Source organism: Schistocerca americana, chromosome 1 (assembly GCF_021461395.2).
Source record: "Schistocerca americana isolate TAMUIC-IGC-003095 chromosome 1, iqSchAmer2.1, whole genome shotgun sequence".
Taxonomy (NCBI): Eukaryota; Metazoa; Arthropoda; class Insecta; order Orthoptera; family Acrididae; genus Schistocerca; species Schistocerca americana.
Genome location: NC_060119.1, coordinates 181,391,316 through 181,463,404, shown reverse-complemented (window position 1 = coordinate 181,463,404; position 72,089 = coordinate 181,391,316).

Genomic DNA, 72,089 nt, shown 5'->3' with positions numbered 1-72,089 from the left:
CTTATTGGCTGAAACGCGAAATATGATAGATAGTGGGCGTCAGAGGTGAGCTGTTTCTGAGCTCTAGCTCTAAAAACACCCCATTATTGGTTATGCACAGAGTATCCATAATTAAAGGTCCAGTTTCAAAACGCTGTAGAAAGAGAACCACTGCTCAGAATGACATAAAATCTGAACAACATAATACTGACGTAGATAAAAAAAAAAGACAAAAATTTTACTGACCGATTGTGCTGTAAGCGTCTTAAAGTAAATGGAATCGCCTACAAATGACGGATGCGCCGCAATACGATGGCTAGTTTGAGTCGCACGTTACACCATCCGTACTGTTCAATGTGTGTGACTGCACAACTAACTGTTCGGGAGGTGAGTCCATCCACCACGGCAAGGTCGTACGACATCGGATGGGAAATATCGGTTTTTAGGTGTTCTGAAGCCAAAAACCACAAAAAAGTCAAAATGACATTTGTTTGTAATTATTCTGGGACCAAAAACCGCATAAAAAGCAAAAAGACATCGGTTTGTAATTGTCCTGGAGCAAGATTAAAATGACATCGGTTTCTGGCTGTCATGTGACTGGCGCAAGACGTTTTCAATGTGCTGTCCACCGTTTTCTGCTAGAAGATGAAATCGAGAAACAATATGTTCCACAACAATTCGGAGCATTTCGAGGGTCATGTTTAGAATTCGTTGCACAATAAGTGCCTTCAATTCAGCTACTTTCGGAATTGCAACATCTTTCCGATAAGCCCAAGCCAAAAGTCTATGCCCCACCACCCACCCGGCAGCGGAGCTGATCTCAAAATTTCAAAAGTTTGTGTAAGTATTTTCCCGGCTAGTTAAGAACCATTCCCTGCCGGCTGGGTCGGGTACAAAAATCTCTGAATGACGTTGTGAATCTAGTCGTGTGAACCAGCAGTTGAAAATTGATCGGGTTTTTTCCAGAGATATTTCATACACTTTCAACCACGACGATCCAAAGACAGTTTTGTTTTTATTTTTATTACTCTGGAGTAAGATATCAATTGAGTTCCAGCCTGTTTTTACTAATTTGCTTCCCTGAGTAATTTGATTTAGTTACTTTAGCAGTCTATATGCATTCGTTGAATCCTATTAAATCTGTTTGGAAAAAGCTTTATCAGCTTCCTTCAATAACCTTTGAATGTACACAGATACAAGTTTTATTGTATTATTGTCTATGTGCTACCTGATTATGGAATTTAGTAAACACTGGAAATGTCTGGTATATTTCTGTTATATTGACACAATTAAGTTCTTGAATTAATGAGAGATGACACTGGGGGTTCAATTAAAGGAGAATTGATCCTAGTGTGTGTTGTTTCGGTATGATAACAGTAAGTCAGTACTACATTCCTTCGTGTACCTATCACCAAAGATATGCTTTCCCATGAAACTCTCCTTTGCCATTAATGTCCGATAAATTATAAATATGTCTGTGGGCCTTACAATGTCTAAGCTTCTCAGTTCTCACGACTTGATATTAATAATGGGTTCGAATCCTTTCAATGTCCGTTCAGCACAAGTTTAGTCTTTTAACGGGCACCATTTTTCACTTCTCATTTATTAGCGGAATCACGTTGACAACGAGCAGCAATGATACTAGTGTGGTAAGATCCAAACTATTTTCACATACAGCGAATAAAGTCCTAATTCAACATAAAAATTTCCGTATTGTCAATAAATCTATTCACAACAGTAAGTATATGATCGCAGTGTTTCGTTTACCACATACAATCAGCGTTCACTTGAATATCAATGTTCGTACACCCAATCACCTCAAACTCCGTTCTGAATTTATCCCAAACTGATCTACTCTCCACCACTCCAATGTGTAATCCAGTTCTAAGAATGCAATTTAATTAGGCTTCTAATCCCAAAACTCCGACTACCACGGAAGAACTGCGAACACAATGGCCACCGCAGAAAACAAAAACTCAAGAGACTTAACAATGCTGCGCATGGGTTTATATATTACATTCAAAACAAAACGCACCTCTTTTACGTTCCCTGGATTCCCTTTGTACTACTTTGCGTTACTCTATTTCGAATATTTACTCTTTGTAAAATTGTAACCAACTATTACTTCGAAATACTACTATCGTTTTCTGACTGTCATTTCGTATTACAGAATTTAATCTAATACTCGTTTCTGTATAACCACTCTCTAAAGAGCGGTTACAAGTCCCACGGATTAAGATCAGATGATCTGGATGTCCAGGTTGTAGGGAAACAACGGCTGATAATTCTAGCTTTTCTGAAATGCCTCTGCAGCAGCCGCTTCGCTAGCTGTGCAATGTACAGAGGAGCGCTATCCTCTATAAAAATCATACTAGCAACACATCCACACTATTGTAGGATTGGGATGATGTTGGTGTGTAAAAGTGTTTCATGGCCTTCACAAGTGACGGTACAGGTAACAACGGCTGCAGCACTCATCTCCTCGAAGGAGCACAGCCCTACGATAAACAGTGCCATTTATCCGCAGCACACACTCACCTTTGCTGATTGAAGTGGTACCGATTGATGTGCGTTTGGATTATCTGTTGCCCATATTCTGAAATCCTGTGTATTGATGCGTATTTGAAGATAGAAATTGGCTTCGCCTGTCCGCAGAATGTTCCATAGCCATTCATTGTCCACTTCTACGCAAGCAAGAAATTACAGAGAAGACGTTTATCTCGCTGGGAGGTCAGCAGCAAGCAACTCCTGAACATGGGTGATTTTGTATAGGTAGTAATGTAGGATGTTTCGTAGGATTTTATGGAGCGTGCTCGTAGCCATGTCCAACGTTCGATCAATTATCTGCGCACTGCTTGTTTGCACATAAAATGGATCAGGAGGGGCTATAAACGTACTCAGGGTTGAGAACTGCCCTTCAGCACAGATAGACAGTGCAGAATTCACTTCGGCCCCTCTCTGCACACTGGGCCCATCTGTTGTAACACTCCATTGTATGATACCTAAAGAAATCCTTTTGGAAAGATAGCCGACCGCTGTGGCTGAGCGGTTCTAGGCGCTTCAGTCCGGATTCGCGCAGCTGCTACGGTCGCTGGATCGAATCCTGCCTCGGGCATGGATGTGCGTGATGTCTTTAGGTTAGTTAGGTTTAAGTAGTTCTAAGTTCTAAGGGACTGATGGCCTCAGATGTTAAGTCCCATAGTGCTCAGAGCAATTTGAACCATTTGAAAGATAACGTGGGTAGCCAGGTGCAGACACCTGAACATGAGAAGTGTGGGATCCGCTGTTACTCTGAGGTTTTGGCGTAAAACAACGTTAGTTTAAACATTTTTGTTACAGGAGCTGTTTAATAAATTTTAAAGTGTTGTATGTTTCATATGTTAGTTTAATAGGGACTGAACAGTAATGCAGCAGTTAGAATGAATGTGTGGTGGTTTACAATAACTGCGAATGCACTATAAGGTAGGATGTATCCTTGGGAAAGATATTTTCCCTTAATTAACAATCTGTGCCATAACGAGCATGCCAACCCAATGCTATAAAAATGAAAATTTGCTTTTACGCAATGATAAGCCCAAACAGAATTATATCTGCATATACACTCCTGGAAATTGAAATAAGAACACCGTGAATTCATTGTCCCAGGAAGGGAAAACTTTATTGACACATTCCTGGGGTCAGATACATCACATGATCACACTGACAGAACCACAGGCACATAGACACAGGCAACAGAGCATGCACAATGTCGGCACTAGTACAGTGTATATCCACCTTTCGCAGCAATGCAGGCTGCTATTCTCCCATGGAGACGATCGTAGAGATGCTGGATGTAGTCCTGTGGAACGGCTTGCCATGCCATTTCCACCTGGCGCCTCAGTTGGACCAGCGTTCGTGCTGGACGTGCAGACCGCGTGAGACGCCGCTTCATCCAGTCCCAAACATGCTCAATGGGGGACAGATCCGGAGATCTTGCTGGCCAGGGTAGTTGACTTACACCTTCTAGAGCACGTTGGGTGGCACGGGATACATGCGGACGTGCATTGTCCTGTTGGAACAGCAAGTTCCCTTGCCGGTCTAGGAATGGTAGAACGATGGGTTCGATGACGGTTTGGATGTACCGTGCACTATTCAGTGTCCCCTCGACGATCACCAGTGGTGTACGGCCAATGTAGGAGATCGCTCCCCACACCATGATGCCGGGTGTTGGCCCTGTGTGCCTCGGTCGTATGCAGTCCTGATTGTGGCGCTCACCTGCACGGCGCCAAACACGCATACGACCATCATTGGCACCAAGGCAGAAGCGACTCTCGTCGCTGAAGACGACACGTCTCCATTCGTCCCTCCATTCACGCCTGTCGCGACACCACTGGAGGCGGGCTGCACGATGTTGGGGCGTGAGCGGAAGACGGCCTAACCGTGTGCGGGACCGTAGCCCAGCTTCATGGAGACGGTTGCGAATGGTCCTCGCCGATACCCCAGGAGCAACAGTGTCCCTAATTTGCTGGGAAATGGCGGTGCGGTCCCCTACGGCACTGCGTAGGATCCTACGGTCTTGGCGTGCATCCGTGCGTCGCTGCGGTCCGGTACCAGGTCGACGGGCACGTGCACCTTCCGCCGACCACTGGCGACAACATCGGTGTACTGTGGAGACCTCACGCCCCACGTGTTGAGCAATTCGGCGGTACGTCCACCCGGCCTCCCGCATGCCCACTATACGCCCTCGCTCAAAGTCCGTCAACTGCACATACGGTTCACGTCCACGCTGTCGCGGCATGCTACCAGTGTTAAAGACTGCGATGGAGCTCCGTATGCCACGGCAAACTGGCTGACACTGACGGCGGCGGTGCACAAATGCTGCGCAGCTAGCGCCATTCGACGGCCAAAACCGCGGTTCCTGGTGTGTCCGCTGTGCCGTGCGTGTGATCATTGCTTGTACAGCCCTCTCGCAGTGTCCGGAGCAAGTATGGTGGGTCTGACACACCGGTGTTAATGTGTTCTTTTTTCCATTTCCAGGAGTGTATTTCAAAGTCTTGGTAGGATTGATGTTACATTACAATTTTTGCCAAAACTGTCAAACTCCATTAAATTGATGAACCCACCTACCTAAATTAATGCCCAGCTAGAAGCAAAAGTACGAGTATTGCTAAAGAAAACGTCACTGTTTGCCCTAGCAAACTGCTAAAATTCCACATTAAGTTTTTGTTCTGGAGGACCGTCTAAATGAGTAGTTGGTAATCCTACTGAATGCATGTTGAGCGGGAGCTAGCAGAACACCAGAGAGAGCGCCAGTGTTTGCCTATTATTGGGTAGCAGTCCTTTTCAAAAGCTGCCTTCGCGAGGGCAGGAGAGAAAGCCAGGCGGAACTCACTTGGGTGTCAGCCAAGGTCAGCCAGACAGGCACTGTCTATCGAGTAATGGAAGACTGTTTGTAATGTGGTATGTCATCCGGCACCAGGGAGACACGTCACGAGCTAACAGTGACATGGCATGTAGTGTCGTAACGCACTGCATCCTGCAGGAAACCAGTAACCTGGGACCGGTAAGGGAAAGGACGGTTAAGTGATAAGATTGGTAACGTAGACTGAGAAGCGACATCCAGCCCTTTTGTGGTGGGGAGTGCGGCACGTAAAGCTGTCAGGTGGCGCCAAGCTAATTGAACAGAAGGAGCAGCTGTTGTTGTTGTTGTGGTCTTCAGTCCAGAGACTGGTTTGATTCAGCTCTCCATGCTACTCTATCCTGTGCAAGCTTCTTCATCTCCCAGTACTTACTGCAGCCTAAATCCTTCTGAATCTGTTTAGTGTATTCATCTCTTGGTCTCCCTCTACGATTTTTATCCTCCACGCTGCCCTACAATACTAAATTGGTGATCCCTTGAAGCCTCAGAACATGTCCTACCAAGCGATCCCTTCTCCTAGTCAAGTTATGCCACAAATTGCTCTTCTCCTCAATTCTATTCAATACCTCCTCATTAGTCATGTGATCTACCCATCCAATCTTCTGCATTCTTCTGTAGCACCACATTTCGAAAGCTTCTATTCTCTTCTTGTCTAAACCATTTATCGTCCATGTTTCACTTCCACACACATGTACACTCCATATAAATACTTTCAGAAACGGCTTCCTGACACTTAAATCTATACTCGATGTTAACAAATTTCTCTTCTTCACAAACGCTTTCCTTGTCATTGCCAGTCTACATTTTATATCCTGTCTACTTCGACCATCATCAGTTATTTTGCTCCCCAAATAGCAAAACTCATTTACTACTTTAATTGTCTCATTTCCTAATCTAATTCCCTCAACATCAACCGAATTAATTCGACAACATTCCATTATCCTCGTTTTGCTTTTGTTGATGTTTATTTTATATCCTCCTTTCAAGACACTGTCCATTCCATTCAACTGCTCTTCCAGGTCCTTTGCTGTCTCTGACAGAATTACAATGTCATCGGGAAACCTCAAAGTTTTTATTTCATCTCCATGGATTTTAATTCCTACTCCATATTTTTCTTTTGTTTCCTTTACTATTTGCTCAATATACAGATTGAATAACATCGGGGATAGGCTACAACCCTGTCTCACTCCCTTCCCAACCACTGCTTCTCTTTCAGGGCCGTCGACTCTTAAAATTGCCATCTGGTTTCTGTACAAATTGTAAATAGCCTTTCGCTCCCTGTATTGTACCCGTGCCACCTTCAGAATTTGGAAGAGAGTATTCCAGTCAACATTGTCAAAAGCTTTCTTCAAGTCTACAAATGCTAGAAACGTAGGTTTGCCTTTCCTTAATCTATTTTCTAAGATAAGTCGTAGGGTAAGTATTGCCTCACGTGTGCCAACATTTCTACGGAATCCAAATTGATCTTCCACTGGCTAATATAAATAAATTCAGGAGTGACAGAACTCGCTTCTGCATACGTAGCAAAGGCCTTATTGGCTACCGAGCGAGGTGGCGCAGTGGTTAGACACTGGACTCGCATTCGGGAGGACGACGGTTCAATCCCGCGTCCGGCCATCCTGATTTAGGTTTTCCGTGATTTCCCTAAATCACTCCAGGCAAATGCCGGGATGGCTCCTCTGAAAGGGCACGGCCGACTTCCTTCCCAATCTTTCCCTAATCCGATGAGACCGATGACCACGCTGTCTGGTATTCTTCCCCAAAAAACTACCAACAACAACAACTTTATTGGCTGAAATCCGAAAAATGACAGGTAATGGGTGTCAGAGGTAGCTTGTATCTGATCTCTAGAATTAAAACGCGACACTATTAAGTATATCAAAACTGAACGCGGAGAGACTGCTGCCATATTGTATCTGATTGATTGGCAGACAGAAGAATCGCTGACAACTAACAGTCAGAATCATCCACAATTCACTTCCTACTGGGAGCACTCTGTAGAACGACTTCCATCCGAGACTCGGCAGGGGACACAACGGCCGAGAGAGGTCCTTTGATTCCGGGGTCTGAGGGACAGCAGCCTTTGATGCAGATCAGATGAGTTAGAATTTTGTAACCAGCACGACAGCCTCATGCGGACACCAGTAGGGCCAAGTACGGCGAATAACAACCGCGTTGGAAAACCTAATTAACATTGCAATCACTGTGCGGTTTCGGTGAACTTAATTGCTGTGCTAAATGTCTGCTATTTCTAACGAGTTCACTCCAGATTCATCATCAGACCCTTGTCATGATTTTCGTATTTCCATTCAGTTTCAGTAAGTGTTCGTATTTCATGGACATAGCTGTCCTTATGCTTTGTGCACTTTGTGTTTAATTAGAAGTCTACAGGGAATTGTAATAATTAGGCGGAGCGGTTCTAGGCGCTACAGTTTGGAACTGCGCGACCGCTACGGTCGCAGGTTCGAATCCTGGCTCGGGCATGGTTGTGTGTGATGACCTTAGGTTAGTTAGGTTTAAGTAGTTCTACTTTCTAGGGGACTGATGATCTCAGAAGTTAAGTCCCATAGTGCTCCGAGCCATTTGAACCATTTTGTAATAATCATGGCTTTGTAATATGTGAGTTTGATGAATTTCCTGTCTTTATCATTTTTGTGAGTTACAGCACTCGTGTAGCAAGTATATTAGGCTCACCCCTGTTTAATTAAATCAGTTCATTCATTTAGTTATCCGTAGCGTGACTTCTGTTAATAGATTCACGTGATCCTGTGGGGAGAGACCCCCTCTATCGGTAACGTCAACCAGTGCAGGTCTTTCTGACATCTACAGGGATATTTTTATGGGTAAGCTGTAGCCTCACAAGCTCTTTTGGAAACGAAATTAGGAAAAGCGCCTCGTTTTGATAACGTGAACAGCTGATATGCCCGAAACCACTTCACGGAGATTTGGATATGCCGTCGATTTGTTTTAAATATGTAGAGTCCGCTGAGGATATCTTGACGATGGTAATAAAAGCTATTGGAAAATACTTTTGCCTTTGACATTCCACCTAAAAAAAAAAGTTAGCCAACAGAGAAACTAATATGTACTTTGAGAACAAATTACTGTCTCATAACTGACAACCAAAATATGTAGGTATTACCCTAGATAGAAGACAGAACTTCAAGAATTAGCTGTCAAACACAGCTATCATACCTATAACTCGAAATATCGTCTCCCGGTAACTTGTCGCCACTGCTTGGAGCTCTTCAGGATCCGCTGGCAGAATACAGTGGACAGTTTCAGCTCAAACAGTTCTCACACTAGTCGCAGCTGTGTCCAACTAATTCAAACAATGGGCCTTACAACAGGCACAATAAACACGACCCCATCATGTTGCTATCCATACTAAACAATATAGCTCCTCCCCATATGCGACGAGAATCAAAAAGATCGAGAAATACCTTCTTCTACAAAGCCATCAAAATATTCCAGACAGCTTTATATGGAAATGGACTGAGACTGACGGACAGATGGATAAACAGTGGGCCAAACACGTATTCCCTGCCTTTTATAATACGACTTGCCCTACCAGCGTATCAAGCTTCGCAAAATCTGGTCCATCCTACACAGAATTATAACAAACTGCGGTAGATTTTGTGACTCGTTGTACAGGTGGGAGAAGGAGGCTTTATCGATTTAGATAAATTAAAAATTTTTTTAGTATATTTTAGCTGCAAGAAACACCCGCGAGAAGTATTGAAATTTAATTGTGCCACAGACTCTGAGCATCAGAAACTTTACTCCATCATAAATGGTTCCTTTGCAAAAATAGACATAGTGTCTGATGGGATAGCAGAAATCAGTGATTGTATAATGTTAATTTATAATCCGTCTTGATTGCAAATTTTTTATTCATATGACCGGTTTCGGTTCATTCAGAACCATCTTCAGATGTGATATTTCAGTTACAAGAGTAACCCGTCCAAATACAGCAACTTTCACATGCTGTGTCACCTGAATGAACCGAAACCGGTCATATGAATAAAAAATGTGCAATCAAGACGGATTATAAATTAACATTACACAAATGCTTCCTTTGACAACCAAATACTTTCGACATATCTTCCCTTTAGTTGCCGCAGCGTGAGTGATCTCTCAAGAATGAACTACGGGCTTCTTAATTTAAGACGTGAAAGTGCCGATTCATTGGTATAAAAGCCCTGCTGGTTAAAACGACTAGTCTGAATAATACACACGTATCACTGATCCGTTGAGTGCATATACAGTGCGCTGTCCAGATTGGCTGTGATGAACTTCTTCTGTGATAACCGGTCTGAGGGGGGCAGTCTGTGATATGGACTGGGACTCGATGTGCTGCTAACGCGTGTTTGTGTCGACGATCTCGTGTCCTTGGTAGCTTTCCTGCCTGTCCACGTGTACTGTCGACCACGTAACATGGAGACGGCTGTTGCCTGTGCCTAATGAGATTCGGACGGACGGAAATGTATGGCAGGAAGCAGCGAAATGATGAAAACATCCGGCAGAATAATACGATCAAAGATTCATGGTCACATGTCATACTGGTGATCTGTATCTGGCATATCTGAATGGGCTCCAGAGCAGCATATGTACGGACACGCGTAATGCATTAAATGCGAGTTTGTTTTGTTGTTTTCTTCCAAATGGCTTTAACTGAACGTGACTGCGACGTATATTATTGACAAGAGGTGACTGTAAGCGAACAGTCGCTATTTACTTATGCAATTTACTGTTTATTTTTACGTTGTTTGGATGTTTTCACGTTGACCTTCCGAAGGTGAATTTCATTTTTTTAACAATGTACAGTGCTTATGTTGTTTCTCTGACATCCTGGCATCACGCTGCTTTTAGGTTTTAAGAATACGTTGCCGGGCTTGGCGGTCTAGCGGTAAAGTTCATACCTGGAAACCCGGAGTTCGCGGCATCGATTTCTGTCGGGTGAATCAACATATCAGTCTACATTTAACCTAGCCTTGACATATCACTGATATGTAAGTTCGCCAGGGAAGGGACGTGTTTCGGATTCCACGTTAAACTGTTGGTCTTCTTTCGCCGACAGGATAGTTAAGGCAGGTCAGGGACACACGAGACGTCGAAATGGCAGTCAACTGAAAGAAGTTGAAATGAAATGGTTGAAATGGCTCTGAGCACTATGGAACTGCGGTGGTCATCTGTCCGCTAGAACTTAGAACTACTTAAACCTAACCAACCTAAGGACAGCACACACATCCGTGCCCGAGGCAGGATTCGAACCTGCGACCGTAGGGGTAGCGCGGTTCCAGACTGTAGCGCCTAGAACCGCTCGGCCACTCCGGCCGGCTGAAAGAAGTTCACCATGCCTTTGTGCCACACGGAATTGTTAGCGTTAGAAAGAGTAAGGTTTAAACAAATCGTCGACGACGCCGCGCACATCTTATGCAGTTGAAGTTCTCTTCGAAAGTTCTTTCCTACTCAATAAAAAACATTTAAAAGTTCTATTAAAAAAAAAGTTGGCGCCGTAATTCGACATCTATAAAAGTTAAAAATTATATGCGCATGTTACAAAATTCACGCTATCCGTTATAGCTCAGCGAAATTCCCATGTGGATATAAATTCTCATTCAGGATATATTCCGCTTGGTCTGTGTCGGCTACCTCACTCTGTACAGAACTTCAGAAACATATGTTAATAAATATGATGGCTTTGGTTTCCTTTCTTCTTTTCAGTTATGAGTTGTGTGTGACGCCGTGAGAATTTGCCTGTTGCACAGTTATCACGAATTCTGCATTACTTGTCGATTATCGGTTATGGTGAGAACAGAAAGTTTCCATCGGCTAGTGGCTCGAAAGAGTCTCGGCGGATTGCAGAAACGATAAGGTACAATGATAAGTATTTATCTTAGATCTGCAGAGCCACTGTAACAAGAAGTTGAGAACGTCCACAGTTCGGCACATCATTACACATTTAAACTACTGAAAATACGGTGGAAACTACAGAGGTGTCTACAATCACAACATCTCGATTTCACGAATAACTCGAAATAATTATTTTTTCCGACGCTTCTTAACTAGAGTCCACATAGAAAGACTTAGCCAGAGCACAAACATGCCATAAATACCGGCAGTGTGAATGCAATGAACTTGAATGTAATAGAAATACTTATCTGATATTCAGTGATTAAAATGTGTCAATAACATTCATCAAATCCCTGTCCAAGGACACTGTTTGTAATAATTTCAGCGCTCTTGAGAGATTTTCTTTAAGAACTGGTAGAGGAGCATCGGAACAGTTGCTTTGTTGTTCAAGTGAACGAGGCAAAAAGAAGCAATGTTAGGATTTTACGTCACGAGATGGCGACAAGATTGGAAGACGTTTCTCAGTTAAGAGTGAGGTGTGTCCAAAGCAAACATTCCAGAGTTTAGGGAACTCCTGGAAACATAACTCTGGGAGCCTACTCCATCTGAATGCCAGTTCAATTTCTTTCGACTCCACCACCTCGCTCGACAAGTCGACGAAGCGAGAGCTATTCATGAAGATGCTCATTTGATAGTATATGTTGTGCGGGACGGAAATACGCTGGCCAGTACAACGATGGGTTCTTTGGTTTGTACTATAGTCCGTAAAATATTAGTTCATTTGTTACAAAACAGATAGAATTACTTCACTTAGTTCAATCAATTTCCACAGGAATGTAAAGGGTTAAACTGTCTCTGAAAATAAACGTATTACTTGACACAAACAATTGCAAGTCTCTCTTGACTTCAAGTACAACTGACATAGCTTCACTACTAATTCTGATTACGACATGGCTTACACAAGGTGGTGGTAAGTTCCTATGAGACCAAACTGCTGAGGTGATCGATCCCTAGGCTTAATCTAACTTAAACTAACTTACGCTAAGAACAACACACACACCCATGCCCGAGGGAGGACTCGATCCCCTGATAGGGGGAGCCGCGCGAACCGTGGCAAGGCGCCTCATACCGCGCGGCTACTCCGCACGGCATGGCTTACACAGCTGTTCAACCAGAAGACAACACTGTCGTCTTACTCGATGATCGCGCAGTGGGACAGAGCGGCCCTGTACTCAACGGTAAGTACACTGCTGGCCACCGTAAATGCAACACCCTGAAGGAAGCATCCGAATCAAGTGGAATTTACACCATGGGTTTGCAGCGATGAGATATGCAACTGATTAGAATTTCAGCGCAGACGCACATCACGCGCGTCTGTGGCGCCACCTCATAGCGCCATTTGAGGCTTGGCGATTTCGACGAGTGTACGTTCCGCACCTTGTGGTGGTTTCACAAGACGATCAGTTATGCCTCGTAGACAACAGCGAACATCGTTTGATCAAGTATCCGAGTTCGACAGAGGAAGGATAGTTGCTTACCGATATTGTGGATTATCATACAGAGAAATCGCTAGTCGTGTTGGACGAAACCAAACAACTGTAATGCGGATATGTGACCGTTGGATGCAGGAGGGTACGACGGACCGACGTGGTCGATCGCATTCACTTCGGTGCACCACTGCACGTGCTGATAGGCAAATTGTGCGCGTGGCAGTGACGGATCGCTCAGTGACATCCCGAACCATTGCACAGCACATTGCGTCTGTAACGCATCATCCAGTGTCTGCGCGTACCATTCGACGCCGTTTACAGCAGAGTGGTCTGTCCGCAAGACGTCCATTGCTTCGTCTTCCATTGACGCAGAATCACAGACGCCTCCGTCGCCAATGCTGTGATGACAGACGGATGTGGACGGCAGAATGGAATGACGTTGTCTTTACTGACGAGGCACGCTTCTGTCTGCAGCACCACGATGGTCGGATTCGAGTGTGGAGACACCGTGGAGAGAGGATGCTGGACAGCTGCATTATGCACCGCCACACTGGTCTTGCACCGGGTATTATGGTATGGGGCGGTATTGGATATTACTCTCGCACGCCTCTAGTACGCATTGCCGGTACTTTAAATAGCCGGCGCTACATATCCGCGGTGCTGGAGCCAGTTGTCCTTCCTTACCTTCTGGGCTCGGCCACAGCCATATTTCAACAGGATAATGCGCGACCACACGTGGCACGCATTGTCCAAAGGTTCTTCGTCAATAACCAGATTGAAGTGATTCCCTGGCCGGCTCGCTCTCCGGATCTTTCGCCGATAGAAAACATGTGGTCCATGGTTGCTCAACGAGTGACCCAGATTACATCCCCAGCTGTAACACCAGATGATCTTTGGCAACGTGTGGAGGCTGCTTGGGCTGCTGTACCCCAGGAACACATCCAACGTCTCTTTGACTCAATGCCGAGACGTGTGGCAGCGGTGATCTCCAACAATGGCGGCTACTCTGGCTACTGATTCTGGCAGGAACCACATGCCACAGACGTCTGTAAACGTAATCATTTGATACTTGGTCAACATGTTATCTACAAAATAAATTTTGTTGTGCTACCTCTTGTCTTTCTTGGTGTTGCATTTACGGTGGCCAGCAGTGTAGAAGAGCCGTTGCGGTGGCGTAGCGAAACATTTGTAGGTGTAGCTACGCCGGTATCACTCATTCGTCGATGCGGTTTTCTTATGGTTGCGTTGTGAGGTACTAACCTTGCTTTGGCACCTCGCTCTGCGGACGACAGCACAGTACACATTGATGAACTAAAATAAGTCGATGCAGACATCATACAAGTCCCCTAAAATACGGAACGGTTGTCTGTAGTTGCAGAATGGACGCCTGATAACGTCCCAAATGTGTTACATATGGTTCAGATCAGGCAAATCTGGTGACCAAAATATCCACATGAGTTTACTACAATGTGCCTAAAACTACTGTTGCACGATTCTGGCCTTGTGACACGGTTATCTTGCTGGAACATGTAATCAGGAGGAGTCAAGCACAGCCGACCGGAGTGGCCGAGAGGTTCTAGGCGCTACAGTCTGGAACCGCGCAACCGCTGCGGTCGCAGGTTCGCATCCGGCCTCGGGCATGGGTGTGTGTGATGTCCCTAGGTTAGTTAGGTTTAAGTAGTTCTAAGTTCTAGGGGACTGATGACCACAGCAGTTAAGTCCCATAGTGCTCAGAGCCATTTGAACCATTTGAAGTCAAGCACAAAGGGATGCTGTTGGTCCACAATAGTGTTCGTCTAGTCAACAGCTGTCAGGATGCCTTAGATTACTGCCGTAAGTTATATGCCAGCCAGGGCGAATGTCTGTCATAGCGTAATTCTGACCCCACCGTCTTGCTTTCATCTCCAGTACACGTTTCCCCGTAGCCGTTATCTGCATGGCGACGCTTCTGAACATACGGACACGTTTACATTGATCGACGGTCGAATCTCTATGGTTCCATGCCCACTGAAATCGTGACTAGTGACTTCGTTGAACCAGTAATGGAATGTGTGTGTGTGTGTGTGTGTGTGTGTGTGTGTGTGTGTGTGTGTGAAATCTTATGGGACTTAACTGCTAAGGTCATCAGTCCCTAAGCTTACACACTACTTAACCTAAATTATCCTAAGGACAAACACACACACCCATGCCCGAGGAAGGACTCGACCCTCCGCTGGAACCAGCCGCACAGCCCATGGCTGCAGCGCCTTCGACAGTAATGGAATACATGGAGTCTTCGGCTGCAGAGCCCCATATTCCACAATGTGTGCTGAACACTGTGCTGCGAAGCACCTGTGCCCACACCAGCATTGTACCCTGACGTCAGGTCAGCCACAGATCGGTACCTATCCAAGCAAACCCCCAACGTCCACGTTCTATGATGATGCGGGCGCGTCCAACACACTGTCGCATGCTAGGGGTCTCACAGTCCCTAAACCGCTTACCAAAAATTCTCACGACAGTGGCACGCGAACAAGCGGCAACTTCACCGTTTCCCCAATGCTCGTTCCCAGACATTGGGTCACAATACTCTGTTCTTTGTCAAAGTCGCTTATGTCAGTGGATTTCCTCACTTGCTGCCCATAGCGAATTCCATAGTCAACAAAAGCGTTTCGTTCTACGAGTCGGAGTGTGCAATGTCAAGAAGTTTGAACGGGATAGGAAAGCTAGAAAATCTGACAAGGGAAATTCAAAGGATCAGTCTAGATGTAATGGGATAAGCGAAGTGAAACGGGAAGAAGCTCAGAATTTTTGATCAGACAAATATAGGGTAACATCGACAGCGACAGTAGTAGGACTCGTTATGAATACGAAAGTCGGGCAGTCAGTCAGTTACCGCGAATAGTTCACCGACAGGCTTGTTCTCATCAAAATCGACAGCAAATTAGTAGCGTCACGATCAGACGCTGGAGATACAGAGCAAGTGTATAAGGATGTTGAACGAGAACGTCGTCACGCAAGAGAAACGACAGTCTAATAATTATGTTGCATTGGAACGAGCTCTGCTCTCCACAAATACGAATGTTGAAAACATCTCAAGACACCGAACTCGTTGTGAAAGTCTGTAAGTCCCTAGACTAATCGACCGAAAAACCTCACAGACTTTAATTGTGACTGACACGCCGCTCATAAGCGCACGGCTTGACTGACTGGTTTTTGCAGCCCAGTCAGCAATAATCTAATATATAAGAAACTATCAGCCTCGATTGTGGTAATGAAACCAACCTTTACCTAGGTTTCAGCTCAATTATTTGTGCTGAAACCTAAGTAAAGGTTGGATCCATTACCGCAGTCGAGCCTGATAGATCCTTAAATATTTGACTGACTGATCTTCTAAATGCAACTTTCCCAGGACAACATGGCAGTTGCCCCTCAACAACCTCTGTCTGTCGTTGCAAAACCCAAAACATTACAAAGGCTCTGAATATTACGGTTTTGCGTGCTGATTATTTTGAGATGTACCAAATGCCAATTTGACTGTCTTTTTGTCAGTAAATCTAACATAACATCTCTGCTTGGGTGAGGGTGAACTTTATAACTAGTTAAAATTACATTAACGTTTCCTTTGTTATGTGTATTACACTTGAATTGGGACAATTTCGTCAGATTTTACTTACAACGTTAGTGATATTAGTTTCTTGCATGGACATTTGGTTTTGTGTTGTTAACTGCATCTTATTCAGAGAAATAGACAAAACTATTATTACTTAGTATTATCTGTTTTAAATCCAAGGAGAATTAAACGACTGCAGATAGCTAGTGTAGTCTGTTATCTCTTACTGCCTCTTCACTTACTGGTATGAAATTTACACTAACGGAAGAAAAATTTCCAACACCAAGAACGGTGACGTCTATTCGGATTTTGCCCCCGTCGTATAACAGTGGTGCTACTAGCTCCACTATGAGGGTGCACATCACGTTTGCATAAACTACACGCCGTACCGATCATGAGCGTTACTTACCTTTGAAACTGGACGTAGTGAGTTTATGTTAGTCAAGAATGCCTTTAAGACGACGAAGACGCCATTACACCAACTCACTGAGTTTGAAAGAGGTCGTGTAACACGGCTACGACACGTTGGATGTTCCTTCCGCAATATTGCAGAAAGGCTTGGAAGGAATGTAGCCCCTCCACGTGATTGCGGGCAGCGGGAGTCACGAGAAAGTATGGTCGCTCTGGATAGCCACGTGGCACTACCAAGAGGGAAGACTGTAGTTTTCGGCGTATGTCTGTGGCTCATCGACCTGTAACGTGTATTCCACTGACCACTGGCCACTGACGTTTGTCACGGTATCAAGTGGCTCTGAGCACTATGGGACTCAACAACTGAGGTCATAAGTCCCCTAGAACTTAGAACTACTTAAACCTAACTAACCTAAGGACATCACAGACACCCATGCCCGAGGCAGGATTCGAACCTGCGACCGTAGCAGTCCCGCGATTCCGGACTGCAGCGCCAGAACCGCTAGACCACCGCGGCCGGCACACGGTATCAAGTGAGAGCTCATTGGAGGGCGGAGGGAACGTCTCTTGTGTTTTCTGATGAAACTCAGTTCTGCCTCGGTGCCAGTGATGACTGTGTGTTGGTTAGAAGGAGGCTAGGTGAGCGTCTCCAACCATCCCGTCTGCAGCCCAGTCACACTGGACACGCACATGGAATTACGGTCTGGGGTGCAATTTCGTATGACAGCAGGTGTCCTGTCATGGTTATCCCACTGCACCCTGACTGCAAATCTGTACTTCAGTCTGGTGATTCGACCTATTGTGCTGCTATCCATGCACAGAATTCCAGGGAGTGCCTTCCAACAGGATAACGCTCGCCAACAGTCGCTGTTGTAAGCCAACATGCTCTACATTGTGTCGACGTATTGCCTTGGCCTGCTCGACCACCAGATCTGTCTTGAATCGAACGGCAGCTGCAGCATTAGCCGTCCGTGTATTGACCGACCCAGTGCAACAAGCATGGCACTCCATCCCACAAACTGACATCTGGCACATGTACAACACAAGGCATGAATGTTTATATGCTTGCATCCAACATTTTGGTGATCATACTGGTTATAAATGTGGCAACATTTCACATTTTCTATGGCTTTTCTCGCACTTACATCAGAGTGTGATCTTGTAAAGTCAATCAAATATGTTACCTTTACAAACGTACATCAGCAATTTCATGGCTTTGTATTAATTATCTCTTGGTGGCACTATTTCTTCCGCCACTGAGTTTTGTACGAGGGCAGTTCAATAAGTAATGCAACACATTTTTTTCTCGGCCAATGTTGGTTGAAAGAACCGAAAATTTCTTGTGGAATATTTTCAAACATTCCCGCTTCGTCTCGTGTAGTTTCATTGACTTCCGACAGGTGGCAGCGCCGTACAGAGCTGTTAAAATGGCGTCTGTAACGGATGTGCGTTGCAAACAACGGGCAGTGCTCGAGTTCCTTTTGGCGGAAAACCAGGGCATCTCAGATATTCATAGGCGCTTGCAGAATGTCTACGGTGATCTGGCAGTGGACAAAAGCACGGTGAGTCGTTGGGCAAAGCGTGTGTCATCATCGCCGCAAGGTCAAGCAAGACTGTCTGATCTCCCGCGTGCGGGCCGGCCGTGCACAGCTGTGACTCCTGCAATGGCGGAGCGTGCGAACACACTCGTTCGAGATGATCGACGGATCACCATCAAACAACTCAGTGCTCAACTTGACATCTCTGTTGGTAGTGCTGTCACAATTGTTCACCAGTTGGGATATTCAAAGGCTTGTTCCCGCTGGGTCCCTCGTTGTCTAACCGAACACCATAAAGAGCAAAGGAGAACCATCTGTGCGGAATTGCTTGCTCGTCATGTGGCTGAGGGTGACAAATTCTTGTCAAAGATTGTTACAGGCGATGAAACATGGGTTCATCACTTCGAACCTGAAACAAAACGGCAATCAATGGAGTGGCGCCACACCCACTCCCCTACCAAGAAAAAGTTTAAAGCCATACCCTCAGCCGGTAAAGTCATGGTTACAGTCTTCTGGGACGCTGAAGGGGTTATTCTGTTCGATGTCCTTCCCCATGGTCAAACGATCAACTCTGAAGTGTATTGTGCTACTCTTCAGAAATTGAAGAAACGACTTCAGCGTGTTCGTAGGCACAAAAATCTGAACGAACTTCTCCTTCTTCATGACAACGCAAGACCTCACACAAGTCTTCGCACCCGAGAGGAGCTCACAAAACTTCAGTGGACTGTTCTTCCTCATGCACCCTACAGCCCCGATCTCGCACCGTCGGATTTCCATATGTTTGGCCCAATGAAGGACGCAATCCGTGGGAGGCACTACGCGGATGATGAAGAAGTTATTGATGCAGTACGATGTTGGCTCCGACATCGACCAGTGGAATGGTACCGTGCAGGCATACAGGCCCTCATTTCAAGGTGGCGTAAGGCCGTAGCATTCAATGGAGATTACGTTGAAAAATAGTGTTGTGTAGCTAAAAGATTGGGGAATAACCTGGTGTATTTCAATGCTGAATAAAACAGCCCCTGTTTCAGAAAAAAAGTGTTGAATTACTTATTGAACTGCCCTCGTACTAAAACGCGTTTCTTTTTCAACTTTGCCGGCCGGTGTGGCCGTGCGGTTCTAGGCGCTTCAGTCTGGAACCGCGTGGCCGCTACGGTCGCAGGTTCGAATCCTGTCTCGGGAATGGATGTGTGTGATGTCCTTAGGTTAGTTAGGTTTAAGTAGTTCTAAGTTCTAGGGGACTGATGACCATAGATGTTGAGTCCCATAGTGCTCAGAGCCATTTGAGCCATTTTTCAACTTTCATATCAACACCCCAGCTCATCAACTGTGCCGCTTCAATAGAAATTTGGAAACTGTTTCCATTGTAGTTCTGTTAAAGTACTATCAATTAACACTTTGTTCGTTGATATCGCTTCAAATATTTAGAGTTTATTAAATCAAGTTGTAATACAATTACAGAATGCTTAGTCGTCTCGTTACTCCTTTTCGAGTTGTGCCATTACATAGTTTGCATGTTCATTAGTATTGATTTCAGTTGTACGTGAAATAATTTTCAGCCTCTGAGTTTTCGCCATGGCGGCACCCTCATACTACGTACGGACCCCTACTGAGGAGCCGGCCGAAGCGGCCGTGCGGTTAAAGGCGCTGCAGTCTGGAACCGCAAGACCGCTACGGTCGCAGGTTCGAATCCTGCCTCGGGCATGGATGTGTGTGATGTCCTTAGGTTAGTTAGGTTTAACTAGTTCTAAGTTCTAGGGGACTAATGACCTCAGCAGTTGAGTCCCATAGTGCTCAGAGCCATTTGAACCCTACTGAGGAAAACCACTCGCTGTAGCCCTGCAGACTGCCTGGTGTCCGTCTGATAGCCAGCTCACTTTGTTGTCCGTATATTTCTCCAGTATCTGGTACTCTGGTGTCGTATACTTGTCAAACTGACAGTTTCATCCAGCAACGCTTCGCGAGCTACGCTCGCCTGTGGCGGTTCTCACGTCACGGCGACTGTCAAATCAGCACTCGTCTTGTCACGCCTGTCTGTCACCTCACACCTGGGAGACTTGTCTTCGTAACTGAGGATAGCTCGTTAGTCTGCTCTTGGTTTCAGTCTGCCTGTGTGGCCGAGATCTTGAGCATACAGATACTGAAAGTAGTAGACGGGTTTTTCTATTTGGACAATGAAACAATTGATGATGGAGGAGGTAGGGAGGGTATAAGATACAGAAGAAAAAGTTCCTGAAAAAGAGAAATATATTAGCATCGAATTTGCGTATTAGGAAGTCTTTTCTGAAGATATTTCTCTGAGCAGGACCCTTGCATGGAAGTGAAATGCAGACGAAAAACAGTTGTAATATGGCAGAATAAATTAAGGTCAGATTTGCACCTTATATGAGAACTTTATACATCGCAATGGGAAGGTGAAGATGACACCTAACTTAATTCGGTGGTTATGAGAAAATTTGCGCATCATTGTGTAATGCAAAACAGGGATGACCCACAGTCGATGGTAATTAACACACCACTCCTATGTATATAATGCATGTCTATGAGCAGAAGGTCCAACAAGCAGCGAGAGATGTTTTAGCTTGGAATATCAGAGGGGCGGCAGAGGCAAGGCCGCGCTACAGGGGGTACCACAGAAACCACTTAAAGGGGAGGCCCAGGTGCAAGGTCAACGACCGATCAGGTGACTCAGATGGGAAGGGCGAGCATAATGGCCCATCTGATGGAGGACAGGAAAGAAAGCTTTTAAAAACTGTGTTTAGGATTTCCAAAGGGATATGAACAAAACCAGTGACGCACTTTCGATCACGTGTCCAGCGAGTGCTACACATGTGAGGGAGTCAATGCATGCATTTAGGCATCTGGAATGGGCACAAAACGTTCGACTGGAGGAAACGCGCTAGGAAGGAGGAAAAGAGCCGAAGTTCCGACGCAATTTAGTGGTAGGGATCTTGCGATTGATAGAGAGTGTTTCCACAATATAAGAGGAACGCTCCTATTGATCGAAAACAGCTGTGACGTGAAGAACGAAAGAACCCAGGTTCAAAAATGTTCAAATGTGTGTGAAATCGTATGGGACTTTACTGCTAAGGTCATCAAAATGGCTCTGAACATTATGGGACTTAACTTCTGGAGCCATCAGTCCCCCAGAACGTAGAACTACTTAAACCTAACTAACCTAAGGACATCACACACATCCATGGCCGAGGCAGGATTCGAACCTGCGTCTGTAGCGGTCGCGCAGTTCCAGAGTGTAGCGCCTAGAACCGCTCGGCCACTCCGGCCGGCTAAGGTCATCAGTTCCTAAGTTTACACACTACTTAACCTAAATTATCCTAAGGACAAACACACACACCCATGCCTGAGGGAGGACTCGAACCTCCGCTGGGACCAGCCGGAACCCAGGTGGGCAGACAGTTGAGCTATGAGTAAGACAAGACGGAAATTTCAGGGGCACTCTTCTCTGAACTGGTGCAAAGTGCAGAATGAAGCGCATAACGCTCTTGTACGAGGCAGAGAAGAAATTTGGATGAACATTGCGGTCACAGCGGCTGACATACAGCTAGAAATTAGCTGTAGCATCGCTTAGCTCCAACTGTAGAGAAACGAACCAGTCAATTAGTTAATTGTTCTTGTGAGAACTGAGAGGCCATTGTAATATGCACGCTGCTCCAGCCATGCACGTGTATATCACCACATTCTAAGACTAGGGATGAGTACATGTTTTCTCACATAACGAGAAACACAGGGAAAGTTTCTGCTGGGAAACTGAGCAAAGGTTTAATTAGTTTTATAGGGATTTCAGCAGAAGAGAGCGGCCTAGCAGACGACAGGTCATAGCAGCTTAAGGTAAATACCGCGTGCAGAGGCGTAAACTTGTTGGTTCACCAGCTTGCGTCCACTGTAAACTCGAGCGACCTTGGGTAATCTTTTGCTCAATTTGTCACATAACTAACCATCCACCATGGACTTGATTGTCATCCTAAAAATAGTACCGAACTTTTAACCGGAATCGGACGATTTTTGTAGTACTGACCAACATCGTGATGTAAGTGTAGGAAAATTTTTGTAAAGAAACGTCTAGTTAAACTTTAATATTGTCGTGTTTACGATAATTTAACCTTCTGAGAGTTAATATTTGATATTGATGTGTTTAGGATTATTTCACTTTTTGATGTTGATGAGATACGTTATCCTGACAACTGTTGTTTTGCTGTCACATTGAAAACTGTGTAAAAGCGTGTATTTTTGTGCTAATATTGCGATACTAAACACGTCATTTCAACTTACTCAGTTGTCTTCAATCCTAGAATAAGTAAAATAATATTTCACTATACACAGTTCAGACAAGAACAGAATAGAAGCTTTTGAAATGTGGTGCTAAAGAAGAAGCTGAAGGTAGTATAGGTTAACAGAATAGCTAATGAGGAAGTACTGAATCGAGCTGGGGAAAAACGAAATCTATGGTATGACCCGACTAAAAGATGGGATCAGTGTCGAGATGGTTCAAATGGCTCTGAGCACTATGGGACTTAACATCTATGGTCATCAGTCCCCTAGAACTACTTAAACCTAGCTAACCTAAGGACATCACACAACACCCAGTCATCGCGAGGCAGAGAAAATCCCTGACGCCGCCGGGAATCGAACCCGGGAACCCAGCGCGGGAAGCGATAACGCTACCACACGGCCACGAGCTGCGGACCAGTGTCGAGAAATCATCAGTTTGGTAGTTGAGGGAAATGCATCGGGTTGAAACTTGAGAAAGACACCAAGTTTTGAATGCAGTAATCAGGTTCAGATGGATGTAGATTGCCATAGTTATGCAGAGGTGACGAGGTCTACACGGGGTACATTAGCTCGGAGGGCTGCATCAAACCAGTCTTCGAACTGAAGACTACAAAAATAACACAGAAGCTCACGAATTAGTGATACTGGAATTAGTCTCCGATACATACTGTGATTTGCGTTGTGAAGTACAGGTGTTGATGTAAAAAGTATAGGTGTTGATGTAACTGATACCGTTGGACTTGGTGCACAAGTAGCCTTCGCCTCGCCCTTTGAAGTGGCTAACTGAGTAATGAAGTTGATGCAGATGTAAATTACGCTGCTACTCAAATTACATAAGCTATGTTCGTTCCTCAACTCACAGAGAATTGCTGAGTACAGAGGTAGATGCGCTTTCAACCTTACGACAAACCGCTTCCTATCCAACTTCGGAGACATAACCTTTCGCAATGAAAACGTCATCTCTGCTGGTAGAAAGATAACACTGTAGCTCCAAACACCTTATTGTGCAAGACTGTCAGCAGTTTCAGTCCAGGTGTGCTAGAGAACTGCTCCTCCAGGAACGTAGGAGGACAAGTTTCTGTCTAGGAACTACGAACTCGCAGAGAAATTTCTCCGGGAGTTATTGAATTATTCAAATATTCCGACGTGGCATCAGGCAGTCCTCGCTTAACTAATGCTAGGAAGACGACGAAGTAGCTTCGCCAGGCGGCGGTGGAGATGCGCTGCACTTTCTCCAAACGTGAACGGAGACACGAAGAGGGAGACAAGACCGTCTTGACAAGGAGGCAGAGTATTGATGTCGACACGAGCCCCACCCGAACAGTCGATTCCTTGACTTCGCTACCCCCATGATCGCTCTCGTCCGTCGGTTTTACAATAATGTGTTATCTCCTCTGGACACACCATTTTAACAAATATAGTACTTAATATATATTTAAGTAATAAATATTTAAGTATAGTACTTAATAAACAACTTCACGTAAGTTATGTTTACATTAAGTACGTTTAGTTCGAGGATACTATGTTACACAAACAGAAACAAAGACTCCACAGTACAGGTACGAATCTCGTAACTCGTTTCAGTACCTTGGCTATCTGGTCATTTTAATCTGAGTGAGGCGCGCACACTTGTCTGTTGTAATATTGTTGCTAGATTCTCTCTTAGATTGCCAGGTAAAACACGCTCGCAAGTTCGAGGGTAACTTTTTCATGAGGCTCCTAAGCTTGTTGCAATGTTAACTGCAATATTCTCTTTGAGAATATTAAGACAGCAAGCATAAAAATAAAGGGAAGAAAAGGTTATACACACCTCGTGCAGAAACTAGGGGACAGTTATAGGAGCCGAAGGACAAGAAAATTTATTTATTTAATAGTAGGGCTATGGCCCCCGATGGGCAGATCTATCGCCGGGTGCCGGTTTTTCAATTTGACGCCACTTTGGCGACCTGCAGTCGATGAGGACGATAGGATGCTGATGATGATAGCACAACACTCAGTCTCTGGGCAGAGAAAATTCCCCGACCCAGGCGGGAATCGAACCCGGGCCCAGAGCATTGATAATACGACACGCTGACCATTCAGCTACCGGGAGCGGTAGTTGAGAAGAGCGTGAGACGCGGATTTTAGTCTTTCCTCGATGTAATTCATTTTGTATACTGAGCGAGCAGTGAAGGAAATCAAGAAGAAATTTGTGAAATACCATTGAAGTTCGGGGAGGGGTGAAGGAGGGAGGAGAATAATTATAAAACTTTGAAGTGTTACCATAACACAGTAATTCTGTCAGAGATGGCAAGCCATCTGGAAGATCAGTTTATCGGAATTCATAGTGCCTTGAAAAGAGCTTATTAGATGGATATCAACAAAAGTGAAACAAAGGTAGCGGAATATATTTAAATTAAATCAGGAGATACTGAGGAAATTAGATTAGAAAATGAACAGTGAAAGAAGTAGATGAGTTTCGTTCGGAATGGCTCAAATGGGTCTAAGCACTATGGGACTTAACATCTGGTCATCAGTCCCCTAGACTTAGAACTACGTAAACCTAACTAACCTAACGACATCACACACACCCATGCCCGAGGCAGGATTCGAATCTGCGACCGTAGCAGCCACGTGGTTCCGGACTGAAGCGCCTAGCGGCCGTAGCGGCCGGCTTGAGTTTGGAAATTTGGGCAAAAAATGATTCCCGTGGTAGAGGGGGCACAACATTTAGACTGCCAATAGCTTAAATTTATGTAACAGGCAAGTTTTTTTAACATCAAAGAATGATGACTCAAGAGACGATACGGCCGCAAATGCGGAGACGCACTGACATAAGCGATTTTGGCGCAAGGCAGACTACTGTGGCCTGTCCCCCGGGAAAGAGCCTCTTAGAAACGGTGAACCTGGTCGGCAAGCCATGTGCTACCGTCAAGAGCATCTGGAGAAAAGTAGACGACAAGAAACTTCATCACAGAACGTCGAGGGAGAACGCTTCAATGAAAACACTTGCTCGAACGAGCCGTGTTTCTTGTTACATCAGCTCGACCTTCGTTCCTGAATACTCTGTTATCCAGGCGAACGGATGATCAAAAAACACATCGCGCCACGGAAGTACCTCGTGGGGATAGCATTATTGAGACGCCCTGCTTAACCTGCAGGACAGGACAGGTAGTTTAAATTGTGGAAAGGGGCCAAAATAAGCTACTGTCAGTTAACTCGAACATACAGCTTTATTATTTGATCAAACATTACAGAAGCCCACAAGAAATTTTTTTAATACGCAGCTTTAATGTTTGGGACTTAATTACTGGCTGAAAGCCACTTTAATTTAAAAACAGCTGATGGCCAATAACTTAAACGCAAACATAAACAGAAATTTAAGAGGCAAAGCCTTATCTCAGAAGTTCTTTAGTTAGGCTGAAGGCCCAAATAATCAGACACTTCAAGACCAAACAACTTAAATTAAAATTGGCTGAAGGCCTAACACTTAAAACTCCGTAACATTAATTTTCTTAAATACCAACGGCCTTAGGTTGTGCGTGAAATCTTATGGGACTCAACTGCTAAGGTCATCAGTCCGTAAGCTTACACACTACTTAACCTAAATTATCCTAACGACAAACACACACACCCATGCCCGAGGGAGGACTCGAACCTCCGCCGGGACCAGCCGCACGGTCCATGACTTCAGCGCCTGAGACCGCTCGGCCAATTCCGTGCGGCGGCCTTACGTGAAACAGTTTTAATTTAGGCGGAAGGCCTTAAGAGCAAAACAAACTCAAAATCGGCTGAAGGCCCAACACTTAAAATTCAACAACATTAAAATTTTAAAATGCCAAAGGTCTTACGTGAAACAGTTCTTTAAATTAGGCTGTAGGCCTGAAGAATCTTGCACCTTAAGGGCAAAACAACCTTAATTTTTTAAAAAATCGGCTAGAAGCCATGCAAGAACAAACAACAAGAACAAATAAAAAAATGCAGTACGCCCAAGGGCGCTCAGATGTTAGAGGGTCAGCCTGGAATTCAAGCACTAACGCTCGCTTAGGTGAGACAGGCAGTCGGGCCAACCATTCACGATCTGACGACAACCCAACCGACCAGCAGACAACGGACCCACCGACAAGGTAACTTCCACTTCACCCGACCAGGGCACAACAGGGAGTTCAAAGGAACTACGTAGAAGATATTAGCGCCCACAACCAATCATACACGGAACTGTCAAACTACACACCGTGCTGGGCAGCCACAACACGATGAGGGAACTACACTGCCTGAAATTTACGTCAGTGGCCAGGACAGGTAACCGGAACGTTAACGGCCACAAGACGCAAGATTCCGCTGGTGCACTTCAATTCAAATAACCAAATAAAATGAAATTCCACCAGAGGGTGGCTAGAATTTTCAACTTGAAAACCACTTAGTTGCTCGTGGGAATATCCCAACAGCTGACAATGAACTCCAAACGACACAAAGTGAACAGTCTTGAGTTGCTGGTAGATCAAATCAAAACTCAACTTTCTTGTCCAGGGTCGGTGAGCCACGGACCTCGTAGCAATGGGGAACAGCCCCCGCACACTCCGACACCGAAGAGAGACCGCCAGCAGTCCCAGCCAAACTACGTCCCGCGCAGAATTCCTTGCTGCTCCACGCCAGCCGATCGACTACCCAGGCCTGGAAACGGTGAAAGGACCAAATATACGTCGGCCGATGAGACAACCAACCGAACGACCAACCAACGGTCGTCCCGCTCCAATATCCCTCCGTCGGACAGTTCATATGTGTCGCCAGCAGTCGGCGAGCACTGGCTGTCGGCGCCTGACGGCGCTCCGTCCCCCGACTGTACTGCTGGTCCGTCCCAAACTGACTGCCAGACACACGACGACCCGGAAACAATATCGGTCACTCCAGAGATGGTACGACAGTGCACTTATCGACACGAGCTGCTGCCACCGTTCACGGGCAAGTAAGGCAGGAAGTTAGTGACGCCAGCAAATGGAATAAGAAAACGAGGCGGCAGTACCGTAATAGAAGATGACAATAAATTAGATAGACGCGAGCCGTGCATGGCTCAATTATGTTATGGGAGCTTTAATACGGGGTTCCATCGGAATTATGACAGCTGTACAGTACGTAAACTTCATGGCAGACCAACCGCATCCCTCCACCCTCAATGCCTTTCCTGATGGCGATGGCTTCTTCCAGCAGGGTAACTGCCCCTGTCACTAGACTGTAATCGTGCTACAGAGATTTGAGGATCATGATAGTGAACTCATGTTGATGTCTTGGCCGCTAAATTCGCCTGATCTGAACCCAATGAAACAAATGTCGGACGCCATCGACGCTAGCTTCGCGCATGCAAACCAACGTTCCATAATTTAGGACTGCGTGACTTGTCCGCAGACACATGATACCACATATCTCTGGAAATCTACGAAGGAGCTCGAATCCATGCCATTCAGTATTTCTGCAGTATTGCATTTGTTGCGTTCTAAAGGTGAATCAGTACGGTATAAAACAGGTGATCTGCAGTTGCTGGCACATCTGTGTAAACATAAGCGTAGGAATTCTTTCCTGGACGTATTAAGTTGAAGCGAAGCATTGCACGGAGTTAAACTTGGATGACAAATAGTCCAGGCAAGAAGATCGAGCCATGAGAAACCCCATATATGAGGGACTAAAAAGAGTTTCCCTTTGAGGGATGTACTGCACCGTTTACACAACTCAGTACGACTCCGATTCTAGTATACAGCGTGAGTCACCTAACGTTACCGCTGAATATATTTCGTAAACCACATCAAATACTGACGAACCGATTCCACAGACCGAACGTGAGGAGAGGGGCTGGTGTAATTGTTTAATACAAACCATACAAAAATGCACAGAAGTATGTTTTTTAACACAAACCTACGTTTTTTAAAAATGGAACCACGTTAGTTTTGTTAGCACATCTGAACATATAAACAAATACGTAATCAGTGCCGTTTGTTGCATTGTAAAATGTTAATTACATCCGGAGATATTCGGTCTGTGGAATCTATTCGTCAGTATTAGATGTGGTTTACGAAATATATCCAGCGGTAATGTTAGGGGACTCACCCTGTATAAGCACCGACATGTTAGCAACGGATTAGCGTGGCATTAGCGTCTTTTCGACGCGCGTGCGGTAAATGCGACAACATGAACTGCGGCGTCGTTATTACCAAACAGGACCAACGTGCTGTTATCCTTTTTCTTGGTTTCCGGAGGACAAACCCCGGTAGACATCAGTCAGATACTGAAGAATGTGTATGGGACAGTCTGTCGAAAACTGAAGGGGTCATGTTAACGCATGTTCCACAGTACAAACGTCGTAATCCAGAAGTTACGCTAACTGTGAGAGACACTGGAGCATCTGATCCATAGTCCTGATCTCTCCCTATGCAATTTTCACGCCGATGGCCCCTTAAAAGAAGGCCTTGAAAGGTCAGCTATTCCTGATGAGGATGTTCAGCAGGCAGTTACCGACGTTTTTGCGCAGCAGGATACAGTGTTTTACCTTACGAGTATCTTCAACGTGGTACGTCGGTGGGATGATTGCCTGAACGCTCATGGCGATTTTGCCTGATGGCATACCGATGCTGGGCTATACGGCAATGCTACGAAAACTTCTAGAACGCCCCTTATACAACGACACCTGAAACATACTTTTTCTGCGTCGATATTATCCGATTAGGATTTCAGTCCTGAGATAAGGATAATGTTCTTTACTTGCGAGCCTCGCTGAGAAATTCAGACAGCCTTCTGAACTGTCCTTTGGTAGACACTGTGAGGATGACTGAGGAAGGACTATATTCGGCAAATGCAATCGCTACGTAGTACTGGGAGAAATGTTTACTGTACATGGCATTCGAAGTATTTCCCGGTGACACCATCAAAACTTTTCTTGCTATTAACGTCCACGTTTGGACACAAATGTGAGTGTGTTAGGGACAGAGAAGGCTGAACCAAATTGGAAATTTGTGGTAAGGAGTTATGGGACCAAACTGCTGAGGTCATCGGTCCCTAAGCTTACACACTACTTAATCTAACTTACGCTAAGGGCAACACACACACCCATGACCGAGGGAAGACTCGAACCTCCGACGGGGGAAACCGCGCGAACCGTGGCAAGGCGCTTTAGATCGCACGGCTACTCCGCGCGGCTACAGTGTGAGTGAGAAATAAGTTCAGAATTATGTAGTTACAGCGCTGATTGGGTGCGAAGTGTGAACTTTCAACAGAGTTCAAGAGCTGCCTGAATTTGTGAAATAGGGCATCGGTTGCGTACCATCACGGAGGAAAGAAGGCAAATTTAGCAACACCTGGGCGCAGAATGTTATCGCCAAATACGGGTTCCGTGGGCGAATTTGATCATTTCAGCGCAATAGACACAATTTAAATAGATGTTTTCCTCCAGTAACAACATGCTGTCAGTTGCGACGTTCAGAGTCGAGTAAAGGGTGCTTTGACTCAAGCTGGTGTTATTATTCAGTGGCATCTTGGAGCTACTGGATATCTGGTGAAGGTGATAGGCAAAGAGAAGAAGTTGGCGAGACATGACACAAAGGGGATAAACCGTATTCTTTTGGTGGTGGCTACAGTATTTGATTTTGTTGTAACTTTCTGGCATGTTTTGGGTAGTTATTCCAAGGTATCTCCTTTACTAAATATTGTGGACGCTGCAAGAGCGAGGTGAAGGTTAAGCGAAGGTTTTTAGCATTATGTGTTTCCAGAGCATTGCTCATATCCTGGAATTTATCTTTGAATTGTCATGTTGCTACTGGACAGATAGCAGGTACGTCACAGTAGTGATATTTTCTTTGTCTCGCGAGAAAAGTGAGTCTGGCCTCGTTTACCACAAATTATTTCACTAATACTGAATTCTGTGGAGATGAGTGGAGTCCTTCTCTTACGCCGGTGCAGTTACGTCACGTAGTGTGTTGCACGTGTTGGACAGTCCTGGTCGCGCGATGCGAACAATCTTCCGCGCCATCACACTATTGAGAAGAGGAGAAGGGACCGGTACACATTATCATCCAAAACAATTACACAGTAAGCTTACAGAACGAAATTTTGTTCACCTTCTTCAAATCGAACACCGGTTGTATTAGAGCACAATCGATGGTGTAGAACTGCTATCAAGTGATCATGTGACCCTTCATCGTCGACGAAACTCATGGAAGTGAAGAAGGTATCGTGTTTTGACGTGCTTATGGCAACATCGTGAATGAAGTTTCCGTATTTGTTAATGTATCAACATTGACCGAACAACATTTCTACAAGTAATTGTGTAACAATCGTAGCCAATCAGTACTGTGTAGCAGTGAAGGTAGTAAAAAGGATCATTCCTGATTATGACCGGAGAATAATGTCATGGTTTGTCAATGACAGTCTACTTTTAAACTTGACAAGAAGTGCTGCTGTCTAGCGTTGCGGCCTCTGGCTCACAGGGTCCCGGGTTAGATTCCCGGCCGGGTTGGGGATTTTCTCTGCCTGGGGGCTGAGTGTCTGTGTTGTCCTCATCATTTCATCATCATCATTTGTGACAGTTGCTAGATTAGACTGAGTTAAAAATCGGACTGTGTAAAAATTGGGATTTAGTACGGCGCTGATGACCGTGCAGTTGAGTGCTCCACAAACCAAACATCATCATCATCATCATCATAAAAAAAAGGTTCAAATGGCTCTGAGCACTATGGGACTTAACGTCTATGGTCATCAGTCCCCTAGAACTTAGAACTACTTAAACCTAACTAACCTAAGGACAGCACACAACACCCAGCCATCACGAGGCAGAGAAAATCCCTGACCCCGCCGGGAATCGAACCCGGGAACCCGGGCGTGGGAAGCGAGAACGCTACCGCACGACCACGAGATGCGGGCCATCATCATCATCCAGTGCTACTGTCAGTCAATGCCGGCCCATTACAATCAATTTCCGAGCGAACCTCGCGTAGGAAACAGCATTGGAATTAGGTACCACACAAAAGTCAGTTGTTTACAAGCTGCGTGTGTGTTCTAGGGGACAGACAACATAGAAACTGGACAGCAGCTAAGTGTAGGTATCTAGTGTGGTCCCACGAAGGCGATTTTCCCTATTTTCAAATGACGCAAGGCGCCAAATGTAAACCGACGGAGGGAGTAGTTCTGGCCGGTGATGATTCTGTGATGTTTTGGGTGTATTTTTCGTACTGTGATTTGGGCCCACTCCGTAAGGTTACCGCGAATATTAACTAGGATTGTTATTTCAGAATTCACGATGACCAAGTGTTGGCCTTTTTTCTCTTCATGATGATTATGGTGTGGACATCCCACTCTTCCAAGAGTACAACACTCGTGCTCACAGGGGTGCACGCTCACGTTCCTGTTAAGACGATAACACAGGCAGCCAATCGCACAACGGGTGGTCCACTAAGTTACACGATCACAGTTCTACATAAGATGTCTTTGGAACAGCCGCTGGAAGCTGGAAGTCAGTATCCCCACAACTTGGTAGTTCTGCGTGATCTAATCAGAAAAGAGGGTTTTCTGCTGTAAGTGGTGTATCTGAAGCTTTTGGGCGCTCTTTGTCTCAGAATTGTGAGTCCCCGGGCGTCATTTACTACGTGTCCAGTATGCGTACGTTGTGGGAAGCAATAGGTTAACAGTCACTTCCGAAAACGTAAGCCCTCGGAACTTTCAGAGTGAACAACACCGTGATAAACAATGACTCTCTTATAAGGACAGCCACCCTCGTTGGATGAGCATGTCTGTGCCACTTTGAGTTTATACAAAAAAAAAAGAAAGAAAAATTACCTCAATGAGTCTTCTCTGGTAAGGGTCCGGATTGATAAACAGTAAATTATGGGTCGAACTAGGGTTTACGAATTGTCTTTAGATTCTTGATGTGCAAAGGATCCAATGAAATCTGCCATAAAACTGCCCATCTCACAACAGTGTACAGTCAGACTGGATTCATATTATAGACGAAGGTCGTTATAATTAAACTTCCGCTACTTGACAGGGCGCCCGTGAAAAACAAGTGATCGTCGACAACGAAACTTTGTGGAAACATTTGTAAGAATATGCGGAACAGAAATGAAGAATAAACCACTGAAATAAACACATTTTAAATGCCTTATGTAAAGGTAACATTTATTAATTGCGTACCATGTTTACGTTCCAGTTTACAAACGTTGCTCAGTGTCTCAATGTGTACATTCATCTGCGTTCACGACAGCCTGGAACAGCATTAGACATTACTTTACTACTGCTTGAAACTTCTCAAATGGGATGTTGGCTGTCTCCCACGTTTTGCGTATTTTCGAACTCCAGCATGTGTGATTGAGCTTTCTCCGCATAAGTTACGGAATAGCCAAGTGACGACACGAATAATGTGAAGTCGTACTCCATCTTCGATACTCGCACTATTGCTGTTATTTTTATGAAACATCGTTATGAGTAAAGCCCTGTTCACCTTGTCCAGATCCATTTTCACTGTTTACAACCGTAATCCTCACTAGTGCTTGTGTATCAGCACTATGTCGCCAAAAGAGTACCGTCGCCTAACTGCATGTCATGACACTAACACAATTGACACTATAAAGATGGATGCCCGTACGGTAAATATTTTGCTGTCTACATTGTCTAAAATAGCGAAAGTTTAATTATAACCACCTCCCGTATTCTCACCGCTAACTTAACTGACTACTGCAGAAAGTTGTTGAGAAATGAGTCTTCTGTCAGCAGGGAAAACGGTATACTACACTGCATAATTTATAAAGGAATCACACCACGACAAGAAAGTACCGGTTATGAACTGCCCTGATGAATATTTACGAGATGATGTGGAACACTAGCTTCGCGCCAGAGAGCAAACACTCACGTACACACGTCCTCTCTACTGTGCACCAAGAATTACATACTGCTCTCGAGGAAAGTTTTCGCTATCTGAGTAGTCTATCTAGTGAAATGCCGGCAAGGGGTGGTAGAAATCAGTATTGAGAGTTATGTACAAGAGAACTCATGTTGGAATTAATGTACAGAAATCCCGCAACCGGTATTTACTCTTATACATTACCCCGTGGTGACAGGTTCGCTTTCTTGAACACGAAAACAAGTATCTCTAGTTACCCAAGCAGATCCAACATCAGCTTTCTCACCGTATGAAACATCGACCTAATGCGCAACCGTAATTTTATCATAAAAAATTACAAGAAAATGATTACCGGTTTACCAAGCCTAGCAAGAAGATCTGTATCCAATGAGTTGTGACTCCCGGATAAAGTCTTCCTTTGTGCCCTAATTCCGTCACGGCTTTTTGTTAAATTATTTCCCACTGGAGTTCTCACTTAAATCAATATTTGATTACGTTTGTGGATCAACTCGTTATTTCCTACTGTGGGGAAACTTGTGGAGACGTTATAATGTTTATAATGTGAACATCGTGGTATAAATACGTACCTCATTTTCGGAGCTGATTTTGTGATTTAAATAACCCTTTAATATTGTAGTTTGTTTTCTACTTGTACTACCGTACGAATAAAATAGTTTTCTTCGACAGAAGCATATCACTGCTGTGTGAGAGCGTGTAGAGCGTGTCTTGATCTACCATCACTTCCGATGGCTCGGACTTCCCGCTGAGTAGCTACGCCAATGACCAGAGACGTGGCTGCAGTATCTTTTTATACAGGAATAACCAATGAAATATTCAATAGAAAAATTTGTTTGCTAAAAAAAAATTCTTGAGTTTTTTTTCTTTCTACATACACCCATACTCTGCAAACTACTGTAAAATGCATGACAGATGTTATTTCCCACTGTGCCACTTGTTAAAGCTTCTTCTTCCATTCACATATGAAACGAGGGAAGAATGACTGTTTAAATACCTTCTTGCACGTTATAGTTAGTCTAATCTCCTCTTTGTGTTGCCTATGTGTATGATAAATAGCGGATTACAATATATCGCTAGAGTCCCCACTGGTTCTTGAAACTTTGCAAGTAGGATTATGGCGGTATTGTTGCCGTCTTTCTTCAGGCGTTTCACAAATCAGGATTTTCAACATTTCCGTCACGATCTCCGAACAAAATTTGAGCATTCATGCTGTCCTTCTTTGAATACATTCAGTATGCATCATTAGTCGTATTGGGATGTTGTTGCTGTGGTCTTCAGTCCAGAGACTGGTTTGATGCAGCTGTCCATGTTACTCTATCCTGTGCAAGCTTCTTCATCTCCGAATCTGCTTATTGTATTCATCTCTTTGACTCCCTCTACTATTTTTACCCTCCACGCTGCCCTCCAATGCTAAAATCGTGATCCCTTGATGCCTCAGAACATGTCCTACCAATCGATCCCTTCTTCTAGTCAATTTGTGCCACAATTTCTCTTCTCCCCAATTCTATTCAATACCCCCTCATTAGTTATGTGATCTACCCCTCTAATCTTCAACATTCTTCTGTAGCACCACATTTCGAAAGCTTCTATTCTCTTCTTCTCCAAACTATTTATCGTCCATGTTTCACTTCCATATATGGCTACACTCCACATAAATACTTTCAGAAATGACTTCCTGACACTTAAATCTATACTCGACGTTAACAAATTTTTCTTCTTCAGAAACGCTTTCCTTGCCATTGCCAATCTACATTTTATATCCTCTCTACTTCGACCATCATTAGTTATTTTGCTCCCAAAATAGCAAAACTAACTGACTACTTTAAGTGTCTCATTTCCTAATCTAATTCCCTCAGAATCACTCGAATTAACTGGACTACATTCCATTATCTTCGTTTTGCTTTTTTTATGCTCATTTAATATCCTCCTTTCAAGACACTGCCCATTCCATTCACCTGCTCTTCCAGGTCCTTTGCTGTCTCTAACAGAATTACAATGTCATCAGCAAACCTCAAAGTTTCTATTTCCATGGATTTTAATTCCTAACCCAAATTTTTATTTTGTTTTCTTTACTACTTGCTCAATATACAGATTGAAAAACATCGGGGATAGGGTACATCACTGTCTCACTCTCTTCCCAACCACTGCTTCTCTTTCATGCCCCTCGACTCTTATAACTGTCATCTGGTTTCTGTACAAATTGTAAATAGCCTTTCGCTTCCTGTATTTTACCCCTGTCTCTTCAGAATTTGAAAGAGAGCATTCCAGTCAACATTGTCAAATCTTTCTCTAAGTCTACAAATGCTAGAAACGTAGGTTTGCCTTTCCTTAATCTATCTTCTAAGATAAGTCGCAGGATCAGTATTGCCTCACGTGCTCCAGCATTTCTACGGAATCCAAACTGACCTTCCCCGAGGTCAGCTTCTACCAGTTTTTCCACTCGTCCGTAAAGAATTCGCGTTAGTGTTTTGCAGCCGTGACTTATTAAACTCATAGTTCGCTAATTTTCACGTCTGTCAACACCTGCTGTCTTTGAGGTTTCCCATAAACTTAAGCAACACTCGAAGATGGTTTTCAAAAAGTCCCATTGAACTTTGACTGCATTGAGCTGTAGCTATCCACCTGATTTACCTACGACTAACGGTATGTTATCATTCTATTTCATATCCTATGACACCCATGTAGCTATTGGTAATGGCTGACTAACTTCACTTGGGTGTAGTGGAAACAGTAGAAAGTTACTGCCCAAGGTGGACAGAACGGCGTTTGGTGACACTGCGGTAACACGGTGCTGAAAGGAAAATACAGGGGGTGAGTCAGCTGTCTCTACTGCTGGGTTTTACGCAGCCCACGCCGGCCGGAGTGGCTGGGCGGTTCTAGGCCCAACAGTCCGGAACCGCGGGACCGCTACGGTCGCAGGTTCGAATCCTGCCTCGGGCATGGATGTGTGTGATGTCCTTAGGTTAGTTGGGTTTAAGTAGTTCTAAGTTTGTAGTCAGGGTGCATGGGAGAACCACAAGAGTGCTCCTGCTGTCATACGTAATCGCATCCCAGACCATGACTCTAGGTGTAGATCCAGCGTGTCTAGCACGCAGACATGTTGGTTGCTGGCCCTCAAAAATGGATCAAATGGCTCTGAGCACTATGCGACTTAACTGCTGAGGTCATCAGTCGCGTAGAACTTAGAACTAATTAAACCTAACTAACCTAAGGACATCACACACATCCATGCCCGAGACAGGATTGGAACCTGCGACCGTAGCGGTCGCTCGGTTCCAGACTGTAGCGCCTAGAACCTCACGGCCACTCCTGCCGGCTAAGTAGTTCTGCGCTTAGGGGACTGATTATCTCAGATGTTAAGTCCCATAGTGCTTAGAGCCATTTGAACCATAATTTTGTAAATTTTTTGTTTTCATTTTGTTATCAGGTTACTACGGGTTTGTTTATTGATTGTCATTTTTTATTTCTAGTTCACTGCTGCTTTTTGAGTTTACATACTGTCATTTTGTCATTTGGATATGGTGAGTGGAGGTTTGAACGCTAGAAAATGGAGTGCCAAGTGGAGCAATCAGAATATTTCCTACATTTTCTACTGTTTGGGTTCAATAGAGGTGTGACAGCAGCAAAGGCAGCCAGAAACATTTGCACCGTGCCCGGGAATAATGCTATTGTAAAGAACACGGCAAGAAAATTCTTTTCTCGTTTTAAAGAAGATATTTTTTATGTTAGCGACACTCCACATTCAAGAAGAAATTCGGGGTTTGATGAAGATCATTTCGGTACGAGGGCTATCCACAAAGTACATTACGTTTTGGAATTAAAAATAAATAAAGTATTGGAAATTTTTTTATTATATGCAGATGAAAGCCACACTTAAATACTACTTTTCTACATAGTTGCCATTTAAATTAAGGCACTTATCGTAGCGATGGATGAGCTTGGAAATTCCTTCGTCGTAAAATTAGGCCTCCTGCGCCTTCAACCACGTGGTTACCTCTTCTTTTGGGACAGAAAAGGTGTGATTTTTGTGGATTTCCTGGAAAGAGGCACTACAATAAACTCTCAAAGGTATTACCAAACTCTGCACAACCTCAGAAGAGCTATAAAAAACAAGCGCAGGGGAAAGTTGGGATCAAAGATCTTGCTGATTCACGACAACTCCCGGGCCCACACGGCAAATGCCACTCGTGAAGTTCTCGAATCTTTTAAGTGGGAGTTGTTTCCTCATCCGCCGTACAGCCCCGACCTGGCACCGAGCGACTTCCACTTATTCCCAGCAATGAAGAAGTGGTTGGCTATGCAGCGTTTTGATGGCGACGCACAGCTTCAAGAAGGCGCAGGCGGCCGAATTTTACGACGAAGGAATTTCCAAGCTCGTCCATCGCTACGATAAGTGCCTTAATTTAAATGGCAACTCTGTAGCAAAGTAGTATTTAAGTGTGGCTTTCATCTGTATATAATTAAAAAAAATTCCAGTACTTTATTTATTTTTAATTCCAAAACGTAATGTACTTTGTGGATAGCCCTCGTACATTAACGATCTACGTCACTGTACTCGAGAGTTGGCCAATGTGGTGAACTGTGATCATTCCATCGCTGCGTTACATTTGGCTGGGGAAAGTTAAAAGCTGAGTTCATGGGTACCGCATGGTCTAAGCCAAAATCACGAAAATTAGCGGGTGGCCATGTGTGCATGTCTGCTCGCTCGTCATCAATTGGCTCGTGAATAAAACCGACCATTCCTATGCTATATCGTTACTGGTAACGACAAATGGCGTTTTTATGCTAACGTAAGGAAAAGAAAGGAGTGGTTGAGCCCAAAAAAAGCAGCAACTCCTCGTAAAAGGACCTCCGCGCATCCTTAAAAGACAATTTTATAAATCTGGTCCAAAAGCGACGGTGTCGTAACTACGAATTGCTTCCCCGAGATGTAACCATCGCTGTTGACATTTATTGTCAACAAGTGAGACGTCATGCAGACGCAGTCCAAGGACAACGACCAGGACGACTGCGTTATGTGACGCTACTTCACGATAACGCCCGCCAGCGTTCCGCTAGACTGACAAAAAACACTATACAGGAGTCTTGCGACCTCAGATTTTCACGTTCCCAGCGCTCTACTGGAAACCTTCAAAGAACTTCCTTTCCGGATTAAACTGCGCTTCGATTATGATTCGACGAGTTCTCTGCCTCAAAACCATATCATCTCTACAGTCGGAATCGAAAAGGTACCCCAGCGTTGGCAGACTATTGTAAACACTGAAGGAGAATATGCAGGATGTCTCAAAAAGACTCATCTCATAACTGTTATGTTAGCCGGCCGCGGTGGTCTAGCGGTTCTAGGCGCGCAGTCCGGAACCGCGTGACTGCTACGGTCGCAGGTTCGAATCCTGCCTCGGGCATGGATGTGTGTGATGTCCTTAGGTTAGTTAGGTTTAAGTAGTTCTAAGTTCTAGGGGACTGATGACCACAGTAGTCAAGTCCCATAGTGCTCAGAGCCATTTGAACCATTTGAACTGTTATGTTATTTTAAATATGCGCGTAAACAATGTACTTTTGGAATGGGCAAACTCTCGAGTTTTACATGGTTCCCGCTAGGTAGCAGCAGTGTGCGCCCACTTCATTTCTAGAAAAATGGTGTCGTGACAACAGGAAGCATTTTTTGTTCTATGTTTTGCGCAATGCGGGTCAGTAATAACTGTTTAGCCTAACTTTCGTACTAGGTGTGATGTGGATCCTCCTACAGTGAAGAATTCCGAGAAATAGGTTGTTTGTGTAAAGGCAACTCGCCGGGGCGTCCCAGAGTGTCTGACACGGACATCGAACGCATCCGCCATAGATTCACAAGGAGTAGCAAGAAATCCGTACGCCGTACAGCTCAATATGCCCCCTATGTCCGTCTGGTGTGTGATACGTCGCTGTTTACACACGAACCCGTAAAAAATTCAGCTACTGCTAGCTCTTCGAGAAGGAGACAAACGACAACGCGTGGAGTTCTGTAATTTCGTTCTTGGCAAGACGCAGGATGATAGTTTTCATCCACGTTTACTGTTTAATGACGAGGCAACTTTCCATTAAAATGGAAAGGTGAACTGTCGTAATGGGTCGGAACAACCACATGAAGTTGTACAACATGATAGGGACTTCCCAAAATTTAATGTGTTTTGTGCAGTTTCACGGTAAAAGGTGTATGGTCCATTTTTCTTTGCCGAGAACATTGTTACAGGAAGCACGTATCTCGAAATGTTTGAATACTTTCTTTTCCCACACAAGGAGACTGATTCATTTACCAACAGTATGGGACACCGCAACCCTGGCATCTGCAAGTGCGGGAATTTTTAAACCAAAGAATTACTGAACGACAGATCGGTCGCTCTGGACCAAATGATTCAGCCTTACATTACTGGCCTCCAAGGTCACCTGATCTGACTGTATGTGATTATTTCTTGTGGGGGTTTATAAAAGACTCTGTTTATGTGCCTCCGTTACCAAAAACAATGAATGAACTGAGACATCGCGTAACAGCAGCTATGGAAACTGTAACTCAAGATATGCTCGCTGCAATGTGGGAACAATCTGAATACTGCACTGACATAATGCCGTGCATCTCAAGGAGGGCGTATTGAACACCTATGAAAAGATATGAAAAAAAACTTTTTGAGTTTCCCGCTCATGTTTATTAGTTCCAGGAATATGCAGCGTGGTCCACTGATAGTGACCGGGCCAAATATTTCACGAAATAAGCATCAAACGAAAAAACTACAAAGAACGAAACTCGTCTAGCTTGAAGGTGGAAACCAGATGGCACTATGGTTGGCCCGCTAGATGGCGCTGCCATAGGTCAAGCGGATATCAACCGCGTTTTTTTAAAAATAGGAACCCCATTTTTATTACATATTCGTGTAGTACGTAAAGAAATAGGAATGTTTTAGCTGGACCACTTTTTTCGCTTTGTGATAGATTGTGCTATAATAGACACAAACGTATAAGTACGTGGTATCACGTAACATTCCGCCAGTGCGGACGGAATTTGCTTCGTGATACATTACCCGTGTTAAAATGGACCGTTTACCAACTGCGGAAAAGGTCGATATCGTGTCGATGTATGGCTATTGTGATCAAAATCCCCAACGGGCGTGTGCTATGTATGCTGCTCGGTATCCTGCATGACATCATCCATGTGTCCGGACCGTTCGCCGGATAGTTACGTTATTTAAGGAAACAGGTAGTGTTCAGCCACATGTGAAACGTCAACCACGACCTGCAACAAATGATGATGCCCATGTAGGTGTTTTATCTGCTGTCGCGGCTAATCAGCACATCAGTAGCAGACAAATTGCGCGAGCATCGGGAATCTCAAAAACGGCGGCGTTGAGAACACTACATCAACATCGATTGCACCCGTGCCATATTTCTATGCACCAGGAATTTCATGGCTACGACTTTGAATGTCGTGTACTGTTCTGCCACTGGGCACAAGAGAAATTACGGGACGATGACAGATTTTTTTGCTCGCGTTCTATTTAGCGACGACACGTCATTCACCAACAGCGGTAACGCAAACCGGCATAATATACTCTATTGGGCAACGGAAGATCCACGATGGCTGCGGCGACAAGTGGAACATCAGCGACCTTGGCGGGTTAATGTATGGTGCGGCATTATGGGAGGAAGGATAATTGGCCCCCATTTTATCGATGGCAATGTAAATGGTGCAATGTATGCTGATTTCCTACGTAATGTTCTACCGATGTTACTACAAGATGTTTCACTGCATGACAGAATGGCGATGTACTTTCAACATGATGGATGTCCGGCACTTAGTTCGCGTGCGGTTGAAGCGCTATTGAATAGCATATTTCATGACAGGTGGATTGGTCGTCGAAGCACCATACCATGGCCCACACGTTCACCGGATCTGACGTTCCTGGATTTCTTTCTGCGGGGAAAGTTGAAGGATATGTGCTATTGTGATCCACCAACAACACCTGACAACATGCGTCAACGCATTGTCAATACATGTGCGAACATTACGGAAGGCGAACTACTCGCTGTTGAGAGGAATGTCGTTACACGTATTCCCAAATGCATTGAGGTTGACGGACATGATTCTGAGCATTTATTGCCTTAACGTTGTGTTTACAGGTAATCACGCTGTAACAGCATGCGTTCTCAGAAATGATAAGCTCACAAAAGTACATGTATCACACTGGAACAACCGAAATAAAATGTTCAAACGCACATACGTTCTGTATTTTAATTTAAAAAACCTACCAGTTACCAACTGTTCGTCTAAAATTGTGAGCCATATGTTTGTGACTATTACAGCGCCATCTATCACAAAGCGAAAAAAGCGGTCCAACTAAAAAATTCATATTTCTTTACGTACTACATGAATATGTAATAAAAATGGGGGTTCCTATTTTAAAAAAAAGGCAGTTGATATCCGTTTGATCTAGCGCGCCAACCATAGCGCCATCTGTTTTCCCACTTATTTCGTGAGATATTTAGCCCGGACACGATCAATGGACCACACTGTAGACGTGCCAAATCGGATGATTCCTTTTGGTACACCCTATGCTATTGATGACTAAAGGCTCTGTTAGGCGTATCTGTTGCGGTTATTAAATTTATGGGAAAACGCTACGAACTTATGCACCAACTCATGACTGTCATTTTAACCCCCTCACCGTTGGTGATTATAAAAGGAAATGAGGGTAGGGATAGCTATTCAAGAAGTACCCTGTGCCAGCTGCCTTGAGACATCTTGCAGAGCACTGAAGAGCCAGCAGAGACGACACTCGGTCTCCTGGGGCAGATGACCCGCCGGTTCCCGCGACCTTGCGCCTACCCCGCGGTTTCACAGCGGCATGCGAGCCGTTTACAGCGGGCCAGCTAAGCGGCTGTGAGGGCGGCAGCGGACGGGCGCTAACCCACGCGTCACTCACTCCCCCCAGCCTCGGACACCTCCGGCATACATCCGCGCACGTGCCTATGTGCGTAACGTGTTTGTATGCGCTCACGAATACGTGCGTGCTACTCCGCTTCGTAATGGAGGGTCGCCCGTTATCTCGTTTACGAGCACTCCTCTTGCGTGTCGTGGTCCCGAGCGACGGAGTCACACGCGGAATGGTGCAACCGCTACGTAGTTATCTCTGTGCTCCAAGCTCGCTCCTGCCGCCTCGTTCTGTTGACTGAGTAACGTCAGTATCCCTAGTTCCGATTAGAAATACTTCAGAATATTATGCAATATTAAGTATGTTGTTCGATAAAGTATTCAGTTTGGACCGTCAATAGCTGAATCTGTCAGCAACGCGGAATTTGGATGCGGAAACGCCGGAACTTTACGAACCATAGAAGATTCGTAAGTGGTATACAATTCCTTTGCTGCAAATTCGTAATTAGTCCCGTACGAAATTTGTTCTCCTGCGCAGTGTGCGTTTAATTCGATCGCAAAAAATACAGAAATGTGTGGAGCAGATCAGTTGAAAAATTACAGCATTCGGTGTGGAACTACTGTAAATGTCATAATATCTTCACCGGCTTTTGCTACCTTTTACGTGATACTTTGGCGCTTTCAATAAACAACAATATCCAATATATCGATACGATTTAAAGCTGTAAAATGTTACAACCTAGAGAATTGGGAATCTTACACTGCTGCATACTGTTATTAGGCAGGAAAACTGCCATGAAACATATCATTACCGGGCTCGTATAGCAAAAAATTTGTTGTAAGTCGAATTATAACATATGTCCCTACATTTTTGTAAAACATTTTCAGGAAACATGGCCGGCCGCGGTGGTCTCGCGGTTAAGGCGCTCAGTCCGGAACCGCGCGACTGCTACGGTCGCAGGTTCGAATCCTGCCTCGAGCATGGATGTGTGTGATGTCCTTAGGTTAGTTAGGTTTAAGTAGTTCTAAGTTCTAGGGGACTGATGACCACAGATGTTAAGTCCCATAGTGCTCAGAGCCATTTGAACCATTCAGGAAACATGTGACGTATACAATATCGTATGTGGTTTGTGTATAATGCATACTGACGCCTCCCTTATGGGCATATGGGCATTTCAGCTAGTAACCTTACTTAATTACATGAAATGCTCTATGCGGGATACAGTTACTCACCATCAACATGCTGCAAGCCATTATAGTATGTCACTATATTATTGTCATTATGGTTATTATTGTTATTATTAGTGACAGCAGCTGTAGTAGTAAACGTAAGGCGAGTGTTAACTTCATTAGTTCATAGTCAGTATTATTTACTCACATTTACTCTGTAGACTCTCAAATCATATTAATACTCCTGCATTTGACAGATTCAAATTGTTACTTCTTAGCTAACTATGATGTAAAAAAGTACTGTATGTGAGAAACCCTGGTCCGATGTAAGTGAGGGCCTTATGACCATAATCAGACCAAGTTAAATAAATAAATGAATAAAACAAATACATTTTTTACAGTATACGATTACGTCATTTTCTTGTTGCACGGAACTGAAATTTCCCTGTTAAATTGTTAGGAACTTCGTCAGCCGGTGTCGTAATTTTGAAATACGAGTTAGTATGAATTTCGCGTAATAAATATTTCGCGTGAAGGGCCTTTGCGACAGAGGCAAAGGCCAATTGTGGAAACTAAGCAACTGAACGTTAAAAGTAACGTTATTAAGGAATACACCCCACTGACTGCACAAAGTAAGAGGGCACCTACATTCGCGAGTGAGAGGTTCAAAATAACAATTAATACTGTAAGGGACATGTGTTATAAGTGCAGTTACGTTGGTACACACTCAGTTGTATGCGAGACTCACTATCGGGCAAGAGGTGCGTACATACTATCATTCCCCGTGGCCTCGTTCCAAGGAATTGTGGTTAAAATGCATTTATTCACCTGAGACAGAAAATAATCGGACTTCGTAATTAAATGGAAAGAATGACTGCAGGATCTGCATGTTGCGGCAAACATGACATAAATATTGAGATTGACATTGGCGGCCCCGAAGGTAAAGAGATGAACACACCTAAGTACCTCTATTGTTGAACAGCGCCGTCTTCAAGATCGTCACCTCCATCTAAATTCTCAGTCCAAAATTAAAGTAGTAATAATCTTCCAGAGTTACAGAAGCTGGGATCCATGGTATCGTAACTGAGAAAATCGTATTATTTCAGAAGTTGCTTTCATTATTTAGCACAATTTCACTTGACAATCCTGAACACTTCGTTTATACGTCTAATCGCCAGGACATGTTAGTGACGAAAGGTAGCCATTACTAAAAACTAATAAACGAAGGGCGTAAATCTTCTTTTGTCCGTCAGTGTTAAATACTCTGTAAATTAATCTTTGGTATGAGAGTCGAATAATTATCTATACATTTGTCAATAAGAAAAAATTATCAATAATCTTTACAGAACATATTAAAAATAATATTTAAAAAATAAAAACAGGGGTGTTACATCATCAAAAAGCGTTTTAACGGCAAGGAGTCTGAAAAAGCGGATCACATCCACTTAATTAGATACACAATTTTATAACGAAATTTCACTCTTACTAAACACCGCTATCAAGAGTATGAAATATAGAGTCAAAGACGTATAACCTAGTTTGCTCATTTAGCAAATTATTTAATCGCATTATGAAGTTCCCTATCATTCTTACTCATTCTGGAGTTCTCATATTACCTCTGTTCCTGCAAGAATGTTCATGACCTTTGTTTTACTCCATCTACGTACCATTTGTAGTGACGTTTCGATGTTTTTGACAGTATTGGTCATTTCTGTTAAGAAATAGAGGGTAGCAAACAGTAATTACAGTCAATGGCAGAAATGTTATCATTACAGACATTTGGTACAACTGTGGTGCCTTTCCGAAGAAAAATAAAGACATGTTTTACTTTTTGTACCACACAAAATTAATTACAGTAAATGAAATTTTGAGATACACACGTATTCATGGATGCAGGTAGCTTCATTAAAATGTCTCTGAGTGTTTAAGTGTGTCATTATATGAAATTTAAAACATACTGAGAAACCCGACGTTTCGGCTGAGTTTCAGCGGCCTTCCCAGATGAACTTTTTCACCAGATGTAGGTATCTCTGCATAAAACTTCTAAGCTTTTACTGTCCATAGCGTATCAGCCGTCTGCCGTAGCTTAGGGAGACGGGATATATGAGAGACTGTTCGTGAATGAAACATAAGTACAGCTACCAATGCTCATTTTACGTAAGACGCGTCAGAGAAAGAGTGGGCAACGCGCTTCACCCTGGGGTCTTCCAATGAAATTTCTAGAGTGGGGGCAGCATGCAGAAATTGGCAGGGTGCACTAAGAGAGCTGTAAAATCTCTCAGCACTTCAGACGTGTACGAGAAAACCCGATGGTACCTGCATAGCAGAGCACGAACTCTATGTTGGACTGGGGAAGCGTAATAAATCGGCGATAGCGGACCACCATCGCAGCTGTGGGAGGCCTGTAAAATTCCACGAAATACGAGAGCCTCGTAGATAGACGTAGTTGCGCCACCGTAAAATAGAGAGGAGCGATCGAAATCCTGCGGCACTGCAGGCCGCAGTCTGCGGGTATCCTCCCCACCAGTGCTCCCGCTATGGCTCGTTCCGAAGCGGACTCATCCAATACTGCGCGGCTGCCTTAACTCTTCGCGAACTACACCGTAGGAACTGGCATCGGCTTTCCCTGACTTCCAGCAGTGAAACTCATTACACGTAGTGGGACGGATAATACAAGTTAGTGGTTGCAGTAATTTCGTATTTTAAACATGGGAAGTTACACATATGATTAAAATCGTAACTAGCGAACATTTTTTTAGTTTCTGTTTCCGATAAAATTAGCTTCAAAGCACGTATGATAACTCTATAATCCGTTTCTGAGAACTTCATTCATGCATCTGCTGAAAATTACGTATTTCATTTTTCATGACGGAAATATCTGTCAGCTTTGATAATGTTTTCTGAAACTGTTATCTACTAATTATTTTGCAAGGGACATCAGAGTTAAAAAACTTGTTAAACTAAATCTGAATGTTGTTAAGGAACACATTGCTTTATTAAGAAATTAGGTTACAATTAAACGGTGAGAACTGCAAAATTTGAGACGAACATTGTTTGTTTAAGCGCAGTATAATAACCCAAAATACACTGATGTAATTTGTAACATCAAATCTTCATTTTAAATTTTTCGTTACATTTATAATTTTGAAGTGGGAGATAGGTACTCAGAAGTAGACTTTATTCATGCATAACAAGACTGAAGATCGAATTGTTAATACTGAAGGAATATCAAAGCTAACAGTATTAAAAATAAATAAAAGATACTCATTGGAAATACTGACGTGTTCGCTGCAACAATCCTGCACTCTGATGGAAAAGATGAAGTTCTTTACGAGGAGCTAAAACATTGTAGTTCACATTGTAGGACAGTAATGGGCGACGTCAGTGCATGCGTGGCAAAAGTGTTGGGAAATAACTTTTATATAGCGAATCTATCGTGTAGTTATGATATTAAGTAGCAGCTTCACTTCAGAACACATTAGAATATTTGAACGATTGTTTACTGTCACTCCAGCACTAAACTAGAATACTGTCTTTCCGTCAGAAAATAAATAAATATTACATGCCTTGTGTAGACCAACACCAATAAATGAATAAAGTAAAAAAATTATGTTACAAGTATCTGAAATAACAATCTATATAACAAAATTAAATAAATCAGAATTGTATTTTTTTGCAATAAACATACAAATCAAGTCCATAATACGTAAAGGAACAAGGTAAGGAAAAGCTTAAAACATAGGCACATTCGACGCTGGCATCTCGGTATGAAGCAGTAACGTTCGCCTACGAAAGAAGAAATAAAATGTTAGGGAGCTGAAATGTAGTTCCTGGCATCAGTTAAGGGCTATACAAGGCAAAATCATAAAACGGGGACAGCCCAAAAGTGTGCCGGAACGGTAGCTCAGAGCATTCGGTTAGAGGGTCAGCTGTCCTGAGTAAATGGATCAACGATGAACTTCAACATCCGCTCCGAAAAAACGCAACGAATTACACCGAACATGCTCAGCATGTGGTGCAGCAAGTGATTGCAGACGGAAGGGCTCCTCTTATGCTTCGCGTGTACTGGGCGAGTCTTAACTTCATCGACAAAATTTAACAGACTGATGAGAAATACTTGTGTTTTGGTATAAGGGGACCTGTAATGTACGGTGGCTCGTTACAGAAAAATAATTTTTCATTTGACATCTTGCCCCTGTACATCTTTGTATAAGTGTCGCATTGAAAATACCTGCAGGACAGTGCAAATGTCAGCGGTATGTGCTATTGTCTTGTTTTGAATTGAACACGTTTAATTTATTCACGATACCTCGTGAGGGCAACTGTAACGCCCATTTCACTCTTCGTCCTCGGGCTTGCATTGGGTACTGCCGGGTCCTGTTTAGGATTTGTTTTTCACGAAGCGTTAGTTTTACATTAACAGTGATACACAGCAGAATGGATAAGTTTACTGATCAAATGTTGGCAGATGTGCACGGCATGTGTGGGTTTAGTGAATGCAATGGAAAAGCTGCACGAAGACGCTATGCTCAGCTGTTCTCGCAGCGGCGCCAACCACGTCACAGGACTCTTCTGTCTGTACATACAGGAGGTGGACAAAAATATGTAAACACAAAGACACAACACATTACTATGCCTAACAGAGTGCAGGAAAACCGATGGCATTGTAAGAGCTTCCAATAAACTCCGAATCGATAAACACTGTCCATATATTTTGAATAAAATAGCCGGCCGGTGTAGCCGAGCGGTTCTAGGTGCACCAGTCAGGAACCTCGCGACCGCTACAGTCGCAGGCTCAAATCCTGCCTCGGGCATGTATGTGTATGATGTCCGTAGGTTAGTTAGGTTTAAGTAGTTCTAAGTTCTAGGGCACTGATGACCTCAGATGTCAATCCCATAGTGCTCAGTGCCATTTGAACCATTTTTGAATAAAATAATTTTGGGTACTAGGCCCCGTTATTGGAGGACACTAAATCAATTAAATTGTCGATGTTTCAGCCGACTTGCTGTGGTCCTCTTCAGGACGGTGAAGAGCACCGCAGCAAGCCGGCCGAAACGTAGGAAATTTAATTGCTTTAGTGTGTTACCGTGACGCACCCTAATATACACAATTATTTAATTCAAAATGACCTTGGCCGTGGAAGTCTATGAACTTATAACAGGGTATAGATGGTTTTCAGGGGAATCTCATAGCGTCTTCCCTCAAAACACAGCCAAGTTTTCGTAACACTGCTGGAGATGGGTAGTGATCACGAACCATCTCTCCAAAGTAGACCAGAAAGGCTCAGTGCCCGCATCTCGTGGTCGTGCGGTAGCGTTCTCGCTTCCCACGCCCGGGTTCCCGGGTTCGATTCCCGGCGGGGTCAGGGATTTTCTCTGCCTCGTGATGGCTGGGTGTTGTGTGCTGTCCTTAGGTTAGTTAGGTTTAAGTAGTTCTAAGTTCTAGGTGACTGATGACCATAGATGTTAAGTCCCATAGTGCTCAGAGCCATTTGAACCATTTGAAGGCTCAGTAATACAGAGATCAAGTGACTGTGGTATCCAGGGGAGGTGCAACAATTCGTCGGTGTGCTCACAAAACCACTCCTCGGCGACGTGCGATGTATGAACAGGGCCCATGTTGTCTTGGCACTCAGGAAGACGACTGGGAAACAAATATTGCCCCGCGGAATGGACCTTACCAGCCAACATGTTAATGTAATCGTTAGCAGTAGTGAGACCTTACAGAGTGACGATACGGCCTCCCATATCATCACAAAACCTCCGCAATGTTTCACCCTTGGGACGTTAACTCGGCCATAAGCTGTAAACGGGATGAAATAAGACTCATGGCGTACTTCCATTGCTCCATTATCCAGGTTTTAGAGCTTCGAGACTTGTTCTCCTCTTACGGTCATTTGCATCACTGGTGTGGTTTCGGAACTTCACCTAGCCCTGCAAATCCCTGCGTCTGGTACTTCTTTCGTGTTCTGATGCTGACAGGGTTCGCGATTGCGTCACTCATTTTTTTTCTGTGACTTTTGCTGCTGTCGGCCTCTTATTTTTCGTCACAGTCCTCTGCAATGATCATCTGTTACTATCACTCAGTTCACACATTTTTCTGCGTCGTGACTTAGCGGATGACGTTGTTCCACTTTCCCTTCGTATGTAGTATAAATCTTCGGTACGGAGTCGCTTGAACACCAAACATATCGCCTCCGTTGGTCACGGAAGCGACCACCATATGAGCACCAACAGTTTACGTTCGAATTCACTTAGCTCCCACATAATGTGCTCACAACTACACACAACATTGTTCCGAACACGATTGACCCCTGTAATGTTTTGACAACATTGTGGAGGTGCCATTCGTGGTCAAATAAAACAGTGCAACCAGCGGTGTTGATTGGCATATACATTTCTGTGCAAGAATTAATTTCTGGTGGTGTTTGTATGTTTTTATTAACCCCTCCAGGCGTCTACGAGAAATTGATTTCTTAATGGTGATTATATATTATATGCTTTTTCACTGCTGTAAAGATGATTTCAAAGAAAAACAGGTGACTAGGTAACAAATTGCATAATATATAATTAAATTAAGACGCAGTGGAACTACGGGTCCCTTATATCAAAAATATTTAGCAAATATCCCTGAGCAACTAGCGAAATATTTCTAAGTTAGTTACATGTTCCATGGATCATTTTACGCGATAAATCGAATGATGTGGAGAGAGTCATTCTACATTGACATCGCAAATTAATTTGTAAATATGGCTATATGCTGAACATTTCATAAGGTTCTTTATTTTATTTACATTTTTTTTACAATCGTATTGATCAACTAGGATCTTTTTTATTTTATTTTTATTTATTTTATTTATTTTATTTTATTTATTTTATTTTATTTTTTAAATACACAGATGGGAGTGAGCAATTCCTACCCACAATCTTCTACATATTACAAAAATAGAAATCTTTCTATGGAATAGTTGTCAAAGACAAACTTTTTAAGTTTGTTTCCAAATTTTACTTTACTGTTTGTTAGACACTTTATATCACTGGGTAGGTCAACAAGAATTGTGTTTCTGCGTTATGCACCCCTTTTTGTGCTAAAGACAACCTTAGCGTGGAATAATGAATGTCATTGAGCCGTGCTGCGGCTCGCGTTTGTGCCGTTGACCGGTTAGCGTCGTGTATTCGGACTGTGACCTCTCGTTTTCTTAGTGCGTTCACTGGCGCCACTATGTTTGCTCGCTTTGTCTGTCTGTCCGTGGCGGCAGCGGCGTTTATCGACAGCGAGTGCTGTGGTACTATCTTTGGAGCGACCTCTAGCATTTCCGGGTCGTCGTGTGTCGGAGGCCAGTTGACTTCGGACGGAGCAGCAGTGAGGTCCGCACAGCACAAGTACTCGCTGGGACAGCTGGCGATACATTCCCTGCCCTATATGATCGAGAGTTAACGACCACGTCGAGATCCGGATTCGGCAACTTTAAGTTGAATGGATCGTTATATTCGAGTAGTGCAACCTTCACTGGTGTGTGTGTGTCCGTCCATCGAAGTGACCTCATGGAATAAATTGCCAGTTGACGATTAATGCTGGGACGTTTGCCTTGCCTGACTTGATCGAGAGCGACCGTTCGGTCTGTCGTCTCAACGGACGACATGTATTTGGTCTTACGACCGCTTCTGTATTCTCTGTGTTTGTGTCAACTTGTAATTTGTCCTTGTTGCTGGGAAGTGACTGTTTTAGCATCGTTTGAGTTGTTTATCGAATTGTCTTTCGCGGTTCCATGTGCATCTAGTCAGATTCTGAATAGGTAGTTTGGCCTTAACCCTGTCTGCGTACTAGGATTTGGTGGAGCCAACTTGTGTAATTAAATGCTTGGCATTTTTGACGATGCTAACTGTTATTCTATCGTGGTATTGGTTATCGCATCTTAGGTGGATTTAGCGACTGTGTTGGTCGGCGTTTAAGCTGTCCCTCGTTTGAGTTGTCATCCCGTTAAGTGAGCATAACTCTTGGCCGCCTGTCTCACCGCTTACGCAGCTGTAGGGACCTATTTACAGGTTGATCATTGGAGCACTGTCTGTGGATCACTCTCCTCTTTATTTGTTCTGATCGTGTCAATTGTTTAAAAATATTTTGTTTAAATTATTCCTATTGCTTGTGGCCTTCAGCCGACAAATAATTTAAATTCTTCTTAATAAGGCCTTCAGCCGTCAGTGTAGCTTGTGTTACAGTCAATTTTTTAAAATGATTGTTTTAAACAAATTATTTCCTTAAATAATGTGTACGTGTTTACTGCGCAACCAACGGAAACTGATTAGGCCCCGTCCACACCTTTTCCTGCATTCCCTAAGTCCCACGTTTCAGTAATTTTTTTCTGGTATTTTAATAATGTACATCATTATTCCTTTTGAATTATAGTTGAAAATCACAACAACTTCAGGAGTGTAAAATATATTGTGAAGCAATAGTCAGTATGCCCAAAGCCTTAAACTGGTTTCTACAAGATAATAGTGGAATGAGCACCACACATTATTCTTAGAGCACGTTTTTGAGCAATGAAGGCTTTCTTATCTAAAGATGCATTACTCGAGAACATTATTCCATATGACATTATTGAATGCAAATATACAAAATAAGTTAACTTTCAGATTTGTCTCTCCGCAATATAAGCAATGATTCAAAGTGAAAATTTGGCTGAATTAATTTGCTTTAGGAGTTCCAAAATGTGTGTTTTCCACTGGAAATTCTCATCAATATGGACACCTAAGAATTTTGCAGTTTCTATCATATTTATTATTTCCTCCCCCTTCTGTTACACTTATCATTGGCATAGTCCCCTAGATGTGCAGAACTGAATACATTGATGAGAAAAAAATTGCAGCACCAAAAAATAATTAATGAAGAGCATTGATATTTTGAGAATACATTTGTCTAGGTAACATATTTAAGTGGTTAACATTGCAAGATCACAGGTTAATGTCAGCGCGAGATAAGCCATTAAAAATGGAAAATGCTGATAATAGCCTATGTAAGCTCCAGAACGTTGAATACAAGCATACAAACGTGCGTGCATTTCGTTGTACATGTGCCGGATGCTAGTTTATGGGATGCAGTTCCACGCCTGTTGCACTTGGTCGGCCAATATAGGGACGGTTAATGGTGATTGGGATGACGCTGGAGTTGTCGTGCAATGGCGTCCCATATGTTCTCGATTAGAGACAGATCTACTGACTGAGCAGGCCGAGACAACATGTGGCCACTCTGTAGACCACGTTGGGTTACTGCAGCGGTAAGTGGACGAGTGTTGTCCTGTTGGAAAACACCCCTGGTATGCTGTCTATGAATGGCAGCACAAGACATTAAATCACCAGACTGACGTCTAGTTTTGAAGTCAGGGTGCATGGGAGAACCACGAAGGTGCTCCTGCTGTCATAAGAAATCGCATCCCAGACCATAACTCTAGATGCAGGTCCAATGTGTCTAGCAAACAGACAAGTTGGTTGAAGGCCCTCAACTAACAGAAGGACACCACTAACGTCGAGGCAGAACCAGCTTTCATCAGAATATACAGCAGACCTCTAATCTGCCCTCGCTTGACACCAGTGAAGTCGCAAATGGCGGTGGTTTGAGGTCAGTGAAATGCACGCTACAAGGCGTTTAGTACAGTCCTGTCCTTGAAGTAACCGATTTGCAACAGTTCGTTGTGCCACTGTGGTGCCAGATGCTGCTCGTATTGCTGTTTGAGATGCATTATAATGTGTCAGAGCCATTAAGCCGAACGCAGTGGTGTTCGCTCTCGGTAGTGCCATGTGGCGTCCAGGAACCGGTCCTCTTGTGACAGTAAATTCTCGTGACCACCGCTACCAGCAGTCATGTAGAGTGGCTAGATTTCTGCCACGTCTTTCTGCAATATCACAGGAGTCACATCCACCATCTCGCCGCCGAATCACACGATCTAGTTCAAACTCAGTGTGGTGCTGGTAATGGCGTCTTTGTCGCCTTAAAGGACTTCTTGGTTAAAATGGCTCAGAGCACTATGGGAGTTAACATCTGAGGTCATCAGTCCCCTAGAACTTAGAACTACTTAAACCTAACCAACCTAAGGACATCACACACATCCATGCCCGTGGCAGGATTCGAACCTGCGACCATAGCAGTCGCGCGGTTCCGGACTAAAGCGCCTAGAACCGCTCGGCCACCGCGGCCGGCCAAAGAAATTCTTGACTAATATCAAATCACCACGTCCAATATCAAATGCAACAAGTTCTCACGACCGTTACAACACCACTCTTATGCGACTGGAGCGAAAAATTAATGGACATAATCATTCAGTTGTGGAAACACGAACACCAACTTTGATTTATGTCGCACAACTCTTTCTTGATGTCGCGATGCTTATTTCCATCAGTGAACGTTTTAACTTTTTAAAATTGAGGATAGAGTTTTAACCTGTATTAGTGGCAGAATATCCAAATCGATCATGGCGGAACACTCAAGTCGCAGAAAGACCCTCCAAGAAATCGATGGCAGTCGGGAAAAGCATTCTTAATCTGCCGTTGGAAAACGATGATAATTATGATCAAAGTACCAGTTCTCTCTCTGTACTATTAGGTGAAAGAAGGCTAACAGTATCTGCGGTTACACAGAGGTGGCAGAAGTCATGCGATACTTTCTAACATAGAATGAAATGATAATGAAATCAAGACCCTATGCTGTCGACAGGCGTTGATATACATCAACGGGGACAGTTGAAAAGGTGTGCCCCGACCGGGACTCGAACCCGGGATCTACTGCTTACATGGCAAACGCTCTATCCATCTGAGTCACCGAGGGCACAGAGGATAGTGCGACTGCAGGGATTCATCTGTTGAACGCTCCCAGTGAGACCCACATTCCCAATTCAATGTCCACACTCTACATTCGTAGTGCCCCTGCCCATTACACTCATTACTCGCGGCAGACAATCTTACCGAGTGCCGTAAGAGTTCGGGAAATGCGTGTGCATCCAGCACAGAAGAAGAAGGTCAATGGCCGGTTAGCCTTAACTATATGAAGATACCATCTTCATATATTCCTAACATAGTGTCGCGCCTCCTTCAGCCCGGTGTAGAGCGTGGACTCAACAAATGGTTGGAAGTCCCTTGCAGAAATATTGATCCATGTTGCCTCCATAGCAGTGCATTATTGCGGAAGTGTTACCAGTGCAGGATTTTGTGCTCGACCTGACCTCTCGATTATGTCCAATAAATTCTCGATGGGATTCATGTCAGGCGATCTGGGTGGCCACATCAATCCCTCGAAGTGTCCAAAAGTTCTTGAAACCAATCGTAAACAGTCATGGCTCGCTGAGATGGCGCATTGTCACGAAGTCCACGAACGGTTGCAAATGGTCTCCAAGTAACCGGAAATTAACACTGCCAGTCAACGATCGGTCCCATTAGACGGAAACACAGCCCACACCATTATGAAGCTACTACCAGACGGCAGAGGGCCTTGTTGAATACTTGGGTCCATGGCTTCGCGGGATCTGCACCACACTGTAATCCAACAATCAGCTCTTACCAACTAAAATTGGAACTCGTCTGAGCAGGCCACGGTTTTCTGGAGTCCAAACGATGTGGTCATGAACCCAGCAGAGGGACTGCAGGCGTCGGTAGTCTGCTGCCATAGCCCATTAACATTAAATATCGCCGCACTCTCTTTACGGATACATCTCTCATACGTCACACATTGATTTCTGCGGGTATTTCACGCAGTGTTGTATGTCTGGTAGCACTAAAAACGCAGACGCCGCTGCTCCCGGTTGTTAACGATGGAGTTTTCGGTGGTGGGAGGTAATGAATAAAATTTGGTATTCTCGGCACACTCTTCATAATGTGGGTTTTGGAATACTGAGTTCCCTAACGATTTCCGAAATAGAACGTTCCATATGTCTAGTTTCACCCACCATTCCGTGTTAAAATCTGCTAATTTCAGTCGCACCGCTTTACGCATAATTCATCTAAGTGCAAATGGCAGCTCCAACAACGCTCCGCCCTTTTACACCTTGTATACGCGGTACCACCGCCATCTGTATACGAGGTGTGGCTAGAAAAAAACCGGACTGATGCTGGAAAAAAACATTTATTTACAATTATTTACAATTTCATGTTATCTCCTTCAATGTACTCTCCTCCTCGGTCTCTACACCGCTCCATACGAATTTTCCACTGTTCATAGCAATGCTGCAGATCATTTTCGGTAAGTCCATACATTACTTCCGTCGCTTTTTCTTTTACTGCTTCAACAGTCTCAAATCTAGTTCCTTTCAAAGCTGACTTGACTTTAGGGAAAAGAAAAAAGTCACAGGGGGCTAAATCAGGTGAGAAGGGTTGATGATCTAAGATGGGAATGTTGTGTTTTGCCAAAAACTTCTTCACTGATAACGCACTGTGAGCTGGGGCATTGTCTTGGTGAAGGATCCATGACTTTTTTCTCCACAAATCGTTCCGTTTTCTCCGTACTCGCTCACGTAGGGTAGCCAGGACGCTAATGTAGTAATGCTGATTCACTGTTTGTCCCTCTGGTACCCAATCAATGTGCACAATCCCTTTGATGTCAAAAAAAAAAAAAAAAAAAAAAATCATCATTGCCTTGAATTTCGATTTTGACATTCGTGCTTTTTTTTGTCGTGGAGAACTAGGAGTTTTCCAATGCATCGATTGGCGTTTAGTTTCGGGATCGTAAGTAAAAAACCACGATTCATCGCAAGTAATAACATTTTGTAAGAAGGTGGGATCACTTTCAATGTTTTCCAGGATGTCAGAACAAATCATTCTTCGGCGTTCCTTCTGTTCAATTGTGAGACACTTTGGAACCATTTTTGAACACACTTTGTTCATGTTGAAACTTTCATGAAGAATCTGCCTAACACTTTCCTTGTCAACTCCTTTTAACTCAGACACTGCTCTGATTGTTAAACGGCGATCTTGTCGAACAAGTTTACCGATTTTTCCAATGTTTGCATCAGTTTTTGCTGACAATGGTCTGCCAGTGCGAGTGTCATCACTGGTGTCTTCGCGGCCATCTTTAAATCGTTTAAACCACTCAAACACTTGTGTTCGCGATAAACAATCATCGCCGTACACTTGTTGCAACATTACAAACGTTTCACTTGCAGATTTTCCTAGTTTGAAACAAAATTTGATGTTAACACGCTGTTCTTGCTGTACACTCAACATTTTCCGACGCACAGACAAAACGTCAACTACTTAAAACAGACGCCACGGGCAGACTGAGTGCAGGAGGCAGATGAAACTCGAGCAGTAGGCGGAGCGAGAGTCACGTGACAGGCCACGCGACTTTCAGCCCTATTGCATTCGTTTTATTGTTTCACCAGTACTAGTCCGGTTTTTTTCTAGCCACACCTCGTATGTGCAAATCGCTACCCCATGACTTTTGTCACCTCAGTGGAGAGTCCTGGAGGGTATTTCACCGGCGCAGTCTACGCGTTACTGAGCTTTCCTCACATCTCTTTGATGTTATCAGAGGAAGAAATTCTGGGCCGCACTCAGGTGCTCACGTAGCGGCCAGGTCGGGCCCGACCGGCGCTTTCTCCTGACCTTTGCAGGCGCGCTCTTCTGCCGATTGGCGGCTCCCACGGCAGGCAGGCTGCGTCCCAAGATGATGGAGAGCCGGCGATTCCCTCTGCCGGTGGGCGGAAGGCCGCCCGTTAACGAGGCTGCGGGAGGCGTGCGGCAAATGTTACGCAGCTGCCTGTCGATGAGACTGCGGCCACGGCGATTTCTCCTGTTTTATGGGGGACGGCGCTGAGGGCGTTGCGCTAAGGCCGTAACAGATCAATTACCTGTGTACACGGGATTTTATTGGATTCAAACATCTCAAAAAAAAAAAAAAAATTGCGCCGTCTGCACAGCTGCGAATGCGTGTGGACTTACACTCAAGGCGGGTAGAGAGAGAGCCCACAAAATTTCGAGACCAGATTAATCAAATCCACAGAAAGTGAAGGTATATACTTATATGGATATGGTGTCTGTTGAAACAAAAATGGTTCAGATGGCTCTGAGCACTATGGGACTTAACTTCTGAGGTCATCAGTCCCCTAGAACTTAGAACTACTTAAACCTAACTAATCTAGGGACATCACACACATCCATGTCCGAGGCAGGATTCGAACCTGCGACCGTAGTGGTCGCGTGGTTCGAGACTGTAGTGCCTAGAACCGCTCGGCCAAACCGGCCGGCTGGTGTCTGTTCTTTCGGACATGTCTGAGAGAACAGACACCATATTCGTATAAGTATATAGTTCTGGCAATACTGACCATGACTGTCTTCTTCTGTGCGGATGCACACATATTATCCGAGCTCTTACGGGACTTGGTAAGAGTATCTTCCACGAGTAATGATGCTTCAAATGGCTCTGAGCACTGTGGGACTTAACTTCTGAGGTCATCAATCCCCCAAAACTTACAACTACTTAAACGTAACTAACCTAAGGACATCACACACATCCATGCTCGAGGCAGGATTCGAACCTGCGGCCGTAGCGGTGGCGTGGTTCCAGACTGCAGTGCCTAGAACGAGTAATGAGTGTGTTGTGTAGGGACACTACGAATGTGGTGTGTGGACATATAAGGTGAGAATGTGGGTCTCGCGGGAGGCGTGCGCGAGATAGTCCCTGCAGTCGCACTATCCTCTGTGCCCTCGGTGGCCCAGATGGATAGAGCGTCTGCTATGTAAGCAGGAGATCCCAGGTTCGAGTCCCGGTCGGGGGCACACATTTACACCTGTCACCATTGATATATTTCAACGCCCGTCAGCAGTTGAAGGTATTAATCTATAATTCTAATTTAGAAAGTGAAGATGGTGCTTTTAATGCTTAAGAGTCCATTCTCCTCGGTCAACTAAAAAAGTATCGATTTTTCGTTTACTCATATGTAGAATATCATACCAAAACTCCAAGCTGAGAACTGAAACTGTATGAGAGTTCCGTGACACTTACGCTGAGGTGACAAAAGTCATGGGACAGCGATACGAACATGACGGTAGTATCGCAACAATAGGTATAAATGGGCAGTGTGTTGACGGAGCTCTAACTTGTACTCTGGGGATTCATGTGAGAAGGTTTCTGACGACGTTATGGCCGCAAGACGGGAATTAAGACTTTGAATGCGGAAGGCTAGCTGGAGCTAGACGCTTGGGACATTCTGTTTCTGAAATAGTTGGCGAATTCAGTATTCTGACATTCATAGTGTCAAGAGTGTGCTGAGAATACTAAATTTCAGGCTTTACCTTTCACCACGGGCAACGCAGTGGCCGAAGGTCTTCACTTAATAACCAAGAGCAAAAACGTTCGCGTAGCTAAAAAATGGTTCAAATGGCTCTAAGCGCTATTGGACTTAACATCTGAGGTCATCAGTCCCCTAGACTTAGAGCTACTTAAACCTAACTAAACTAAGGATGTCATACACAACCATGTCCGAGGCAGGATGCGAACCTGCGACCGTAGCAGCACCGCGGTTCCGGACTGAAGCGCCTAGAACCGCTCGGCCCCTAGTGGCCAGCTGTTCGCGTTGCGATATCAGTAGTAACAAAGAACACTGTGTGACTGTACACATGAATGCCAGTCACTATGAGCTACTTGGAAGCCTGCTACAAAGTACATCAATTGCGGCTCGAGAACCACTGAAAAACGAGCGATATGATTGCACTATCGGTCGGAGGGTACCATTCACGTATCGTACAGCCTTTACAGCGCCTTCCATGACCACCAGCGGAGTACGTTAGCCCCACATAATGCCACCCCAAAACAGCAGGAATCCTCCACCTTGGTGCACTTGCTGGGAAGTGTTGTAAGTAGGCTGTTTAGGTTTTTATGTTGGTAACGCCATGTAGCGCTCTATATGAAAAATCACTGACTGTGCTGTGTGCAGTCTGTGGCTGGTTTGCATTGTTGGAATTTGGTATTGTAGTACTACGGTATATTGATAATATATTATTATATTGTAGTATTGTAGTATTGGGCAGTTGGCTGTTAACAGCGCGTAGCGTTGCGCAGTTGGAGGTGAGCCGCCAGCAGTGGTGGATGTGGGGAGAGAGATGGCGGAGTTTTGAGAGCGGATGATCTGGACGTGTGTCCATCAGAGACAGTAAATTTGTAAGACTGGATGTCATGAACTGATACACTCCTGGAAATGGAAAAAAGAACACATTGACACCGGTGTGTCAGACTCACCATACTTGCTCCGGACACTGCGAGAGGGCTGTACAAGCAATGATCACACGCACGGCACAGCGGACACACCAGGAACCGCGGTGTTGGCCGTCGAATGGCGCTAGCTGCGCAGCATTTGTGCACCGCCGCCGTCAGTGTCAGCCAGTTTGCCGTGGCATACGGAGCTCCATCGCAGTCTTTAACACTGGTAGCATGCCGCGACAGCGTGGACGTGAACCGTATGTGCAGTTGACGGACTTTGAGCGAGGGCGTATAGTGGGCGTGCGGGAGGCCGGGTGGACGTACCGCCGAATTGCTCAACACGTGGGGCGTGAGGTCTCCACAGTACATCGATGTTGTCGCCAGTGGTCGGCGGAAGGTGCACGTGCCCGTCGACCTGGGACCGGACCGCAGCGACGCACGGATGCACGCCAAGACCGTAGGATCCTACGCAGTGCCGTAGGGGACCGCACCGCCACTTCCCAGCAAATTAGGGACACTGTTGCTCCTGGGGTATCGGCGAAGACCATTCGCAACCGTCTCCATGAAGCTGGGCTACGGTCCCGCACACCGTTAGGCCGTCTTCCGCTCACGCCCCAACATCGTGCAGCCCGCCTCCAGTGGTGTCGCGACAGGCGTGAATGGAGGGACGAATGGAGACGTGTCGTCTTCAGCGATGAGAGTCGCTTCTGTCTTGGTGCCAATGATGGTCGTATGCGTGTTTGGCGCCGTGCAGGTGAGCGCCACAATCAGGACTGCATACGACCGAGGCACACAGGGCCAACACCCGGCATCATGGTGTGGGGAGCGATCTCCTACACTGGCCGTACACCACTGGTGATCGTCGAGGGGACACTGAATAGTGCACGGTACATCCAAACCGTCATCGAACCCATCGTTCTAGCATTCCTAGACCGGCAAGGGAACTTGCTGTTCCAACAGGACAATGCACGTCCGCATGTATCCCGTGCCACCCAACGTGCTCTAGAAGGTGTAAGTCAACTACCCTGGCCAGCAAGATCTCCGGATCTGTCCCCCATTGAGCATGTTTGGGACTGGATGAAGTGTCGTCTCATGCGGTCTGCACGTCCAGCACGAACGCTGGTCCAACTGAGGCGCCAGGTGGAAATGGCATGGCAAGCCGTTCCACAGGACTACATCCAGCATCTCTACGATCGTCTCCATGGGAGAATAGCAGCCTGAATTGCTGCGAAAGGTGGATATACTCTGTACTAGTGCCGACATTGTGCATGCTCTATTGCCTGTGTCTATGTGCCTGTGGTTCTGTCAGTGTGATCATGTGATGTATCTGACCCCAGGAATGTGTCAATAAAGTTTCCCCATCCTGGGACAATGAATTCACGGTGTTCTTATTTCAATTTCCAGGAGTGTATATATACAGGGTGTTTCAAAAATGACCGGTATATTTGAAACGGCAATAAAAACTAAACGAGCAGCGATAGAAATACACCGTTTGTTGCAATATGGTTGGGACAACAGTACATTTTCAGGCAGACAAACTTTCGAAATTACAGTAGTTACAATTGTCAACAACAGATGGCGCTGCAGTCTGGGAAACTCTATAGTACGATATTTTCCACATATCCACCATGCGTAGCAATAATATGGCGTAGTCTCTGAATGAAATTACCCGAAACCTTTGACAACGTGTCTGGCGGAATGGCTTCACATGCAGATGAGATGTACTGCTTCAGCTGTTCAATTGTTTCTGGATTCTGGCGGTACACCTGGTCTTTCAAGTGTCCCCACAGAAATAAGTCACAGGGGTTCATGTCTGGCGAATAGGGAGGCCAATCCACGCCGCCTCCTGTATGTTTCGGATAGCCCAAAGTAATCACACGATCATCGAAACATTCATTCAGGAATTTAAAGACGTCGGTCGTGCGATGTGGCCGGGCACCATCTTGCATAAACCACGAGGTGTTCGCAGTGTCGTCTAAGGCAGTTTGTACCGCCACAAATTCACGTAGAATGTCCAGATAGCGTGATGCAGTAATCGTTTCGGATCTGGAAAATGGGCCAATGATTCCTTTGGAAGAAATGGCGGCCCAGACCAGTACTTTTTAAGGATGCAGGGACGATGGGACTGCAACATGGGGCTTTTCGGTTCCCCATATGCGCCAGTTCTGTTTATTGACGAAGCCGTCCAGGTAAAAATAAGCTTCGTCAGTAAACCAAATGCTGCCCACATGCATATCGCCGTCATCAATCCTGTGCACTATATCGTTAGCGAATGTCTCTCGTGCAGCAATGGTAGCGGCGCTGAGGGGTTGCCGCGTTTGAATTTTGTATGGAGAGAGGTGTAAACTTTGGCGCATGAGACGATACGTGGACGTTGGCGTCATTTGGACCGCAGCTGCAACACGGTGAACGGAAACCCGAGGCCGCTGTTGGATCACCTGCTGCACTAGCTGCACGTTGCCCTCTGTGGTTGCCGTACGCGGTCGCCCTACCTTTCCAGCACGTTCATCCGTCACGTTCCCAGTCCGTTGAAATTTTTCAAACAGATCCTTTCTTGTATCGCTTTTCGGTCCTTTGGTTACATTAAACCTCCGTTGAAAACTTCGTCTTGTTGCAACAACACTGTGTTCTAGGCGGTGGAATTCCAACACCAGAAAAATCCTCTGTTCTAAGGAATCAACCATGTTGTCCACAGCACACTTGCACGTTGTGAACAGCACACGCTTACAGCAGAAAGACGACGTACAGAATGGCGCACCCACAGACTGCGTTGTCTTCTATATCTTTCACATCACTTGCAGCGCTATCTGTTGTTGAAAATTGTAACTACTGTAATTTCGAAAGTTTGTCCGCCTGAAAATGTACTGTTGTCCCAAGCATATTGCAACAAACGGTGTATTTCTATCGCTGCTCGTTTAGTTTTTATTGCCGTTTCAAATATACCGGTCATTTTTGAAACACCCTATATATATATATATAATGACTTTTGAACACTATTAAGGTAAATACATCGTTTGTTCCCTATCAAAATCTTTCATTTGCTATTTATGCCTATCAGCAGTTAGTGCCTTCAGTAGTTAGAATACCTTATTTAGCTGGCAGTAGTGGCGCTCGCTCTATTGCAGTAGTTGGAGTAAGGAAGATTTTTGTGAGGTAAGTGATTAATGAAAGGTATAGGTTATTGTTACTCAGGGGCATTCTTTTGTAGGGATTTTTGAAAGTCAGATTGCGTTACGCTAAAAATATTGTGTGTCAGTTTAGTGTTGATCAGAATAAGTAAAGATCTAAATGTCTGAGTACGTTCAGTTCTGCTCAGCTGTTTGAAAATCAAATAACGTAACGGGTTTACCAGCACAGAAATTCAATAATTTTTCTAAGGACACGTTTCAACTTCAATTTTCAATGAAGGTTTCAAAGTCATTTTGAGAATACTGCGAATTATGGGAGTCGAAGGGGGATACCACGCAAAAACATTTTATCATCGCTCGCGACAATGATCACGTGCAGGGCGCTCTCTGCTGCGAGCTGCACGGTTCCTTCTATGCTTGGACTGCCACGAAACATGCGAAAACTGGGCGATTTCGACGTCGTGGAAGGACTCGTCTATGATGCCGTGATAACGGATTAGCTCTGAGTATGAAAAATTTTAAACAAGTTTATTTTACCCTGATAGAAAGTATATCTTTATCTTTAAACTTTACTTCTCGATACAGTGTTTCTCAACCTGACGGAATAGATTGCGGGCACACTAATAAAGATAACTTTCTGAAAATTGGCTGAATCATTCCTCAGTCATGTCCGCAAGAAATAAGATGCTAATTTTTTGTATTTTAATTTATTAGTTATTTACTGAAAAAACTTGACCAAACAAACGCGATAAAATTACGTTTTTTGTTTAAAATGTCCGCCATTTTATTATTTTTATAAAATTCCTAAAAACTGCTGTTGCTCCGTTCTCAGCATCCTGTAGATTAAAAAAATTGCTGGTGTTTTTATTTCAGTAAGATTTGGAAACTGCAGGAGTTCCGTCATGGACACATCTAATTTCCGATAGAGCAACTTTTAGCTCCTCGGATGGGTGACGTAGTAATGACCGAATTTCTTACAAAAATTAGAGAACGTTATCCAAGAATCAGTAAGTAATGTGCGAAAAGGTTTACGTTGATTGCTTCATTAGATTTACCAAAAACAAAATCGTGGAAGTTGCTTATTTGATAGGCTGACTGAGGAGAAAGGACCCTTAATGTGTTCTACGCAGTCGGTAGCCCCCTCCTCCCTTCCCCACGTGTGATTTGAGTTCAACGCGAGGAACGTTCGTACAGTCACGTGAGACTGTCAGAAAGACCTTATTTATGATGCTGTTCAACTCGGGGGTCAAATTGATTTGGATGTCGGTTACGTCGTCAAAACTTTGACCCTTCATGTGAACTTTTAGAGTTTATCATTGGAATAGTTTCGTGTTCACATCAAGTCTCATCACCCGTGATGATTATTTCTATAAAAATTTTTCCTCGTTTTCCATTTCAATCAAATGGCTGCAAGCGTCCACACGTCGTTTTTCTTGTACGGGAGTCAATGCGTGCAGGTTAAACTTCTCACCGCCTTTTCTCTTCATCAGAACATTTCCTTCGAGAATTGAATTATTGTACTTCGTCTAAGTCTTGGTCACCAAATGTGATGTTACGTTCGTCGCTGATCTCATTTTTAATTCTCTTCGCTACTTCTGTCTGTTTCCGGTTTACTATCTATCTGGAGGGGGGCAAAATCATTCTGAAAAGATTGTAAAACTGTTGCAGGGGAGGTTGTACTTAGAAATAATGGCGAAGAAAGAATTCGATAAGTTGCATCGTTTGCGAGTTACTCAGAGTTACCCAGCCAGGACGACGTTCGCGGAAATTCAAGCAACCGGCCACAGACAGTGTCGCCAAACTTGTTCTTCGTTTGGTTACCTCCTACGGAACGGAAGTTGCTTTTGTTCACCTACCTCAAATTTACCACTTCTAAAAAAGACATATTTTAACTGGTAATGAGTATTTGAATTCGCGGACCTATAGATGTCTCTGCATTGCCGCATTTTAGTGCTTTAATTTCCGCACAAAACGACCTCATTGGCTAACTTCACTGCCAAATAACTCGGAAACGAAGCAACATATCGAATTTCTTTCGTAACAGTTACTTCTCAGCGCATCCTCCACTGCAACACCATAACAAGTTTTTCATACTGTTTCTGGCCAAACCGTATATTCTGTACTCATCGCACTGTTCATCTCATCCACCATGGCTGGTACATGTTCCTCGCTTTCACTGACAACGGCAAAGTCATCACCTAATCTTATTATTGATACCCTTTCACCATGCATTTTAATCCCATTCTTGACTCTTTCTTTTATTTCCGTCATTGCTTTTTCGATGTACTATTTGAACAGTATAGGTGACAGACAGCATCCCTGTCTTACACCCTTTTTGGTCCTTACACTTCGTCCTTGGTCTTCCATTCTTAGTGTTCCCTTTCGCTTTTTCTGCATCTTTTATATCTCCCGTTCATCCCTACATATATTAAATACGAATATCTTGCACAATTTTAAGCTGTCCAGCGCTTTTTCTAGGTCGACAAACCCTGTGAATTTTACGTTGAGTTTTCTTAAGTATAACTTTCATTATCAAGCGCAACGTCACAACGGTATTTCTTGTCCCTTTGCCTTTCCTAAACCCAAACTAATCGCCGTCTAAGAAATTCTCAGTTTTGTTGAGCGGAGAGTGTGGCAGGTCTCGCAGTAATCTGCCCTCGCTATCTTCGGGGTTCTGTGGGTGATGTTGTTCCGAAAGACTCATGGCAATCTGCAGTCTCATAGACACTGCACACCAAAGTGGTTAGTCGTTTGGCTGCACTTCACTCAATGATTTTAGAAATTCTGAAGGCATGTTATCTACTCCTTCTGCCTTATTTAATCGCAAGTCCTCAAACCTTCTGTTAAACTGTGACTCTAGCACCCGGTCGGTCCCCTTCGTCTTACATGTCGACCCCCATTTTTTCTTTTTTACGTCATCAGACGTTACCTTCCCCTTGCACAGGCCTTCAGTGTCTTCTTTCCGCCAGTCTACCCTCTTCTAAGCGTTTAACAGTGAAATCTCCATGTCCCTTTTGATGTTGACGCCCTTGTTTTTAATTTCATCAATGGTAGTTTGACTCATATAAACGCTCAATGGCTCTTTCTGACGACCATTTCTTTATCGATTCCTTCACATTTTTCCTGGAGCCATTACACCTTGGTTTCCCTACAATACCTATTTATTTCATTCCTAATGGATATATATTGCTAGTCTCTAATCTTTTTTTCTGAAAAATTTTATACTTCCTTGTTTCGTCGATCAGTTCAAATATATCTTTTACCGAAGGCCTCTTCACGCATTATCTTTCTTGGACCTACATTATTCTGTTCAACTTCAATGATTAAATTTTTTAGACATACCCAGCCCACTTCAACAGATCTGCCTATTGTGGTATTCATTACTGCATTATCCACATCCTTAGAGACAGTCAAACGCATCTCATCGTTCGTTATTACTTCAGTATCCCACTTCTTTCCTCACTGATATCAATGGCTGATTATGTTAAAGTCTGATAATAGACACGCCTTACAATCCAGTAACTGATTTTGCAGTATCAATCTGAGTGTGATATAATACAACTGTAATCTTTCCATATCTTCGGATCTCTTCTTCGAAGTATACCTCACAGTCTTGCGATTTTGAGCTGTATATTCGCTGTTACCAACTGACATTACTTGCAGAACTCTGTTAGTCTTTTTCCTGTCTCATTTCTGCTGCCGACCCCCATTGTCCCAGGTGACTGTGTCTTCACTTCCTTACACACAAAAGCATTTCAGTGTCACGCGTGTGTTACACCTCCTTTTACATACAGAATTACCCGTGTGGTATCCTCATATATTCTCTCTCTTTAAAAAAAAAATGGTTCAAATGGCTCTGAGCACTATGGGACTTAACATCTATGGTCATCAGTCCCCTAGAACTTAGAACTACTTAAACCTAACTAACCTAAGGACATCACACAACACCCAGTCATCACGAGGCAGAGAAAATCCCTGAGCCCGCCGGGAATCGAATCTCTTTTCATCTTCTGCTTGTGACGTTGGCAGGTATATCTTAACTACTGTTGTTGACGTTGGTTTCCTGTCGATCCTGGTGAGAAGAATTCTTTCACTGAACTGTTCAAAGTAACTCATTCTCTGCCCTCCCTTCCTAATCATAATGAACTCTATTCTCGTTTTACCATTTTCTGCTGCTTTTGATATTACCCTGCATTCGTCTGACGACAAATCCTTATCTCCCTTCCTTTCCATTTACTGACCCCCGTTGAATCTACACTGCGACTTCGCGTTTCCTTTTTCTGTGTTCCCTACCACGTTCGAACTTCTGACAGTCCTCGCTCCGACTCGTAGAACATTACGTTCTCATTCGTTATTCAGTCTTTCTCTCTGATAGTTACCAGTCCCCTCCCCCGTCACCTCCCGGAGATCCGAACGGGGAACTAATCCGGAACATTTCATCAACGGTCAGATCATCACGATTATTTTTCAGTTTCAGCCAACAGCACCTTACGTCTTATGTGTAATGCAGTGGTTTCCATTGCCTTCTGAATAGTCATGCCCTTGATCATTGCGATTCTCCCACCTTTTAGCGGGAGGACGCCCTGAACTTCCCTCCGCTCCTCTGCCCTCTTTGACAAGGCCGTTGGCAAACCAGGGAGATTCCTTATAACGGTAGTCATCGGCCGCAATTGCTGATGAATCTTAATCAAAATCTAAACAGAAGGGCACGAAACCGGAGCCCAGTACTTTTTGATTACAGTTCAAATATGCTACCCGTTGCTACTGACTCTTACTTTAGGCAGTGCACGAATCTGGCACTGGTTTAGCCACTATTGATTATATTGCCACCTTTTCAATCAAAATTTTCTCGGTTAATGACGTAAAACTTCCTCACTACAGCTCAAGACTAGTCATGAGCAGCTGAGATGAAACCGGATGCATCTATACAAAATGCAGCAAAATTATCTTAATTCTCTAAAGGCATGATAAATGTTTGTATGGAAGTAAATTCCGTTGGCAGTGATTTGATTATTGCTATTAAAATGAATTCTTATGAAGTTACTTCGTCAGCCTTGGCGATCGCTTCAAGTGTAGCGGCATTCTCAGTTTTCGTCAAAAGTAACAAAACAACTTATGAAAATGAGTAAATTATTCTGACTGCGCGAAATATGTGGAAGAAACTGCCTGAGGTTCAGTGACTTGTTTTGTTAGTGCGTCAGTAAATCGGCCACCCTGATCGTTCAGTTTTTTCACAGATAGGACGCCATGAAAAACGTTGTGTGCTCGCCCATTCGTATGATATGCCTCTAGCCGGCGCCGAGCCTCCGTCAAAATTTATCATCGGTCGCCTGTCAACATTCTGTGAGCGTCATCCATCACTTCGGTCTTCGTTTCTGCTTTCGCCATTCGGGCAGTTGCTCATTCGAATCTTTCTTCTCCTGTGGTGAAGCTTCGTATTAAAGCAATGCAAATTTGTAAACACAACAGTAACATCTCTGTCCAACCTGAAATAAAGTTAAACCCTTTCCGTTTTTCCTTTACATTACACAGTTATATCTCGGCGTCATTCAGTCCTGATTTTATTCTGCTAGTTTGTAGCCCTTGTTTTCTATGTAGAAATAAAAGCAATGCGTTAAAACTGATCCATACTTCAGCGAGATTAACACACAGCTATAACAAGAATGAACGCGTGACGTTTCGCGTTATGAGCTGCAACGGTATCTTGTACGTATATTTCGCTTAGAAATTGAGGGTCTGAATACTCTCAGATATCAACTAGGCTCTAAAATCAGAACATATTCAATCCTGATTTTGTTTTCCTGACTTGTAACTCTGATTCATCTAGAAAAAATACAATCCCTTAAAATTGTGCCATGCTTCAGCTAAGTAGAAAGACAGCACTACCAGGAGTCAATGCGCGTTTCGCTTGTTGTACAACTTGCGCTCTGTTTAATTAAGTATGGAATGAGCCGTTATTGCACATCAGTAGCTACCCGCATCACACTGGTGGTGGAAGAAGTCATAGTTAAGTCGAATTGTTGTACATTATTAATAACATATTAACTACGATAAAATGATGTGTACCTTTTATAAGTCTGCTTCTTCCCTTAAAAATGTTCTCCCATGAATTTAACTCATTTATTGGGAATTATGCACAAGGATGCCAAAAAACTGTGGCGTTTGATTATTTATTTCTTGCTAGATTATAAATCTTGTGCGTCCGATCAAGGAATGGTAATCTGTGTGCCCTCCGACCTATGTCACGTTCAGTACTTATCATGATTTAATGACTAAAGTGACTGTGTATCTCAAGAAACGGATAATTCAAATCAACACAAACACGTAGCACAACATGACGTTAGGAAGGTTTCGCAACGAGTAATCGGCAGACACGTATCTCAATCTTCTTATCACTTTCTTTTAAAGATACACTAGTATTCACTTGAATTGATCTTTCGGGGGTTGGTGCAAGCGGGTAGATGGGAATCAGAACACGTGGCAGCGAAATCACAGACAGAGACCGTAAGATCCGTTTGTCTTGAATAGTGATATTTTATTCAAGCCAAACATAGAATTGCATTCGACAACAGTTTAAAACACTTTTATAAAATAAGGACTTCACGCTGCGGAAGAGTGACCATACAGTCTGACTTACGATTCCGATTCGTAAAATTTTATTAATTAGGAGATCCCTCAACATACAGTGTGTCATAAAAGTCCGTTAACATTTGAAAATTCAATACATCACGGAATAATGTACGTAAAATGGTACAAATTGATACACACGCTTGAAATGGTATGAGGTTTTATTTACTCCAAAAAATGGTCAAAATGACCAACAGATGGTGTTCCACATGATGCAAAGGCAACAATTAACATAACAATTGATTTTTAATAAAAACGATGCTCTTTATAACTAATACTTCAGATGTCGGCCGTGATGATAAACAATACCTGTAGTCGATGGACAACGCTGTGAACAGCACTGGACAGCGTATCGGTAGGTACGATGAGAAATTGCCGTCGGATGTGCTCTTTTAGCGTCCCAAATGAGATCGGACGCTCGCCGTAGACTTACGAGTCGTACCTCCCAGCAAGTGATCTTATTGACTCTCTCACTACAGGTCATTTTATACACGATTCCCATGCGGCGTCACTGACGTGCTGCTATCCACCGCCATTTGTGGTGAGTTTTTGGACACGTTTTTTTATTTCAATTAAACCCAATGTTAATTTTTACCTCTCAACTTACATTATTCCATGAATTAATACATTTTCAAATGTTAACAGACTCTTGGTTTCACCCTGTATATCAAGTAGGTACAATGAAAATACACCGATTACTGTGGATGCAATCGGACTAGTGTCTGAAAAACGGAAGAAAGGAATATTATGGTTTAACTTTCCGTCGAAAATGAGGGCATTAGAGACACTGCCCATTTCCAGTAAACAGTTGTTCAAAGATATGCTGGCTGATAATGTCCAAACAACCCGGTGAGGGTGACGTTCTGTGAGAGTAGTGCGGTGAGTTTTGATTTTTCTACGTATGCCGTTGCGGCTGTAGCTAATGTAAAGTCTTAACGAGTAGAGCCCGTAATTCTCGTACGTGTCCCTAAGAACATAGGGGTATTCACTTGAAATTTGCTAACGGGCGAAATCAGTCGATAGTGATATAAAATTTCAGTGATTATATAACAGCCAAGGTGAAAAGAGGAACTGTCCTTCAATAAATTTGTGGCTGAGCCATCAGAGATGAAAACGCGTTACAATTGCAATTCAGAACAGCGCGGACAACGTATGGTCTTGCGTTACCTTGTTGGAAGATATCATTACTGTGACCTCGCAGATAGGACACAGATATGGCCATATCACGCGATAAATGTGACGATTGCTGTTCAAATTAACGGGTATGCGAAACAGAGGCGGTCGTGTTATGTAATCGGTGCCACCACACATCACGACGCCGTATGACGATGACGAATGCAAACTGGCAGTGAGCTCCTCGGAGCCATCGAGATGATATAAGCAGAACCGGGATTCTCCTGAAAATACAACGTGGCGTCACTCCTTGTTGACGTGTCTCTGTTACTGTATCCATAGAAGTCGCAAAAATGACGGCCGTGCTGATAGCCTGTGCTGCTAGATCGTCATAGTGCTGCTGTATGGATTTTTGCCCTGCTACTACAGGCAAGTCCACTTCCTCCTGAGGCAAGGTATGTGGCATGGCTGTACCACAATGCACGGCCAAGTGAAAAATACGTTATTCTCTCTGGCGCTTGTCGCTGGGGCCATTGAAGTCTTGAATGGCGTTGAGTATTGCCCTAACGTTTCCATACTCGCATGACAGTCTTGATATCCCAAGTAATGCGAGCAACAGTATTGCCAAAAGGCACGCTGCAGCATCGACAGTCAAGAACCTGCCACTGTCTACATACCAAACGTGATGGTAGACGTTTCTCCTTGCTGCACGAGGCATTACACGATGTTCTCAGGAACAACTACTATTTAAACACAATTTCTGAATGAAATTCTTGTAAAGTCATCAGATGATCTAACCATGTTGCAAAATGATCTAGACGAGATACCTATACGGTGCAAAAAGTTGTAATTAACTCTAAATAAACAAAATGTAAGTTCATCCACTTCAGTGCCAAAAGGAATCCACTTAATTTCGGTTATAAGATAAATCAAACAAATGTAAAGGCTGTGACTTCATCTAACTACATAGGGATTACAGTTATGAGTAACTTAGACTGGGATTTACTGGCAGTACACTTAGAAAATACATCAGGTCTACTAAAGAGACTGCCTACACTACAGCTCGTTTTCTGTTATCTCGAAACACGGACAAAGTGTCACGGGTGTGATCGAAAGTTAGAATGGCGATCATTAAAGCAAAGGCGTTTCTAGTTGCTGCACGATCTTTTCGTGAAACTTAAATCACCAAATTTCTCCTCTAAATGCGAAAATATTTTCATGGAGCCCACATACACATGTAGAAATGCTCATCATTATAAAATAAGAATTCACATCGCACACAGAACGATTTACCTGTTAGTTATTCTTACGCGCTATTCGAGGCAGGAATGGTAGAGAAATACCTTTAAAGTTGTTCGATGAACCCTCTGCTAGACACTTAATTGCGAATTGCAGAGTTATCATGTAGATGTAGAGACACTGAGCATAATCCGTTCTTATACAGGGTGGCCGAGGAGAAATGGTCAATATTCAGCAGTATGACGGGAACGATCATTTGAAGCAAGAAACTTCTTCTTCTTCTTTTGCTTGTGCCTTTGTCCCACA